At 35.9% G+C, this 72089-nt stretch overlaps 1 protein-coding gene across 2 annotated transcripts; it reads right to left on the bottom strand.

Annotated features, from left to right (window-relative positions):
* Positions 1–21335: 21335 nt before the first annotated feature.
* IL33 (interleukin 33) lies at positions 21336–58104 on the bottom strand. 2 transcript variants are annotated; one of them, XM_072841273.1, is made up of 8 exons: positions 58001–58104; positions 34540–34647; positions 28445–28570; positions 27753–27878; positions 26457–26564; positions 25617–25667; positions 24649–24746; positions 21336–23259 (listed from the first exon to the last, which is right to left on the bottom strand). In XM_072841273.1, the coding sequence occupies exons 2-8, from the start codon at positions 34622–34624 to the stop codon at positions 23062–23064; spliced, it is 792 nt and encodes a 263-aa protein (XP_072697374.1). In that variant the 5' UTR covers positions 34625–34647; positions 58001–58104; the 3' UTR covers positions 21336–23061. The 2 variants fall into 2 exon arrangements, with proteins under 2 accessions (XP_072697374.1, XP_072697375.1); XM_072841274.1 differs by lacking the exon at positions 58001–58104 and adding an exon at positions 37352–37501.
* Positions 58105–72089: the final 13985 nt, after the last annotated feature.

Raw genomic sequence — 72089 nt, 5'->3', positions numbered from 1 at the left:
TATTTTTTTCTTGCTTTGCTAATTTTTGAGGTGGAGGCTTAGAGCATTGATTTCAGCCTTTTATAAATTAAATATTTAATATTATGTATTTCCCTCTAAGCATGCTTTACCCATGTTCCATCAATTTTGATATATTGTGGTTTTATTTTCATTCAAATAAAATATTTTCTAATATCAATCACAATTTTTATTTGACCATATTTAAAGATGTATAATTAATTTCCAAATATTTGGGATTTTCCAGATATTTCTTTCTTATTGATTTATAATTTAATTCCAATGTGGCTAGAGAAATACTTAACATGATTTCAATTCCTTTCTATTTCCTGCTTAGTGAATGTTCTATGTGCCTTGAAAATAATGTGTATATTGCTGTTGTTGGGTAGAGTGTTCTGTAAATGTCATTTAGGTCAATTTAGTTAACAGTGTTGTCAGTCTTCTATATCCTTACTGAATTTTTTTTCCTTTGTCAACTTGTTCTGTCAAATACTGAAGGGGAAGTCTTAAAGTTTTCTTTTTCTTTTTTAATTATTTATTTATTTATTATTTATTTTATTTTTTATTGGAATTCAATTTGCCAACATATAGCATAACACCCAGTGCTCACCATCAAGTGCCCCCCTCAGTGCCCGTCACCCAGTCACCCCATCCCCCACCCACCTCCCCTTCTGCTACCCCTAGTTCGTTTCCCAGAGTTAGGAGTCTCTCATGTTCTTTCTCCCTCTCTGATACTTCCCACTCATTTTCTCTCCTTTCCCCTTTATTCCCTTTCACTATTTTTTATATTCCCCAAATGAATGAGACCATATAATGTTTGTCCTTCTCTGATTGACTTATTTCACTCAGCATAATACCCTCCAGTTCCATCCACATCGAAGCTCTAATTGTGATCATCCTTACATTCTTTCCCAAGTGTGCCTTTTCTGGCTCAGCAGTACTAAGGCAGGGCCTATAGTAGAGCTAGCATCAGCCAGGCAATTAAATGTCAATCTCCTTCTCTGGCTGGCTCCCAAAATGTATTAGTGATTTTATGGGAAATGTTTACTTTTGGTTTCCAGGAGATGAAGGGAGTGGATTGTTTTTCTTCACAAGCTTAACGTGAAACAGATGACTTCCATCCCTTCTCAGTTCTCTTTTGTGTTAAAGAGAAAGGGTGAGATTACTTGTTCAAATAGCTGAATTTCAAATATTGGGTAATTACCTGTTTTGTTTCCAGCAATGGGGACTTGGTAATAATCCAGGGGAAAATAGAAAAAGTCCTGTTAAATAAGTTACACTTGTGTGGAACTGAATACTGAATTAGTTCATACTATTATCCTTAAAATTCTATACTATAGTTAAGACTTCTCACTGAGAAAGACTGTGTCACAGAGGTAATGTGTCAGTGGAGGCTTATTCTAAAATTCCCAAGTGTTTGCTTAGATAATATTGCAATCATTCTTTTAATAGGAGCAAAAGCCGGTATGGTACAATAGTAGTTTGTTATCAGCAGCAAAAAGCAGAAACATTTAGTTTTCTTCTTGTCTATGTTTAATTTTACAAAGTACTTCTATAGGACCATCCCGTTCAACTGCAATGTTTTGACCTGATTTAACCAGTTTTGTTTTCCTTGAGTGTGATTTTTTGTTTTGTTTTGTTTTGAAAAGCAGGCCTTCCTGGAGGAGAAAAAAAGTTCTATTGGGCATCAAATTACAAATGCATGTGGAAGGGAGAGATAGGATTAACTTTTGTTGATCTCAGTATAGTCCAGACGCTGTGCTAGGTGCTTACAACCATTTCTTTAGTCCATCTTATCAAGATCCCTATCTGGGATATACATTAGCCATATTTTACAAATTATGACACTGAGCTATAGAGCAGCATGAGGTCCCATAGAAGGCAGAAATTAAGATTAGAACCAGGATCTTTTTAGAGCCAAAATTCATGCTTTTTGCTGTCCATCATGCTTCCATTACTATGGAGGTCTGACACAAAGGTAACCCACAATCCACTGCAGTTTTTATTGATTAATTTTGTGGTTTCTGGAATGTTATGCAATTGTAGTTGGCACAGAATGATATCTTTCTTTTTAGATTCACTGTTTTAGGAAAGCTTTGATCACACATTGTACCTTAAGCAGAAAATCGATTTTGGTCTTTGATAAATTTGGCATTATATAATACTGACATCTCTTTGGACTTCAACCTTTATAAATGTTAGTTTTAATGTGAGGATTGAACAGAGAGCAGCTTAAGGCCTTTGATCTAGGCAAGGAGGGAGAACTAGGAAAGTTCAAAGTGTAGCAAGGTTGATTGGCCAGTAGAAATGAGAAATCTGGTAGACAGACAATTCAGGTATCAGAATTCAAGGCAAAATAGTTATCAGAGACCCAATTCTTTCTTGCTACAAGAAAGAATAATCATGCAGAGAAATAATCCCAAAAATAGGTCATCAATGACCATGCACTTGTATGAATTGGAGAATTGATTTTAAGATATGATTTTCTGACTAGCAACATTGCCATCACAATTAATTTGTTAGAAATACAACTTCATGAGTTCCACTTTGATTTATTGAATCAGAATCGCTCAAGAATTTCTACTTTAACAAAATTTCCAAATGATCCATATGCATGTTAAGACTTGGGAGCCTCTGAACTAGAGGTACAGAGCAATAAGTAGCAGGAAGGAGCAAACCAAGTCATGGAAGCTTGACTCACTCCTTCATGTACTTAATAAAGAATTATTAGAAATAGAAGATATCCGGCTGGCTAACAACCATAGGAAAAGATGCTCAACATTACTCATCATCAGGGAAATACAAATCAAAACTTCAATGAGATATCACCTCATTCCTGTTAGAATGGCTATAATTAACAACACAAGAAACAGATACTGGCAAGGATGTATAGAAAGGAGAATCCTCTTGCACTATTGGTGGGAATGCGAACAGGTGCAGCCATGGAATGGAGAATGGCTGGAAGAATGGCATGGAGAATGGCATGGAAGTTCCTCCAAAAGTTAAAAATAGAACTACCCTATGATCCATCATTTGTATTGCTAGGCATTTACCCAAAGGATACAAAAATACAGATTTGGAGGGGTACATGTTCCCTGATGTTTATAACAGCATTATAAACAACAGCCAGACTAGGGAGAGAGCCCAAATGCCCATTGACTGATGAATGGATAAAGAAGTGTGTATTATGCTAAGTGAAATAAGTCAGAGAAAGACAAATACCATATGATCTCATCATATGTGGAATTTAAGGAAGAGAACAGATGAACATATGGGAAGGGAGAAAAGGAAAAAGGGAGAGAGAAAAATCATAAGGGACTCTTAAGGATAATGAACAGTGTTGATGAATGGAGGTGGATGGGGGGAGGGTAATGGCTATTAAAGAGGGCACTTGTGATGAGCAGTGAATATAGTATGTAAGTGATGAACTCCAGAACTGATGTTGCATTCTATATTCACTAACTAAAATTTAAATAAAAAATATTGGAAGTGCCAGGCATTGTGTTACATGCTGGTAATGCAGAGATGAAGGGATAAGAGTGCCTTTGTTGCTGAGATAGAGGAAAATAATACATTCGGTTGTGTTGAGTTTGAAGAATCTAGTGTCCCATAGGCAATAGGAAGCACAGTTGGCCTGTACTCAGAAAAATATATGGTCTAAAGAGTTATAAGTTCATAAAAGAATAGCTAAACCCTTGGGTTTAGCTAAACCCTAATGGTTTTGGGTGGGGTGGGGTTGAGTTGGGGGGTGGCAATATGGAGTGAAGAATGAAAGGGTCAAATGCCCGAAATTCCTTGAGGTCTTGATAACTATTCCCTTCCCAACCAGCTACAGGCTGCCAGGTGTTCTGACTACTTTCTAGTTACTCTGTTATTGAAAGGGGGGTGGTGATCCTTTGCCTTAGGTAGTATAAAATAGTTGAATACACAACACCTGATGTGACTGGATGAGATTGGCAGCTGTTTATTAGTCACATATGCTCATAGCCTGGGGAAAGGAGGACACCATATACCAGGCAGGACCCACAGGGGTTTCTCTTGGGAGCAGAGTGAACCAGCAGGGGCTATGGGAGGCAGGATTTATAACGATGAGAGGGTGAGGTGACCCTTTAACCCTGTTGGAGGATGTGGTTTGTTTGAATAATAACTCAGGCTGGCAAAGAGATGAAACCAATTAGGTTGAGGACCATGTAGGGTGTTGTTAGCTGGGTTGATAGGTGAGATAGCTGGGTGGGGAGCAAGGGAACTCATGATAAGCCTTTGGAACTCTCTCAAGGCAGCACATAGAATTTCAGATTTTATGATTCATCAGCATATGTGGGAAGTCCACTTCATCAACAATTTTCTTCTTAGGGAGCTTCTCTGGACTAAAGCCCTCTTATTCTCTTTTGCTTTTCATCTCACAGCCTGTTATCTCCCTTGCACCCACCTCTCTCTCTCTCTCTCTCTCCACACACACACATCCTTCTATTGACAATGGGTTTGGACAATCATCCTGGCTGTAAATTCAGCTGGCAGTCAGATTACCATCCCATTCTTGTAGAGAAAAGTGCCCTGTGCTTCTTAAATGATTCAGATACCCAGACTTGGCATTCTAAGCCTGGGTCTAGAGATCTCAGCCTTTGTTTATCTGAGAAAGTGGACCAAATATGTGTATATAGGACACAAATACTTGAGATGGCAGAGAGAAAAAGAGCATAGAGGCAGCCAAGAAGAGTTGTAATAGAAATTGGAACAAAACCAAGGGAAATATATCATAGGAGCCCAAGTAAAAAAGACTATGCAATAAGAATGGAGTGGTTGAGAGTATATGCAGCTGGGAGCACCAGAAGAAAGAAACTGAAAAGTGAATATTGGATTTGTCATTTTGGAGGCATTTTATGTTACCTTGTTAGAATTAACACTTTAATGGAATGTGTGTGTATAGATATGTGTGGAGAAGGGTTATAGGAGGGGTTGGAGAAAGAAAGATGAAACCATGGAACAATGAATTCAGAAAGAACAGATACTAAAGTATTCACAGGAGAAATGATGTCCTTTAATACTCCAGCAACATCAACATTTTAATGGAGTTGGATTGGGGAATCAACTAAATAAGAACAGAGGTCTAAAAATATGTGTTGTATGATCTCAGTCTTTGTACTGGTTGAGGTCTGATTTGTGACCAAGTATGTGGTCTATTCTGGAGAACATTCCGTGTGCATTTGAAAAGAATGTGTATTCTGCTGCTTTCAGATGAAGTGTTCTGTATATATCCGTGAAGTCCATCTGGTTCAATGTGTCATTCAAAGCCCTTGTTTCCTTGTTGATCTTCTGCTTAAATGATCTGTCCATTGCTGTGAGTGGGGTTTTAACATCCCCTATTATTTTTGTTTTATTATCAATGAATTTTTTTAAGTTTGTTATTAATTGGTTAATATATTTGGCTGCTTCCAAGTTGAGGGCATAAATATTTAAAGTTGTTAGGTCTCCTTGTTGGATAGACTCCTTTATTATGATACAGTGACCTTCTTAATTTTTTTTTATTATAGTCTTGGTTTAAAATCTAGTTTGTCTGATATAAGGATGGTTACTCCAGCTTACTGGAGGTATTTTTGGGTCTAAAATGAGTCTCTTGTAAGCAGCATATCAATGGGTCTTGTTTTTTACCCATTCTGATACCTATGTCTTTTGATTGAAGCATCTAGTCCCATTTACATTCAGAGTAATTATTGATAAATATGAATATAGTGTCATTGTATTACCCATGAAGTCACTGTTCCTATGGATTGTCTCCATTCCTTTCTAGTGTTGCTTTTGGTTTCTCTTTCCCACTCCAAGGGAATATTTAATATTATTTCTTGCAGAGCTGGTTTAGTGTTCATGAAATCCTTTAGTTTTTGCTTGTCATGGAAGCTCTTATCTTTCCTTTTCTTCTAAATGACAGCCTTGCTGGATAAAGTATTCTTGATTGCATATTTTTCCTAGTTAGCATGTTGAATATATCCTGCTATTCTCTTCTGGCTTGCCAAGTTTCTGTGGAGAGGCCTGCTGCTAATCTTATGTGTCTACCCTTGTAGGTTAAGGACTTTTTGTTCCTAGCTGCTTTTAGAATTCTCTCTTTGTATGTTGCAAGTTTCACTGTGTCTTGGTGTTGACCTATTTTTATTGATTTTTGAGTTCCCTGTACCTTTTGGACTTGAATGCCTATTTCCTTCCCCAGAGTAGGGAAGTTCTCAGCTACAATGTATTCAAATAAACATTCTGCCCCCCCCCCTTTCCTGCTCTTCTTCTTCTGGAATTCCTATGATACATATGTTATTGTGTTTTATGGAGTTGCTGAGTTCCTTAAGTCTATATTCATAATCTGATAGTTTTCTTTCTCTCTTCTTTAGTCAGCAAGAATTTCTCTGCAGCCTGGGTTTCTCTGATGTCTTCTATGCCTTTTTTAAAGCCCAACTAGTGTTCTTATGACTGCTGTTCTAAATTCTTATTCAGATATATTGTTAATATCTGTTTAGAGCAATTCTCTTCTCTGTGCTTTCTCCTTGATCTTTCTGTTGGGGAGAATTCCTCTGTCTTGTCGTTTTGTCTAGGTTTCTGTCTTTTACAGGTTATGAAAGCTTGTTATGTTTCCTGCTCCTGACAGTAATATTAAGAAGGGGTCATATACTCTTCAGGACCTAGCACTTCAGGAAGTGTTTCTGGTGTATGCTGTGTGCACTCTGCTGTTGTGTTTTGGCTGCTTTTTCCCAACAGGTCAGTCATCTGCAGAGTTCCTCCTTGTTTGCAGTGGGAAGTGTTTGGATCTTTAGCAAGACGTGCTTTGATTTGTTTGTTAAAATAAGCCCCGGGCGGGGTGGCGGGGGGGGGGAGCCTGATCCAAAAAAAGAAAAAAGGAAAAGGAACAAAAACTCCAAACAGACAAACAAAAAACTATAAGCCTGATTTCAACGAAAAAGAAGGAAAGAAAGAAAAAAAGAGAGAAAAGCGAAGCCTGATCAAAAAATAAATAAATAAGTAAAAGTGAGAGAGAAAAGGAAATTAAAAAACAAACCAACAAATGAACAAGAAACTATAAGCCTGATTCTAAAGGGGAAAAAAGCAAAACAAAACAAAAAACCCTGGTCCTATTTTCATCAGAACTAAAGCTGATACTTTAGTGAACATAGAGTGATGGAGCACACTATGTTCAGTAGACTTGATGCTTCAGGCTGGGGGCTGGAGGAGGGGGAAGTGTCTGGTGCTGGTCCTCTAGGGGAGAGGCCTGTTGTCCTGTCTCACAGACCTCTATAAATGATGCCCTCCTGGGTACAGGGGAGCAGGGTATGGTGTAAGTGTCTCCAGCCTCCACTGGGGGCGCTGTGTTGTAACTGAAGTCAGACTGTGCTAGTGGGTGGGAGGAAGATGATGTCACCCTCCCTCTGTCCTAGGGAGGGGAGATCCACCTACTGCTGTTCAGGAAGCACTCACAGAAAAGAGAACATCTCCTCTCTTGTGTCCCAAGCCTCTGTCAGATCCCTGCTCTCAACCTGCCTGTGCCCAGGCCAATGGCATGCCTAGTGCCACAGTTCTCCTGTGTTTTATCTTTGGTCCTGGGCTGGGATTCAACACTCCAAATCTTAAAGGACCCAGCAAAGTGTGGACCTGTTCCCCTTCTCTAGAGGATAGCCTCCCAGCGCTGTATCTGATGCCATTTTGTCCGAGAAAGGCCGTTGCATGGCTATGCATGTGCTTGGAGTTAGGGTAAAGTACAGTGAAAAACTGTAACCAGGTTATCGGCCCTTTGTGCATGCTTCTTCTGTCTCTTGCTGATGAATGGCTGCTCGTTTGCGCCCAGGGGGTCTTTTGCCTTGGAGAGGGAACATACCCTCTCCCAAATGTGCTCCAAGAAGGAGAATGTTCTCTCCCAATGTGACCCATGGGATCCCTACAACATGTTGTTTGCTCTCTGCTCCTGGGGCTCCATCCTCCCTCTCCCAGGGAACACCACTGCCTGCCTGGCTTGACTCCAGGGAATGGTGTGAACTTCTAAAGCCTCAAAATTTGAGCTCCACTGTTTGTAAAAACTTGCAATAGTCAGTTCCTCTTGATTCCCCAGTCAATAGTTTTGAGAGAGTGTCTTTCTAAGGTGAACCTGAGGAACTGCTGTTCTTTCTCCCCTTCTCTCTTTTACTCTATCCTCTCTCCATGAGAAAGGGCTCCCTCCCTTCCACAGTACTGCAGTTTTTCTCTCTGATTCATGTCTCCACACCTTGTACCTCCTATATTCTCTCCCTCTAATTGTGCAGATTGTTCTCTTAATCCCCAGATCAATTTCCTGGGTGTTTAAAATGACTCGATGTTGATCTAGCTATGTTTGAGGGATGAGGCAAGCCTGGGGTCCTCCTACTATTCTGCTACCTTAACTACTCCCCCAAAGTGTCAAGAACAGAGGATAATTGGCAATTGTTGAACTATCTGATGGAGTCTCATTATTCTATTCCTAGATCATTTTCTAAAACTCATGATGTGTTCAGAATGATCCATAATAAATGTCAGTGTTTCTTATGGACCAGAAGGGGTCATGCAGGAGAGAAAGCCATCAAGGGTACATTTGGGAGAGGGTAAGGAGACCCCAGTGGAAAGAGGATGAAGGTGTATCAGCTAATGATGTGGGGCTGAGGAAGAAATTGTAATATGTTACAACTCTTCTAACCCTCTAGCCTTTTCAGGAGAGCAGCAAGAGAGAGGAGCCAACAGGGGATTTTTAAAGCTGCCCTTTGAAAGAAAGCATCAACTTTAATCATATGCCAGGTTGGTTCAGGGATATCAGCTTTAATTGCCTAAACCTGACAAGCTCAAAGCCACCCAACTATAAAGAATTGTTTTATATCTCTACCTTTCCTCTCTTCTGCATTCCCTTGGTTCTCCATTTCCTCATCAAACTTTAATCCTTAGGGAGAGCAAATCTTCAGGTGGCAAGTGAAGGAGAATTTGACCAGAAGACCCAAGCCCCTTTCCTCTAGACAGGATTCTAGCCTGAAGCAGGATTTGGGTTTGGGGTAGGAAAAGTAGGGGTGGGAAGAAGATGTGATGCTAATAAGTTCAGAGATTTGACTATTTCACTGAACTGGACATTCTAATTACTGAATTGAGACTGTGTTTGAACCTTAATATGACAGTAGGACTGTCTATTAAGAATGAATAGAGGGATGCCTGGGTGGCTCAGTGGGTCCCAGAAAGGCATATAGGCATCTATCTGCCTTTGGCTCAGGGCGTGATCCTGGGTCCGGGGACCAAGTCCCACATCAGGCTCCCTGTGGGCAGCCTGCTTCTCCCTCTGCCTATGTCTCTGTCTCACCGTGTCTCTCATGAATAAATAAATAAAATCTTAAAAAAAAAAAAAAGAATGCCTGGGTGACAGGCACTGAGGGGGGCACTTGACGGGATGAGCACTGGGTGTTATGTTATATGTTGGCAAATCGAACTCCAATTAAAAAATATACATAAATAAACAAACAAATAAAATCTACATTAAAAAATAAATAAAATGTTATACTTGAAAACTTTAAAAAAAGGAAAAGTATAAGAGGCAGAAGTTGAATCAAGGGATGACATATAGAAGACAATGTTTTGATCACCAACTATACTTGAGGTTGTGGACTACCTCACATTTTAAATCATTTCTGGCTGTATTTCCTTATCATGGTCATTTCAGCTCACACTCAACCCATACCAGCAAACTCATTCTCTTCCTTACCACTTTCCTGTTTCCCACCTCCTCATTTCTGTTTCTGAGAGCATCATTTTCCCCAGTGTCTCAGGCTCAATATTTAGGAGTTAATCTTGATTGTTTAGGCATCAAGTCTTTTGAATTTTCTTTCTCATTGGATTCTCTGGCTCCATCACTCACTGATTGTGGGTCTGCCATAAAGTAGGAGATGTGTTCTGAGATGTCTACAACCCACTTTTCTGCTGTTTCCATGGTAGCCCCTGATGAAGATGTTTGTATTTATATTATGTTAATGTGACTCAATGACCATAGCTGGATGGACCAGCAATCAAGAACAACTTGACAGGTAGATATGCTGGGGCAATCTGATTCTCTCTCAAAAATGTGAACCAATACAAGTTTTTTTGTTGAGCAACTTTGAGAAAGTTTTTATTCCTAGTGACCAAACCAGCTCTAAAGGGAACAGAGTCAACATTTAATCCCTCTGAGTCTTAATCTTCATATTTATAACATTTAATTCCTACTCTATTACTTGTTCTAGTGGTGGCATACTAGGCAATTTACTAGTTCTAAGCAGGGTCATTTTAATTTTTTAAAAAAATGTTTAATGTTTTTGTCTAAATTCCAGTTAGTTAACATAGAGTGTTAGTTTCAGGTGTACAATATACGGAGTCAAGTATACTGCACAATGAAGGGATAATCAACAAAACTGAAAGGCAACTAACAGAATGGGAAAAGATATTTGCAAGTACCATATCTGATTTTTTTTTCTTATGGCAAACTTTTTTTCATTGATATTTCACTTGACATTATTTCCAGGAAGGTCCGTGCTCTAAGATGAACCAAAGAACAGAAATCCTAAAGCTCTTAAGAGACTTTTTCACACTATTCTGAGTAGGGCAATGTTGATATCTAACATTTTACCCCTTGAAGCTTTACCTATAGATACAGGAAGAAGAGGTAACATCATAGACAAGAATCAAACTGTATGAGAGTATAAGAAGCTCCTCTCGGGTTACATACCACCCACCTCTTTAAGGTGTGGTGATAATTGACTGATTTCTTCCCCTGTAAAGTTCAGTGTGATTTTTGTTTTAAGTAAAATGTCAGAATATGTGAACATGCTGTACTTGTTTCTCTTAATACACTAAAAATAGAAGTTTTTAAATTCTTCATGAGTCCAAGCTGGGACATGACCACTACTATAGTAGGACTACTACTACTCCTTTTTGAAGCTGAATAATATTCCATTGTGTGATTATTATCAATTGTTTCTACTTTTGGACTATTTATAAACAAGGCTGCTACAAACATTTGGTAGGAGGTTTTTTTTGTGTGTGTGTGTGAATGTTTTCATTTCTTTTTGGTCTACACCTAGGAGTAGAATATGGGTCGTAGTATCTTTTTGAGGAATCAATAAACCATTTTCCACATTGATTGTACCATTTTACCTTTTCATAAATATTGTGTGAAGGTCTCAATTTTTTCACATCCTTGCCAACAATTATTTTTTTCCTTTTTAACTTTTTTTCCCCCGGTAGGTATAAAGTGTTTTTTCTTTTTTAATTAATTTTTTTCAAACAATTTTATTTTCAAAATGGAAATAACTATTTTTCTCATTATCTTTGTTGTTATAATGCTTTCAGATAATGCAAATAGCTACCAAGATAAAAATGAAAATTGTCCATGACTCCACTCACCCAATGATAACAACTGTTAGCTTTTGGAGGCGGGCAATAGTTTGAAGGGCTATTTCAGCTAGGCTGTGAAATACCTACATTGTTAAGTATATCTTTGTAGGGCAGAAGTTCTTGTTTGCCAGAGTTTTGAATGAATACTGTCTAATTCTTGAAAATCACCCAGTTTCCCCTTCCCTACCTCCTGTTTACACAATCTTCAGATAATTGCTTAGAAACAGTTTTATTTAGCTAAATGCTTCTCCCATCCAGATTATGGCTTACAAATGAGAAAAGACATAGTCATTTATTGAGCTTGTATGAGACACCAGGCATGGTAATAAGGCATCTTCATTGTATTACCTTTAATAATCAAAACAGGTCTATGAGGAACGTCTTACTGTCATCCCACTTCATGGACTGAAACAGGGGCTGAAAGATGTTAAAAGTAACTTACTAATAAATCTAAGGCCATGACTTTCCAGCCTGGGTCTGGCAACTGAAAACTATTTGTTTTTTAAAATTTCAACATGCAACATCGTTTGGTGGGTTACTTTATTCTATTACGGTTTTTATTAATTCAGTTAATCATATATTTTAAGCAGTCAGTGGTAAATAACTATAAGGACAGATCAATAAGAAACTGAATAAGCTAAAACATTATAAAAATACAGTTATTAATTACTGATACTGTAATGCCTATTAAATATCTTTAAACATTCTGACAGTTTTATTGAAACTTAATAGACAGTCAATAAACATAATTTAAGATGGACATTTTGATAAGTTTTGAAATATGAGTGCTCCTGAGACACCACGATAGTACAGTCAAGATAGTGAGCATGTCAGTCATGCCCAGAAGTTTCCTTTTACCCTATTGTTATTACTCCTTTCTTTTCTGCTCCCATGTACTCCTACCCTCAACCACTAATGTGCTATTACTATAGATTAACTTGCATAATCTAAATTTTTTATAAATAGAATCATTTAGTATGCACTCTTTTCTTTTTAATCCAGCTCTTTCACTCAGCTTAATTATTTTGAGAGTTATCCATGTTGAAGTGAATCTCAATAGTTTGTTTTTATTGGTGAGGAATAATTTTATTGTGTAGATACACTGTAGTTTCTTTATCCATTTCTTTTATCATTCCAGTGGATGGATATTTGGGTTCCAGTTTTTTACTGTTATTAAAAAAACAGATATGAATATTCATGTCTTTGTATGGAGATATTCTTTTATTTGTTTTGGGTATATACTTAGGAGTGAAATGGCTAGATCATATGATATATGTATGTTCATTTATTTTAAAATATTTTAAAGAAACAGCTTTATTGAAGTATAAACTATATGCCTTAAAATGCATCCATTTTGAATATACAGTTCAATGAATTTTGATTTACAGAGTTATATATAACCACAGTCCAACATTAGGAAATTTTCATCACCTTAAAAACACCTGCTTCTATCCTTAGCTCAAGGCAACCACTAATCTACTTTGTGTTTCTATAGATTTGCTGTTTCCGGCTTGAGGGCTGGAATTGGAGTGGACCAACAAGGGTATGTGTGGGGAGGGACTAAAGCAGGCTGTACTCAACTGCCTGGTGGGGTGGGGGTGGGGTGGATAGCTGAGGTTGGTATGGGCCAAGGGTTCAGGGCAATCTGGGGTGGCCCTACTAGTTCTGCTAGAGCTCCTGGATCATGTTTCCTCTGTGCTATCAAGGTGTAGAGGGAATGTAAAAAATAGCAGTTGCTAGAACCCCTGACCCAGGAGAGAGAGAGTTCCAGCAGTTTCTAGTTTGGCAGATGCTCTAGAGTTAGTATATAGATTTCTTTAACTTACTAGTTGTCCTTGTAACTGCTGTGTCTTACTGTGCCCAGAGAGGTGGAGTCAGTGTGGCAATGACTCATTGATAGCCCTGCTGCTTCGGGTTGCTGCCTGAGGAGTGATATTACCGTAATTACTGTGTTGTCATCTCTCTTACCCTTCTCTGTGGCTTCCCAATCATCTGTTGTACAGAAGCTGTTCAGTTAGCCCTCAGTTCTTCAGGAGGAATTGCTGTATATGTAGATGTGTAGATTTTGTGTTTCCTTGGGAGGGGATGAATTCAGGGGTTCCTATGCTACTATCTTGTACTGCCTCATTTTATTTTATTTTATTTTTTTGCATATGGATACGCCGTTGTATGTGTACCATTTGTTGATAAGACTATCCTTTTCCCACTGAATTACCTTTGCATTCTTGTAAATAATCAGTTACATATATATGATTAAATCTGTTTCTGAACTCTGTATACTATTTCACTGCAAATACATGTCTATCTTTATGGAAATACCATATTGTCTACATAAAGGTAATCTTTTTAAAAAATATTTTATTTATTTATTCATAAGATACACACAGAGAGAGGCAGAGACATAGGCAGAGGGAGAAGCAGGCCCCATGCAGGGAGCCTGATATGGGACTCGATCCTCGGACTCCAGGATCACACCTGGGCCACCCAGGCATCCCCACATAAATGTAATTTTATAGTAAATCTTAAAAGTAGGTAGTAGAGGCTTCTGATGTTCTTTTTCTTTTTTTTTTTCCAAAACTTTTTGGCTATTCTAAGTCCTCTGCATTTCCGTATAAATTTTAAAATCAGCTGGGGATTTTGACTGGTATTATACAAAATCTATATACCAACTTGGAGAAAACGGACATCTTTACCATACTGCATCTTCTGACCCATAAACAAGGTATATTTCTCCACTTATTTAGATCATCTTTAATTTCTTTCAGTTGTGTTTGGTTGTTTTCAATGTATAGGCCTTGTACATCTTTGTTGGGTTTCTCCCTAAGTATTTAAAAAAATTTAATTGTTTTATAAATGGTATTTAAAAATTTTCAATTTCTAGTTGTCTTTGGTTATTACATAAAATACAATTGATTTTTGTGTACTGATACTGTAGCATTCTGCATCCTTGCTAAACTCATTAGTTATGTTAGCTTCTTTGTAGTTGTAGATTCCACTGGATTTCTTACATGGATGATCATGTTGTTTTTATTTTTATTTTTTATTTACTTATTTATTTTTAAATAAGCCCCACACCCAGCATGGAGCCCAATATAGGGCTTGAATTCATGATCCTGAGATCAAGGCCTGAGCTGAGATCAAGAGTCAGCACTTAATCAAATGAGCCACCCAGGTATCCCAATCATGTTGTTTTTAAATAAAGGCAGTTTTACTTTTTCTTTTCTAATCTAGATTACTTATTTCTTTGTCTTGCATTATTGCAATGACAAGAACCTCTAGTAAAATTCTGGATAGAAGTAGACTGAAGTCCTTTTATTGTTCTTGATCTTAATCAATCTCCTATTCCGTCTTAGACTGTTAATTATGGTGTTAGCTGTAAGTTTGCTTTGGTCTATGCCCTTTATCAAGCTGAGGAAGTTCCGTTCTATATTTCTTTAATATACATATCCTTATATATTATATATCTACTTTTTATATTTGTGAGTTTGATTAAAACTTTAGCATATAGATTTTTGAATTCTTGTGTCTATGGTCATGAAAAATATTGATCTGTATTTTTCTTTTCTTGTAATGTCTTTGGTTATGATATCAGGAAAATACTTGCCTCATAAGATAGGTTCAATAGAATTCTCTACTCTTCAATTTTTTTATAGAATTTGTTTCGAAGTCATACTCTTTCTTCCTTTAAATGTTTAAAAGAATTCGCCAGTGAAGACTGGAGATTTTCTTTATAAGAAGATTTTAAACTACAAATTCACTTTAAAAAAATTGTTATGGGGTGCCTGGGTGGCTCAGACATTGGGCATCTGCCTTTGGCTCAGGTCGTGATCCTGGGGTTCTGGGATCAAGTCCTGTATCAGACTTCCTGCAGGGAGCCTGCTTCTCTCTCTGCCTATGTCTCTGCCTCTTTCTATGTGTCTCTCATAAATAAACAAATAAAATCTTTTAAAAAATGGATATAGAACTATTCATATTGCCTATTTCTTCTTGAGTGAGTCTTAATATTTTGTACCTTTTAAGGAATTTCTCTATTTTTACTAAAATTACCAAAGTATTGTCCATGGTATTTTCCTTTTCATCCTTTTAATATCTTTAGAAACTATACTAATGCCAACTCTCTTATTGATATTGGTAATTTGTGTTATTTCTTTTTGTTTTCCTGATCAGTCTGGCTAAAGGCTTATCAAATTTATTATTTTTTCTCTGATCTCCAGCTTTTGGTTTCATTGATTTCTCTATTGTTTTTCTGATCTACTTAATAGTAACAAATTATTATATATTTTTTTAGTTTTTCCTGTATCTTGGAACATCTATATTTTTATCCAGTTATCTTTTTGAAGAAATATGGATCTTTTCATTTTTACTGTTAAATTTTTTATATTTATAATGTAATATTTCATACATATGAAAGACTATCTATAACTGGTAGGTTAAGAAGTACAATAAAATAAAAACCTATGAACTTGGTGAATTACTTCTATACCTGTCAGATTGCAGGGTAACTTATATTAAAGTTGTAGAGGGGGGCATCTGGGTGGTGCAGCCAGTTGAGCATCCAACTCTTGGTTTCAGCTCAGGTCCTGATCTCAGGGTTGTGAGATCAAGCCCTGTGTTGGGTTTCATTTGAGCATGGGTTCTGCTTGAGATTTTCTCTCCCTCAGTTCCTCATGCTCATGCTCATACACTCTCTAAGCTGAATAAATAAACCTTAAAAAAAAGTTGTAGAGGAAGTTGATTGTGTTTTTCTATGTACTAATTGTACCTAAGAAAAGTTGTTCTTAATATTAAGACAGATTTGTCTGCCTTTTAAAGCTAACATTCACTGAGTGCTTTCTACATTTTTTATCAGTGTCCTAAGAAGCAGGTGTTACTATCATCTCTTCTATAGTTGAAGTTTGCTTCAAGCCACATTCAACAGAAAACCCAACTCTAGCTTAAACATACATGGGTTTATTTTTCTCTCTCAATAAGAAAGTTTACAATAAACATTACAAGACTAGAATGGCAGAAAACAATTTTGTTTGTTTACGTATGTATGTAATCTCTACACCCAGCATGGGGCTCAAACTCACCATCCTGAGACACAGTTGCAGGTTCTTCCAACTGAGACAGCCAGTGGGTAGGGGAGAGGGTAGAAGAGAGAGAGAGAGAGAATCTCAAGCAGGCTTCATGCCCAGTGTGGAGCCCAACATAGGGCTCGATCTCCTGACCCTAAGATCATGACCTGAGCCAAAACTAAGAGTGAGGCACCAGGCACAGGCACTAGTCCACTTTTTTCATATGGTCGTATAATACTTTATGTTGATAGGCCCTGGATTTTCCAACCATTTCCTAATTATTATTAGTTCTTTCAATAGTTTTCTGTTGAAATACATCTTTTCTTGTATTTAAAAATGTGTCTTTATTTTTTAAGTTTTTATTTTAATTAGTTGGTGCTCATTACAAGTGCACTACTTACTCCTCATCTCCTATTTCACTCACTCCCCCCCTTTTTGGTAACCATCAGTTTGTTCTCTGTACTTAAGAGTCTGTTGGTTGGTTTGTTTCTTTTTTTCCTCTTTGCTTATTTGTTTTGTTTCTTAAAGTCCATATATGAGTGAAATCATATGGTATTTGTCTTTCTCTGACTGACATATTTTGCTTAGCTTTAAACTCTCTAGCTCCGTCTATGTTGCAAATGACAAGATTTCATTCTTTTTTATGGATGAATAATATTCCAATGTGTGTGTGTGTGTGTATCACATCCTCTTCATCCATTCATCAATCAATGGACATTTGGGTTGCTTCCATATCTTGGCTATTGTAACTAATGCTGCCATAAATATAGGTATGCATATATCCCTTTGAATTAATGTTTTTGTATTATTTGGGTAAATACCCAGTAGTGTGATTGCTGGTTTGTAGGGTGGTTCTATTTTTAACTTTTTGAGGAAGCTCTATACTGTTTTCCAGAATAGCTGCACCAGTGTGCATTCCCACCAACAATGCAAAAGGGTTCCCCATTCTCTATATCCTTGCCGAAACCTATTGTTTCTTGTGTTGTTGATTTTAGCCATTTTGACAGGCATAAAGTGTCTCATTGTAGTTTTGATTTACATTTCCCTGATGATAAGTAATGATGAGAACCTTTTCATGTATCTGTTGTCCATCCATATGTCTTCTTTGGAGAAATGTTTGTTCATGTCTTCTGGCCCATTTTTTTAGTTGGATTATTTGATTTTTCACTGTTGAGTTTTATAAGTTCTTTATATATTTTGGATACTAACTCTTTATTTGATATGTCATTTGCAAATATATTTTCCCAATCCGTAGGTTACCTTTTAGTTTTGTTGATTGTTTTCTTTGCTATGTAGAAGCTCTTTATATTAATGTAGTTCCAGTAGTTTATTTTTGCCTTTTTTTTTTTTCTGCTTTCCTTCAGGAGACATATCTAGAAAGAAGTTTCTATGGACTATGTCAGAGAAATTACTGCCTGTGTTCTCTTCTAGGATTTTTATGGTATCTAGTTTCACATGTAAGTCTTTATTCCATTCTGAATTTATTTTTGTTTATGGTGTAAGAAATAGTTTAATTTCATTCTTTTGCATGTTCCTATCTAGTTTTCCCAACGCCATTTGTTGAAAAGACTGTCTTTTTCACATTGGATATTCTTTCTTCTTTGTCAAAGATTAATTCACTATATAATTATGGGTTCATATCTAGATTTTCTATTCTGTTCTGTTGATCTATGTACCTATTTTTGCATCATTACCATACTGTTTTGATGACTACAGCTTTATAATATAACCTGAAGTGTTGAATTGTGATGCCTCCAGCTTCACTTTCCTTTTTCAAGATTGCTTTATCTATTTAGGGTCTCTGTAGTTCCACACAAATTTTAGGATTATTTTAGTTCTGTGAAAAATGCTATTGGTATTTTAATAAGGATTGCACTAAATGTATAGATTGCTTTGGGTAGTATAGGCAGAAAATTGTGTCTTTACAAGTGATTTCTAGAAATAGAATTGAAATAAGGGCCATTTGCACCTTTTTTCTGTGACTTGTCCGTATCTTGTCCTTTTTTTTTTTTTTTCCTGTAGGGTTATTGGCTGTTTCTCTATTTTTAAGAAACTATATATTAAACACATAACTGTTCATGGTATAATTGCAATTATTTTTCTCGTGTAACATTTTACTTTTGATTTAAAGATACATATGATCAGTTTAACAATATTTTTATTAACTGCATCTGGAATTTGAGTCATAGTTAGCAAGGGCTTCTACTATTAACAAATATTAGAAGATTTTTCCATCATTTCACTTTTTATATTTAGATCTCTTTCTCTTAGTATCAGTATCAGTGTGATACATGAACATAATTTTATTTTTGTCCTTATGGATATCCAATTAACCCAATATCTCCATTACAAAGATATCCTTTTCCATGCTTAACTGAGATGTCATCTTTATCATATACTAAATTTGCACATGCATTTGAGACTATATAACGTTTTTCTATCTAATTTGTATATCTGTCCATTCCTTCATCAATACCACATCACAGAGATTTTAAAACATAATTGAATAAGTTCTAGATATTTTAATATTTTAGAGAAGAATTTTTTCTTTTTCACTTTTTGTTTTTTCCAACTGCTAGATAGAGGCTGTCCCCAGTTTTGGTCTCACGGTGACTTTCCATCTTCCAAGCCAGTGATGACTAGTCAAATCTCTCTCACATCATAAAGTGACTGACTCTTTTGCCTTCTTTTCCCACATTTAAAGGATCTTTGTGATTGCATTCACTCCATTCTGATAAGCCAGGATAATCTCTTTATTTATTTTAAATTTTTATTAAATTTTAGTTAACATACAGTGCAGTATTGGTTTCAGGGGTAAAATTCAATGATTCATCATTTACATACAACACTCAGTGCCCTCTTTAACACCCATCACCCATCTAGCCCATCCCCCACACACCTGCCTTCATCAACCCTCAGTTTGTTCTCTATCATTAAGAATATCATATGGTTTGTTTCCCTCTTTCTTTTTTTCTTTCCCCCATTCCCATATGTTCATGTGTTCTCTTCATTAAATTCCACATATGAGTGAGATCATATGATACTTGTCTTTCTTAGACTGATTTATTTCAGTTAACATAATACACACTAGATCCATCCACATCATTGCAAATGTAAGATTTCTTTTTTTTTGATAGCTGAGTAATATTCCTATATATATATTTAACACCTCTTCTTTATCCATTCAGCAGTCAGTGAACATTAGGGTCTCTCTATAGTTTGGCTATTGTTGATAATGCTGCTATAAACATCAAGTTGCATGTACCCCTTCAAATCTGTATTTTTGTATCCTTTGGGTAAATACCTAGTAGGGCAATTGTTGGATTTAATTCTATTTTCAACTTTTTGAGGAACCTCCACACTGTTATCCAGAGTGGCTGCACCACTTTGCATTCTCACCAACAGTGCAAGAGACAAACCTATATTTTTAATATGCTGGGTAGTGATTCATGTATTCTCTTTATGGGAGTAACTTATGGGCTAGGGACTGTAATTGGACGTGGACAAATATTTCATCATCTTGGCATCTCAACAGGAAGCACCTCATTGATTCTAACTCTACCAATTGGCTTTAACTTTTATCTCTTGCATCTGTTTCTCAGATTCCTAAGCCCTCTAACCCCAACCATGACTATTAAGGAATTTGTAGTAAGTGAATTGATCCCCTTTTGCCTGGGACCTGCAGAGGGAACCTATTTAACATGAGCTTGAGAATGGATATATGAACAGACCAAGGTGGGTACTAGGATATGGGGATTGAGTATTCAGTCCTATGTCATTCTCAAATGAGAAACTCACATTGGTGTCTCTGACCTTTGGCAACTGTGTACTGCAGAGTTGGAGTTTTAGTACACAAATGGTACAGGTTTTAAGTCCCATGTAGACAAGGAGCATAGTTTAGTTTTTGTTTTGTTTTGTTTTTCTGGTGCTTTCGTAGTACTTAGCAAAGTCCAAAATACATGGCATGTGTTTAAGGAGCAACTGCTAGAGGACAAGATTTCTGAGCTATACAGGTCATTGTAAGATGGGGGGAAGGAATTTTGGGACAAGCCTGGCCCAATCTCCACTTGAGTACCCTAGCTTAAGATTCCTTTATCTATCATACAATTTCTTGGCATGAGGCACAAGGGTTGAAATTGTTTTTGTTTTTTGATTTGTTTTGTTTTGCAGATGTGGGGGTTATAAGTCAATTATTTTTAGCTTTAATCAAGCTTTTGCATTCTAAATAGCAACTTTTTTCAAAATTCCTTGAATTTCAAATCTTACTTTTCTTTTCCAATTCCAAGCCATATTATTCATTCAAATAAAATTTTCTTGGTAGTATTTCAAGGTATCCAATAAAGGCATAAAAATCTAAGAAATATATATAAAAATGAGGGAAATGTAAGTTTTGACATTATTGTTATTTCTGATACAATGAAATGAACAAATTCCTTCCAGGAATGTGTGTGTTATGGGCCATCAAAACACATGAAAGTAAGTCACAAAAATCCACCATACATTTGAATATTTTAATCAAATAATACTCCTCATAGTGATGGTGGAAAGTATTTTTTTAAAAAGGAAAATTGAACATGAGAAATCAAATACTCAGGTTGAAAGATACCTAACTGAGTCAGAAGTCAGGTTAAAGTTCCTTTTGCAGGTGTATATTGACTGTTTGATCTCAGGTACAAGTGGCTGAATAGCTCCTTTGTGCTGGCCACTTATGATGGGCACTGGGAGTACAAAGGTGAAAAAGACACAATCTCTTCTTTGGAATATCTTATTTAGTTTTTAATCACCAGACAAATGACCTACCCCAGATACCAACATCAGTGGATTAAGGTAAGATTGCTTTGACTTAAAAATTTCAGAATAGTTATTTTATGATAAAATCATCATGGCCTCACATACTTTTAAAAAATACAACTTGAGAATTTAATGTAATTAATATATTTAGTTACTTAAAACAAATCATTTCGAGTATATCATACAGATGCATATGGTCAACATTTAGTGTTTTTCAGAGAAGGTGATATATATTCTGCTTTTATTTTTGTCTTCATAATAAAACTGACAATGTAATGAAAGCTATGTTGTTTACAATTGTTTACCCTCACTCAGTAATTCTCAGCCTTTCTAATCTTATGTTCCACCATCATTATATCCAATAGATCTCAACAAATTAGAATTAAAAAGCCAACACTTTCAGAAACAGTTGTATTTCATAAGTATTCTGTTACTAGTTTATCACTTATTGTCAATGTTAAGCCTATGAAAAAGTTATAGTAGAATTTAAGACTTAAAATAAGCAAAAATTATTCCTTTAGTAGTTGAAAAATCATATATGGTTGAGAATAAATTTTACTACCTTAGTAATGTAAAATACAAAGATGTTTAATAAAAAATATTCCCATCAATAGGCTTATGTGAAATTCTACATCAGAGAGACAAAATAGAAAAATATGTTGGTGTCCAGAGGTCAGGTGATATGGAATGAAGCTCACGGGGCACAAAATGTATATCAAGAACAGAGTTGGTCAAAAGAAATGAAGGAAGAAAAGTCAATAAATATTCCATAGTAAACAGACTAATCAGGAAGGTGGACAAGAAAAACACTTGTACACATGGTAAGAAAGGATTATAAGAAATTTTGTGCAGGGTGACATGTATATCAAGTTACAGATCCCTGGAGCATAGAGTCAGAAAGACAGTATACAATGAACATAAGGGATAGCCAGTTATTAAAATTGTAATGTTAATGCTGTGTCCAATCTAGGTTCTAGTAGATAAGGGAACTTGTGGCCTCACCATGGTACTTGGATCCCATGGTACTTGGATGTCTTAAGGTATGTTGTGTCTCAGTGCTTTAAAATAATGTTTTAGTTTGTGAGATATTCCCAATGATTTCAATTATATGTCTGAGATAAAATTTATTTTACTTCCTAATGTAAGAATGTCTTGCTAAATTTAACTCCATCTATAAAAATCAGCATTTTAAAAATGAAACAATTAGAGGTAAAATTATTTACTTTACAAATACAGGATTTATTTTTCTTAATTTTTTCAATTGTCTCTGTCATTTCACATATTTATATTATCTGCCTACATGTGTAAGTATCTGAAATTTTGGGCATCTTCAAACAAATTTGGTGTTTTATTCCATTTGTGAAATGTTCAGTCTAAGTAGAGCTGATTGTCTTTTCACCAACAGCTCTACTGTTTGAACTTGTTTGGAACCAGGGAAAATTATGTCTCTATGTGGCTTTTTGAAATCCTTGTCTAAAATGAAACTTGGATTAAGGCCCTTCCTTGTCCCCAGAGGTCTCAGCAGAGCTTAATTAGATATTAAGCTCTTTCTTGACAGCAAGTAGAAAAAAGTAAAAGTCAGGTTGTATATTTTCTGAGGTCTCCTTAATAATACACTATTGAATATGTAGTGAGACAAGGGTAATAAAAAACAGAACTGAAGGATTATAAAAATATATTTTACACATAATAAGAAAAACATTCCATAGCATACTAAGTACTCTTTATTTCCCTTAAATGTTGTCTATCTCTTTATCTCTTATTCTTTCTTCAGCAGTAGCTATCTGGGCTACCCAACCCAGGATTGACAACTTTTTTCATCCCATTAAATTTAAGAGAGCTTAAATATGGTTTTCTCTATATATGAATCCTTAGTTTGGTCTCCTACTTTAATTAAAGCAAGGTGGTTATCCTTTACTCCTATAAACACTCCAGGATTGTTCTTACATTCGAATGAAACACATTCAGAAGACTTCCTATGAAGGAGGAAGAAGGCCTGGTCTGGCAATTGGTTTTCACATTTTTGTAGCTGAGGAAACAAGAAAGAAAGCAATCGGTATGTAAGTGGGAAGTCCAAAGTCAACCTTACTTCCCTGTATTAGAAACTAAAGGGGAATTATTATAACTTAGTATCTTTGGCAAGACTACTTACTAAGTAGGGGATGGGAGTGGTAGAGAAGGAAGAAATGAGTAGGGAGGGCTGAAGTGGAGGGGGGTGATTTGATTTGATTCCCTGATAATCAGTATACCTTGAGAAACATTATAGCTTAGAATGACTGGATTTGGATGCAGCAGCTCAGGATTTGTGTGAAACTTTTGCCATGTACTATCTCTGAGACGTGCACATTGCTTTACTTCTCAAACCTCAATTTTTTTAGTCTAATCAGTTTTCTAGATTAGTCAACCTCCAACTTACCAGCAGATATGTGAATGATATAAGTGATCATTATTTTAGGTTGATAAGTTTTGGGGATGGTTTGTTATACTGTAATATTTGAACAGTACAACAACTCCATTATAGAATTACTACAAGAATGAAAGGAAACTGCATGTAAAACATTTAGTACAGTAATTGGCATGTAATAGAGCTCTGTATGGGGTCAGCTCTTATTATTGAGTAGTTATATATGTCCAACTGTTATATACATTTAGGAATGTTTATTAAGGGAGATGCTGGTTACCATCCAGTGTTTATGTTAATACTTTAGCTGGCTGTATTAGTTAGATTTATAATTTTGTATTTATGTCATTTGTCATCTGTATTATAGTCTTATGTTTTTTTCCTGGTCCCTATCTTTGGCTTGTTTGTTTCTGAAGATGTTTATAATTTTTCATCATGACCAATATTACACTGTGACTTACTAGCTGAAAAAGACTATGCAGTGAATCCTATGATTAGAATGTGATTGTTATGCTTTCGTTGTAAATATCGGCATATGGAAATGTTTATGACTTTCCCTTTAGCAGGCTCAGAATGTAAAATTATTTTTGAATTTGCCTAAGAAAACTATATTTTACCAAGAAATACTTCCTGGAAGAACAAAGTTGTTCCTCAAGTCAAATAAAGAGGATTTGAGATAATTCTATATAGCAATGCTTCTCAAACTTTAACTTGCATATGAATCCCTTGGAGGTTTGTTTAAATGCTGATTCTGATTCAGTTGTGAGGAAGCCTGAAATTCTGCATATCTAACAAACTCCCAGGTGATGCTGCACTGCTGGCAGAGACCAGACTTTCAGTAGCAAGGCTATATATGCCATTTCCTTCCCTTCCCTACTCCAGAAGCAAGTTATTAGTAGTAACTTACTGTGTTTTACATATAATACACAAACAAAACTTCTTTGAAATATTCTGAATACGCAAATCTGTACAAATGTGTGGAATAAGTTACGGCAGTTAAATGCATATTTCTATTACCTCCACAGAATGTTCCTCGTTGTTGGCATGCAGCAAAAAATCTTTATCTTTTGTAGGACTCAGGTTTACCAATAACGTCTGGCCATCAACATCATCACCTTGCAATTAAAAAAAAATAATTAAAAATGTAAACTATAAAGTTAAGAATTAACTCACTTTAATTTAAATAAATTTAACACCTAGGAAAAGAGTTCAAAATATGATGGAAAATAATTGCTTCATTACCCAACATATCCTTTAGAAGTATTTGTACCCAAATGAAATCAAAGAGTCATTGGACAATTTGGGGGTAATTTTAAGCTCCTTAATTTTCTTATATCCTTTCTGATCGTAGAACTGTGATTCTATTGGGTATTTGTCTGGGTGTCAGCTTCTCTGTCTGCATGTAAAGCCACTGATAGTTGTCTCCCAATATCCATCTACCCTCCTTGTATAATAGAACATTTCTCAGTCTGTTTTCTTGTAACTAAGTGTAGCAATGTGACTAAGTTTTGACCAAGATGAGGTGAATGGAAGTGTCAGGTGCAACTTCAAGGTTTTATCCTTTATGGGAAAGAGAACTCATGCATCTGTCTTCCTCTGTCCTGCAGATTGGACATTGCCATGGTAGCAAGTAATCTTGAACCATGTAGGTATTGGCAGAGTCAAAGAGAAGGAGCAGGGTTAGTTGCTGGACAATCTGTTGAGCAAAACTGCCATTCCAGTCCTGGCTAAGATAGAAATAAAATTTTTGTAGCTTGAGCCAAAATTATTCTGGATCTCTTTTAAATGTAAACCTTTATCCTAATTATTAAACTGCACAATCAATGGGAGGGAATAAATCCTCTAAGAATCTAAGATTTTACCATGAATGTGGGCTGGAGAGAACCTTTTGAGGCTGCTTTCCTTTTTCGTGGAGGATTTTTGGATTTGTCCTTACCTCAAATTCAAGAATTCAAGCACTACAGCTACCCAGCCCTCCAAATTACCTGTTTCATGTGAGGGGGATTGGGAATCATAATAACGGAATAACACCTTATCTGAAAGAGAATGCATAAAATCCCTTTGATGAGACAATTTTATCAAAAGGTTTCAATTTCAACATACATATAACTTCAGAAAATACCTTATTTTATTATATAACAATAAAAGCAAAACTTTTGTGATTTTAAGGTCTCAAAAATGTATAAGTATGCTCTGATAAATTCTCTAACACAGTCATTATTAAAATATTTAGCATATTGTTTATAGCACTGGTATATTCCTTTACTTGAGGTTGTACTTTGGTGATATTGATAAGGCTAGAAAGATCTAGTAGGTAATTTAACAATAGCAAATATGTGCTGTCTCTCCTTCCATCTTTTACAACAAATACCACTTCTCAATATCAGCATTCTTCCCTAAAAAACCCTGACTAAGCTTCTGAATCCTCCTCAACTTAGTGGTATTTAGGCATTTGCTGCCAATTCATTGGAGTTAGTAGACAGCATTAAATCTATTTGCCATATCTGAGGTAAGCCAATGTTTATGGTTTGGTAAATTTATTATTATTATTATTATTTTATTATTATTATTAAGAGAGAAAGAGAGTGGGGTGGGGTGGAGCTGGAGGGACAGGGGCCAAGGGAGAGGGAGAGAGAATCTTAAGTAGGCTTCACGCCCAGCACAAGCCTGATGTGAGGCTTGATCTCAAGACCCTGAGATCAATGACCTGAGTTGAAATCGAGAGTCAGAAGCTTAAACTGGGCCACCCAAGCACCCCTTGGTAAATTTATTTTTTACTTTATTAGTCATCATTATATCATTATAGACAAAAGGAAATATTCTACCTTTCTCTTGGCCTTTTCTCAAGTCTTCTACATAGATCTCATAACTTCCATCCTCAAAAACGAAAGTAATAGATTGATCATTGTATGTGCTCAGAGAAGCAGAATATTCTGTAACAAGGGAAAAGCTTGTCATTAAAAATTCAAAAAGACTTGTTCCCATGAACAATCTTTCACAATTAAAAGGAAATACTTCCTTAAAGGCTTTTTTTTTCTTTCCAATTTGAGCTGCACTTTGCTCACCACTGTTGGATAGATAAAAGCCTTTGGCACAAGCTTAATGTAGCTCAAAGGGTAAGGTGTGCCACTTGAATGGGATTAAAGACGGTAGTCTCTTGCTTGAAAATCGTAGGTATAAGTCATATTTGTGTGCTTATGGGAGGATTTGGTGGAGAGAAAGTAGACAAGACTTTGCCTGAGGAAGCCTCTGCTTTTTTGCTTCTTACAGTTCTGGAGGGTGTGTCTGTCCTCTGGCTAAATAGCAGTATTCCTAACTTTTTAAAAAATGTCCCAGCACACATAGAAAATGATAATATTTCTATGGCATGCTGGGATAAACTGGTGTAGAATTAGGTACTACCTATGTTGGTCCTGGAGAAAAAAATTATATTTTCTCTATTTTATAGAATTATGCTAGGAAAAATAATATACAAAACAGAAGCATGTTAAATATTGAGTCTGTATATGAAATTCTAAAGTAAAATGATTTAAAAATACTTAATGAGAAACTTGAGTATGCTTTTTAGAGCTTAAGAGATTTGCAACAGGATTATGCTTGAAATAGCAATGTGCAATTCCTAGTCAAATTAATGATCTCTTCACTTCTTGATGGTCACATCAATTTGGACTTTATTTGCACAAGTAGGTAATACAACTTAAAGCCATTTTAACAATTATTTAGAATATTTAAGAGTTGAAATTATATTTTAAAAAACATAATAGTTCTTCATTTTCTTTTAGTGTCAAAATGATGAGGTTGCGGGGGGGATATGGTTGCCCCCCCTCCCCGACCCCAAAGGATAATATATTTTCCCCAGGAATAATGTATATGAGATTCCAATCCATAACAAGCATTTCAAAATAATGATAGAGGGCCAACTAAAGTGTACATTCATTGTCAGGGCAGCTACTTTGTACCTAGTTTGAATACCACTAAGTGGGTATGTGGGCAGCAAATAGGCAGAAGTTTCTGTTACACAAATAAGCATAGACATGGAGCTGCTTCCTAGAGGAGCACTTGCTGTGGTCCTGTGTCTATCTCCCTCCTCACACCCACACCACCCCTATCAGCAGTCATACCTTGGATACTTGGAACATTAGCTCTTCCAAAACATTTCTGTAACATAGGGACATCAGAGGTGAAATCTTTGTTCAGCTGCTGATGACAGGCAGTGAATACCAGACATTGCTTTCTGCACTTTTCAGCTACAGGACAGGGGGAGAGTAGGAGTGGACTGTCAGTTCCCACTCTGCCCAAACCTCTTTACACCTCTTTGAGGATTCCCAGTCAAAGATACTTGCTAGGACTGACCCCAGGACTATAGCCTCTCCACAGTCTGAAGTGATCAATGCCTCCTGCACACTTAAAACCCCAGTGGGGCATACCCATTGGAATCCAGGTGGAAGAAAGCTAGTTACCCATGGTCTCAACACCCCAAAAAATAACTGCTATTAACATTTTAGTTTAATTCCTTTAAATGAAAAAAATCTCTTAAAAATACTGTATATATATTTATAATTTTATATGCTCTATTTTCACTTAATATTAGAACATACCCATTTCTCCCATGCTATAAAAACTCTTTATATAAAAAAAACTCTTTATATGTCCTATTGAAAATGGCTAAAAAATAGTTCAATATCCTTACTTTTTTTCAGAAGGAAAATTTGCTCAAGGGAAAAATTATATATCCAAAATGTTGGAAATAAAGGCAAATAGATGCCCATTAACATACTGAAGAAATACCAGGAAATGTATAGTTTCCCCTTACCTGTTCTTGGTGAATACCTTTTGGTGATTTCTTTCCTAAAGTAACAGGATGTCTTTTCTATGATAAGGCCAGAACGCAGTTGCATAAAGTACATCTGGCAAACTCCTTCAGGCTTCTGTTGGGATTCTAAACAATTGAAAATTTTTGAGACTGTTTCACTCCATCCATTTTTATCCTTTTATCCTTATACAAATCCTGAGCATACCAAACCAGGAAATCAACTAAAGGTCTGCAGTATCTTATCAGAAACCTTGGGGCCAGTTGTGTTTCAAAATTCACAGTTTTTTTAGATTTTAGAATTGTCATGTAGAGTATATGCTGTTATATATGTCATACTCCCAACAGGGATTAGGGCAGTACTCACATCATAAAAAATTAATACTGATTTTATAGTGAAATATAGGAACATTTACATAAGGTGAAATAAACATTTCATGTTGGTTCAGGTCAGAATTTAACTGTCAAATATAATAAGTTCAGATCATATTTTATTACCAAATAAGTTATGAAAAATTAGGTCTTTAGAAAAATTTTGGTTTTCAGAATTCTGTATAAGGGAGTGTGGATCTACATCCAACATATATCATTCTTTGTCTGCGGGGGAACTTATATGACCATATGAAATCTATAATCTTTTTTACTTATCTGGAATACACTTTTAATAATTTTACAGGGATAGCTATAGTCTCTAGAGTTTATTGATATTAAAAATAATTGGTCCATGTTAAACAGGAGGAAAGGAGCCTTTTCCCCTAAACTCCTAGGAGTTTCATGGTTTCAGGTCTTACATTTAAGTCTTTAATCCATTTCAGGTGAGTTTTTGTGAGTTCTTTTACATGTGAATATCCAGTTTTCTCAGCACAATTTATCGAAAAGACTATCTTTTCTCCTTTGAGTATTCTTGGCTCCCTTGTCAAATGTTAGTGTGTCCACGGTGGGCCAAGCACTGTGCTAGTAATTTTATATACTATTTCACTTAATCCTTTACACTAATATTACAAGGAAGTTATTATTCTTCCTATTTTGCAGATGATGATCTAAGGCTCTTAGTAGTCATGACACTTGCCCAAGATTACAGGTTTGGTGAGAAGTTTTGACTCAAGTATGTCTAATATTAAAGCTACTCTTTCCATCCTTCCACCTAAGAAAAGAAAATGCTGTACTGCAATACAGTACAGTTCCTGTATTTAGGAACTGACATAATACAAATAAATCCAAGTTAAATCAGTTAAAAATTTAATCACCTATTTAGTAATACTTATTCAGTCAAAGAAAAAGTCTCAAACAAAAAATTAAATTTATTACTTGGGAATTCATAAAAGGCCTTTCATAGTGAAACAGAAAAGAAAATTGTAACACTTGAGTCATGGCATCTCAACTTTTAACAAAGTAAGTGAATTATCAAGCAATTTGTACAATAGAGCCAAATTTCAATTATTCACAGTAGTTCAGAAAATGAAAATAGTTACTTGTGACTTTGAGATTCATTCTATGATTTTTTTTCTAATTCTCTAAAAGATTTGCTTTCCTGATATGCTTTTCAAGGTTAAGTAGAGTTAACCTCTCTTATAGATAATTCAAAATAATAGCTATCTTGCCTCCAGTTCAGATGGGCATCTACCTTTAAGTATCTTCAACTGTCTGAACAGGGCAAGACCCCTTAATTTTACTCACATTTATCCTGAAACTTCCCAACATTGCATTACAGCTTATAAATATCAACTATAGTATTTCATATTTATGTAGTGCTTTTACAATTGCAAAGATAATTTATAAAGCTAGGCCTGAGCCAACATTGAATTTGGTCTCCTGGTAAGTAATCTAATATAATACTTTATTAACTGTAACACATCGTCTCTCCAGGCCCAAAGGGCATAAGGTGATATTGTAAGGATGCTCATTCCTTTTATGCTTATCTTTATGTTATAGTCAGAATCCCCTGGGACATGACTGACAGGCATGTCTAATATTGAGAATGGACTCTCTGGAGAGCAGGATGTGGGCCTTGGGTAGTTAGAAGTAAGGGTCATGATACTGAGGAAGCATTATGGGCATAGAAGTAGAGAGGGGCTAAAGATATTAATGTAGGGGCTAGCATCTAGTGGGACAAACACTGGGTATACTATATTGAGGCGTGATTACATTTGAAGTATTGAAGCTACTTAACATTGGGGAATTTGGAAGAAGGTATACTTTGGTGTTTGGGGAAGCTGAAAGTGTGATGTGAGGGTTGTGTTCTCAGATGGGAAGCACAAAGCTGGCATGGCCTTGGGGACTCTGTGGGAGAGAGTGCTCCGCTGGGGTCAGAGGGTCAACTCAAGCTTATGTAAGGGCTGTTGTCACTTCCTATGTCTATATCTTGCCTGATGTCTGAGGGCAGTGTCTTAGCATGGCTTGTAAGGAAATTCTCATGAGTAATTTCATCATCACCACAGCATGATGAAATCCCTCACGTAATTCTGGTGAGTAAATGGGAAGGGGCCTGGAAATCTTCCTGTAGTTCTTCCACTGAAAGAGCCAGACTGTGGCTGATGGGAACAACCTAAGTGAATCACTCATCTTTCATTTCTTCCCCAAACACCTATTTCACCAAGGTTTCTTCTCACTGCTTACTACCCTTGATTTATCTGTGGCATTTGACTTTGGGAACCACATATTTCTTTAAAACTCTTCTTCCCCTATTGTCATGTCACCAGTCTTCTTAGGTTCTTGTTTTTCTCTGATCATCCATTTCTCTTTCTCTGTTAGTTTTTCCTTGTCTGACTCCTCCTAAAATGTTTGTGCTCCTCAGTATTTGTCCTTTGCCTCTTCCCCTACTCAAGACTTTCTTTCTGGGCAATGCTGCCTGCTCCAATGACTTCTGTCACCCCTAATATGCTGATGGCTCTCCAAACTGTAAGTCTACCTTTGGTCTCTCTCTTGAGGCTTGTGTCTATTGCTTTTTCTTCACAGGGTATTTTGACTTCAGTTAGCTTGAGGCATCTCTGTATCTATCTGTGGAGAGCGTTCAGAATTCTGGACCTCTCTACCTAAATGACCTACATTTACCCCCATTCAAATATACTCATAATAAAAAAAATCTTTATTTTTCTCTACTTACTATATATATCCTTCCTGAATTCCTATCTTGAAAAAGTACCACTTTCTACCATTGTCTACCCAATTCTTAGGTCATCCTGAAAGCTGAGAATCATCTATTTTTTCCTCTCTGTCCATCCTTCAATTTATTTGATCTGTCATTAAATCTTATTGATTTCACTTTCTGAATGTATCTGACATTTAATCCTTACTTTCCAATCTGTTCTCTTAGGTCAGGCCCTCATCTTCAGTCCCTTAGATGAATGCAGCAGACCTCTAACCAGTTTTTTCTATTCTTGCTCCCTCACTTCATCTTTACACCAACATCAATGTGATCTCTCTAAAAATATCTTGTTATTCCCCAACTGAATGTTTTCTATGATTTCTTACTGTCCATAGAATAAAGTTGAAGCTCTTTCACTGTAACAGAAGATATTCCATGGACAGACCCAAATTAACGGGTGTGACCTCTACTCATTTTGCATGCAATTATTGCCATGTAGGGATATGTGCCCAGTGTTGCTAGGTTTTCAGGTTTTTCAAGAGATTCAGATTTTTACACACAGTCTTCTAATTTTAAAATTCCTTCAATTAAAAAACAACAATAATAGTGTTAAGGCCAAATAAAATGTTTCTGCTGGATGGATCTGTCCCAAGGCCTCCATATTGTAAATTCTGACTAGATCCCTAAGGAAGCTGGATTATCAGGGCAGGGAAAGGGTTGATGGATGTAGAGGACTTAAAGTAGCAGAGAAAAATGCCCTGACTCTGGGAGCAGCTTCCTGGAAACTGGGAAGAGAATGAATTTGGGGAGGGGCTTTTCTCTAGCTCATTAAGTCTTGTACCTTGTTGGCACTAGAGGTGAAATACTCTGGTGATGACCCAGACTGATATGGAACCTGTTTGTATGTGTACCTCTAGTGGGTGGATATTGGGTTTTGTGATGTTGTGATTGTGTCAGATCCTGCTAGCCCAAAGTTAGGAGAAGGAACTAAAACAAGCTTTCTTGCTTTGTTGCTTGGGGGCTCAGAGCAGTTCATTTAGAAAAATAAGATATGACGTTGCTTGTACCTTGAATTTTGAGAACTGGTTCATACCTGCCACACACTTTGTAGATATCTGGAAATTTTGGCCAAGAGTATCTAAATAATGACAATCTTAGTGTTAAACTGAGCCAGCATCTTTGGAAAAGAAGATCTGCTAAGAGACAATGAAAAAAATGTGCTGCATTCCAAAGCTATATAAATGGTTTGGGGATTATCTTTATCACTTTTTAAATGGTATAAATGAGCTGTTAGGGCCATAGCACCCTTAAAGGAGGGGTTACATTTTAATGTTTGCAACTCTGACATAAACTCCAGCCTGCTCCCTCATGTTTCTTTCTTTCTTTCTTTCTTTCTTTCTTTCTTTCTTTCTTTCTTTCTTTCTTTCTTTCTTTCTTTCTTTCTCTTTCTTTCTTTTTCTTTCTTTCTTTCTTTTTCTTTCTTTCTTTCTTTCTTTCTTTCTTTCTTTCTTTCTTCTTTTCTTTCCTTTCTTTCTTCTTTCTTTCTTTCTTTCTTTCTTTCTTCTTTTCTTTCTTTCTTCTTTCTTTCTTTTCTTTCTTTCTTTCTCTCTTTCTTTCTCTCTTCTTCTTTCATTCTTTATTTTCTTTTTTTCTTTGTTTATAAGAGAGAAAGAGCATGGGGCCCCTAGAAGGCTCAGTTGGTTAAGTGTCTGCTTTTTGCTCAGGTCATGATCCCAGGATCCTGGGATGGAGCCCCTGCATTGCACTCCCTGCTCAACTGGGAGCCTGCTTCTCTCTCTCTCCCTCTTCCTGCCACTCTGCCTACTTGTGCTCTTTCTCTCTCTCTGTCAAACAAATAAAATCTTTAAAAAGAAAAAAGAGAGAGAGAGGGCATGCACATGACAGGTTGGGGGAGGGCAGAGGGAATTTGAAGACACAGAGTCAGTTCCACTGAGTCACTGCTTCTATACACAGCATTTTGACTCAGACACAAATAAAAGGACTAACTTAACTGTGATTTTCTGGCCATGCAAAAACCATAGTCAAATGAATGTTTTCCCTGGTTACTAAAACCAGCACGAGTGGGCCAGAGCCTTAGAGAAGACAGAAAATGATATTCTTTAACATTGCTTTCTCTTCTAGCCTTAAAGAGGTTCAAGGAAATGAAGAGAACAAAGGACAAAGGCATACCAGTCCCTGCCATCATTCCTCATCTTTTATTTTTCTCTCTAGTTTGGCCAGGGTTCCATTACTTTCTTTTGTGTTCCCTCTTTTGTATGAAAAAAATGTGAGTATAAATTTGCATAATTCTTTTCTAGGGTATGTATTTTTAAAGATTTATTTATTTACAAGAGAGAGCACATGGTGTGTAGGCACATTCGAGTGGGGGAAGGGGCAGAGGAAGAAAATCTCAAACCAACTCCTGCTGAGTGCAGAGGTTGTTGTGGGACTGGATCTCACCACACTGAGATCATGACTTGAGCAGAAACCAAGAGTAGGGCACTTAACCAAATGAGCCACCCCGATGTCCCCTAGGATAATTTTCAGGATCAAAGATATAGCCGTTTCATCTTAAAGCTATGGCTACTACCTGACTTTATTTACCCTTCAATTTATTACAACTCCTTTGAGTTTGCAATTGGATAGACTCGAGCATCATTTGATCAATTCTGCTTTATTTGAAGCATGGATATCTTCATGCCTCTTCAAATATCTTCACTTCTGATTCTCTCCTTTATCAGAAGTTGCAAATCAAGACCACAGTTTGATACATCAAAGGTGTATATTTTATATACAATAGATGTTGGTTGAATGAAGATCAGTTTAAAATTTTGTTAATCTAGGAAAAAGATTTTGAGATTAGTTGGAAAGAGGTGGGTAGAGAGAAGGAATTGATGTAAAGGGCTATGTATGTTTATCACTATTATCAGGTAGCATATATGAACATCAGAATAATAAGAATTTGATAACAGATAAAAATAGTGTGTAAACCAAGAAATGCTTAAATCCTTACTTCTCAGCTTAGGAGATTTTACCAAAGCCTTGTCTGCTGAACTGTTCATCTTTGCTGGGGGGATTTTCCTGGTTGAATACTTCATTTTAGCCTTTGTTGTTGAAGCTTCTGTGGATTAAAATGTAATATTAGTTCAATTGCCTCAATTTGAAAATAAACAGAAACAACTGTGACTAACTCAAAATAACATTAATAACATAGCCACATAAAGAAAATAATTATTTCAGTAAAATTTGAATATAGTTTTCTGAAAGTATATCCATATTAGAATACATTCAGAGGACAAAAAGAACTACAAGGAATTCTTAAACTTCACTTAGTGGGCTTATTGTTCGTAGTATTGTTGATATTGGGATTCTGAATGTTTTTGCTATACTATAGGATGGAGCAAATAAGTAGATGTATTGATATTATAGAATTTTTACTGCAGGATACAAATATAAAATATAAGAAGTCAAGGGAAAATCTCTGTAATGTTAAATCTGAATCAGCAATATTAGTGTGCCCATATCTTAATTTCTAAATATTTTTCCAGTAAAGGGAACCAGGACTTGCTAGGTCTGGGCTCAGAATGTAGAAGTAAATATGGAATATTCAGTTATGCCAGAAAGTAGTCATTCAAAAATGTGTGAGTTTGTGTCCAAAGGACACAGGAGCTCCCTTAAAGGGTTTCTCACTGGCCAAATTTGGCACAATTTGAGTATCAGAAAGAATAATGATAGTAACTCACTATAAAGTATTTAATGCAAAAGGAAACCCACTAGTCCATAGCATTCTTCAAGAATGAATAAACAAGGGATTTATTCATTACAGAAGGAATGATAGAATCAGAAAAATAAATCTTGTACCCCCCAATGTAATATTTGATTCAAGCAAGGATCATCAGTCAATGTTGTGCCTTGAGTATCAAGCTGGGTCAGGGTACCTTACTGTAAGAATATTGCATTTTCTATTATAAATTGTAGGAAGCTTCATATTAATTCAGTAGGGTACCACTGCCTGGCCTCATCATCAAGGTAAGGTAGTGGTGCTTTGAATTGTGGAGGGAACAGGACTTCTCCAGTCTTAATTCTCCTTTACATTGCTTGAAATTCTAATAGTTACTTCTACTTGGATTAAGCATTGCCCTTTTTTCCCTAGATTAAAAAATATATATTCAGTTTATCCCAGGAGTGGTTGCTATTTAAATCTTTTACAAACTTTAAATGAATCAGCTCTTCTAGAAGGATAAGGGACATTAGAGGACTCCTCGGAAGATGCAACTTTATTTTTTTTCTGAACAACCTTGAATAGATTGAAATTAAAAATTGTCTTGTTTAGATGGAACTAGAATCTTACATGCAACCATCCTATTTATAACTGGCTTTATGAACAAAAATCTTCAATGGAGAATATTTAGAAGCGGGGAACCTTAGATATCATTTTGTCTGAGCCCATAAATCTATGAATGATTAGGCTAAGACTGAAAGATAATGTCCTTACCCAGAATCACAAAAGCAATACTGGGACCAGAATCTAGTCTGATTTCCATCTTTAAGCTAGAGCTTCCACACAGTGTCTTCTATTTCCCTCCTCCAAATGTAGGAAGGAAATAATCAGAACCGGGAATTTAACTTCAAATGCTTGGTCAGTTGTCCAACCTCTTCAGAAATAGTAAATTTTTAAATATGGTAGTTAATTGGTAATCATAATGTAGAATAGTGCAGTTAGGTAATCTTACTGTAGTTAAATTTTAAGTTTTACAGAAAATAGTTCAAATAATACCCTGCACTCAGTGGGTATGCAGCTAACACTTTACTGATAACATGAACATTGTAATGCTGGATTGGTTTTTTTTTTGTTTGTTTGTTTGCTTCTTTTCTTTTTTTATCCAAGGATCCTTACGTCCCAGAGAGAAGTTCTCCTGGATGGACATTAAAAAAAACCAAAAAAACAAAACCCGCAACATGGGGATCCCTGGGTGACTCAGCGGTTTGGCGCCTGCCTTTGGCCCAGGGCGCGATCCTGGAGTCCCGGATGAGTCCTGCGTCGACCTCCCTGCATGGCGCCTGCTTCTCCCTCTGCCTGTGTCTCTGCCTCTCTCTCTGTTTCTATGTCTATCATGAATAAATAAATAAAATCTTTAAAAAAACAAAATAAAACAAATCAACTTCTAAAAATTAAAAATTAAAAAAATTAAAAACCCGCAACAAACTGTTGCATTTTCAAATAAATCTGGGAAATGTTTCTATCTATATTCCACCTCTTGTGAAGTCAGAACCACATTAGCATAGTAAAGATGTTGATGATTCACGGTACTTTTGTTTAACTAATTATTTTTGGTAATTATTTGATCTTGTAACTTCTCCCTCTACCTCTATGAACACCCCAGTTAACATGGACTATCTATTAACATAGACTAATTTGAGATAACACACGTGGGGATCTCTGCTCTAAACCAAATTAGCTTTCTGATTTGAGCAACACAGATAAGAAATGAATACATTTACAATGGAATGACTGACATAGAGAAAATCAGATGCTTTTAAGAATTGAATGATGAGTCAAAAAGCATAGTGAGGAAATAAGTATTTTCAAACCCTATTCTAAAAACAAAACATTTTCTTTAAACCTACAAATCTTTTACTTTAAAAAAGATTTTTAAATTGTTTTCACTATTTTTTCAGACTTAAAATTTACTCTTTACTCTCCTATTTTTAAGTCAGAGATATTTCAGAATAAATAGCAATATAAAAACCACTTGTTCTTTCATGCTGCTTTTCCCAATAACAGGCAAGTGTCCAATTCTTGCACACTGGTTATGATAACTTACCTTAATTATAAACATGAGGGGCTGGTCTCAAATAATGAAGTTTCTTGTCATCAGCATTTGATAATATTTGATGCTATATTCCAACTCTACTTATATATATGCGCTTGGATTAAGCAACATTGGGTGGCAGTGTTTGATGAATGAGGCAATGCATAGTGCTAGTTGAATGGGTTAGAATGAGTGGGAGTATATCTTATTTCCACAGCCAAATACTAAACAGACCTATTAGATTATTTTAACTGCAACACTTTCAATGAGTTATACTCTGTTAATCATTAATTTTTATGAAGCCTCTATGACATGGACTCTAGGTACTGTTTATTGCTTAATGTAGAGCATGCAAGGGCACAGACTTTCATTACCTTTCTCTTTTGGGAAGTCGAAAACTTTAGGTAATTTTTTTCTGATTATAAAAATGATGATGTACATTCAGAAAATGGATAAATGATAGGAAAGCAGATATGCTATATTTCCTGACATTCTTTTTCCAACACGGAAATACTATGCATACCAATTTTTTTCACAAAAGAAGAGAATCTACTGCAAGTATTATTTTGTAAGCTGCTTTTTTGATTTTCCAATTAATGTCAGAAACATTCTTATACAGGAAACATTATAACTAACATTCAATCATAGAAGTATACCATAACCAATCTTTTATTGATTAACACTTTGGCTGTTTCTGTTTTGTTTTTGTTTTTGTTTTTGTTTTTTTTTAAAAGATTATTTATTTATTTATTCATGACAGACAGAGAGAGAGAGAGAGAGAGAGAGGCAGAGGGAGAAGCAGGCTCCAAGCAGGGAGCCCGATGCGGGACTCGATCCCAGGTCTCCAGGATCACACCCTGGGCTGAAGGCAGCGCTAAACCACTGGGCCACCAGGGCTGCCCTGTTTTGTTTTTTTCCTTTCGTTTCTTCTTTCCTATTATCACCAATGTTGCAGTTGACATCTGTGTGTGTGTGTGTGTGTTGTGATTCTTGGTAAACTTTTGTATTTTCATTGGTAGCACAAATTCCTAGTAGTAAGATTGCTGAATCAAAGGCTTTGTGCAGGGGATCCCTGGGTGGCTCACAGGTTTGGTGCCTGCCTTTGGCCCAGGGCTCGATCCTGGAGTCCTGGGATTGAGTCCCACGTCAGGCTCCTGGCATGGAGCCTGCTTCTCCCTCCTCCTGTGTCTCTGCCTCTCTCTCTCTCTCTCTGTCTATCATAAATGAATAAATAAATTAAAAAAAAAAACAAAGGCTTTGTGCATCTTATATGCTGATATTACCCCTTTGAATTTCTAAAATTTGTACTGGTTTATATTTTTTTCAATGATCCAGGTGAATGCTCTTTTTACCATTGCCTTAGCAGTAGTGCATCTTCAAAATGTTTGCCTTTCTAGTGGAATTTAAGAAACAAAACAAATGAACAAAGGGGGAAAGAAAAGAGAAAGGCAAACCAAGAAACACAGTCTATAGTCAACTATAGAGGACAAACTGATGGTTACCAAAGGGAGATATGTAGGGAATGGGTTAAATAGGTGATGGGGATTAAAGAGGCCACTTGTCATGATGAAAACAAAGTGATATATGGAAGTGTTGAATCACTATATTGTACACCTGAAACTAATATTACACTGTATGTTAACTAATTGGACTTTAAATAAAAACTGTTTAAAAACTTGCCTTCCTAAAGAGTAAAAAATATCTCATGGTTTTGAATTTTATTTATTTAGTGAAATTAAGCATCTTTTTAAAAATGTATTTGTTATCAATTTCTATAAATTATTGATTTATATGAATTCTTTGTAACTTAAGAAATGAAACCCTGTGACATGTGTTGAAAAATTTTCCCCAGCACCATTTATCTTTAGACTGTTAATAGCATTTTTTTTGCCATACATAAATTTTCAAATTTCATGTGGTCAAATTTAACTATTGTTTTAATTATATGGTGTCATTCATTTGGGGAATATAAAAAATAGTGAAAGGGAGTAGAGGGGAAGGGAGAGAAAATGAGTGGGAAATGTCAGAGAGGGAGACAGAACATGAGAGACTCCTAACTCTGGGAAACGAACAAGGGGTGGTGGAAGGAAGGGTGGGCGGGGGTTGGGGAGACTGGGTGACGGGCACTGAGGGGGGAGCACTTGATGGGATGAGCACTGGGTGTTATGCTATATGTTGGCAAATTGGACTCCAATAAAAAGAAATTAAAAAGAATATTGTTTTAGAATTTCTGGATTTTGTGTCCTGCTTCAAAAGACCTCCACTCCTCTAAAATAAAAATAAATTTATCAACCATTTTCTTAAATTTTATTGTCTACTACTTAATACCTAAATCTCTGATCCACTATTACTTTTAGTATAAAGAATAGGATTTTTTCCCCTCCAGTGCTTATCTCAACCACACATGTAATCCAATTTAGACAAAGTGAAGTTTCATACATTTTATTGAGACTAGCATGTAAAGGGCTGTGAATGCAGCAATAAGGAGTTCAAATTTTATCCTCTAGCCAACAGGAATCTTTTAAAAGTTTTTAAAGCTAGTGAGAAGTATTATACAAATGTGTTTTAGGAATGTAATTTTATGGTTGTGTGAAAGATCATCTGAAATAATGAAAGAAGAGAAAGACAGGAAACAAAGCCAGTCAGGAGGCCAATTAAAATAGTCCAGGCAAAAAGCAGTGAGGACAGGGCCAAGACAATATTAGTGAAGCCAATAAGGAAGGGATGAAGGTGATGAGTGCTGCAGTCATTGTATAGAGTCCTTGAATATTAGAGTCAGAAAGGGCCCCAGAGATCCCTGTTCCAGCTCCACTAAGTCCCTCAGCTCCTTGGTGGCTAAATCAGGATTTTAATGCAAGTTTCCCTCTCAGTTCAGGATTGCGTCCATCACAAAGCCTCCACAGCTCTTTTTGGATGTATTTGTATCAGTTCTGGACTGGGGAAGTGAGGAGGTGAATGGAAGTAAAGGGGGGTATCAGTGGTTCAGCATAGGAAACTCAAGAGTCCATTGTCAGGCACAGGTAATGAGTCTGATGTGGGATAGACGGAGTTTGAGATACTTGAGGAACAAGTATGGAAATTTTAGCACTTAGCTGGAATTAGGTTGTGGGTGGGTGGGTGAGGCCAGAGTTAGCCATGTGGATTTGCTACATGGGTATTGCATTTGTTACAGCATGAGAGTTGATGATGTAGGAACACATGAGATTGTCTCAGCTAGGTGTGGAAGAGGAAGAACAGGCTATGTCTAGATGGAACTACAGGGAATCTTACATTTAAGGGGTAAGAGAAGATAAGAAAGTAGCAAAGAAAACCAGAAAGAGAACCAGAAAAAAGAAGAGGTCATATATTATTAAAGCTAAGAGAAAAAATCATCTCAAGAAGGAACATTTGATGATGAGCACTACAGAGACCCAGCTGGAGATTAGAGACCTTGGAGAGAGTCCATTAAGCATGGGACTCTCCAAGAAACTGCTGTGGATTGCACAATGTGGAGGAGAAACTGAGGCTTTTTAAAGAAATACAGTAATGAAAAGGAAACAAAGAGAAAATGGTATCTTGAAAGAGTGGCATGGAGAAGGGAAAATGCTGCTTCCCAAGTTAGTCTTGGGAAGTTACTCAATATTTCTAAGCTCTCAGTTTCATTATCATAATTTGAACTCAGTGGCTCATTTCAAGAATTATGCCAGAAGGTATGTTTTAAGCAGTTGGCACAGTAGCTGGAACATAGTGGGAACTGAATACATGCTATTATGATATTATTGTTTTTTTGTTTTTATTGGGATGTGGGACTCTTGGGCTTGTTTCAATGTAGAGATAAAAGGAGAATGAAAAAAGAGAAAAGAAAAGGAAAAAACTGATATAATAAACTCCCAGAGGAGACAGAGAGAGGGGAAAGAATATTAGTGGAGGGGTGGCTTTGAAAAGGAAGATGCATACTTTTTCTGTAGCAGAGGAGGAAAAGCAAGAGAATGGGAGAGATGTGAAATTTTAAGCTACACAAACTTGATAGTTTTGTAAAAATGGCCTGAATCTTCATAAAGTAGGTTGTGAGAATTACAGAAATTAGGAGAAATAAGCATGAGTTTTAAATTTTGAGGGTAAATATTTGCTTGAAGAATGCAAAAAGAATTTACTGAGGAATGAGGAACAAGTGTTCACGGATATCGAGTTTCAGCTTTAGAAGACGAAAAATGTTTTAGACATGGATTGTGGTAATGGCTACTCACCAATATGAATGTACTTCATGCCACTGCACTATATACATAAAAATAGTTAAAAAGATAAATTTTACCACAATTTAAAAAAATGATTTTAAAAAGGATACAAAAACGGGAGTGGGAGAAGTAGGAAGATGAGGTTGTTTGTACACCAAGGAATTCCAATGTTCCCGATCTTGGAGTTAGAAAAGTTCTGATGATAATGGTTGTCAGGATGAGGTTTTGTGGGTGAACTTTGGAAGAGTATTAAAGAGTCTTCAAAGCAAGCACTGGAGTCACCAATGGTGACATCAGCTAAGGCAATATCAAACAGAAAAGGACATCAAGGTCCCCATGTATGTAAAGAAATTAAGATATGTAGTTAGACCCAGTAGAAAATGAGAAATGTGCCACTTCTCTGTTAGCCCTGGGAGATGGGCACACAAGTGGAGTGGATTTTGATAATAGTGGTGTTGCCAGGGGAAAGCCACATTTTAGATAATAAAAGGAAATAGAAGAAGCTTTTTAAGAAAAAAGGATGGAGAAGACATTCCAGATGAAATGATACACATTAAAATTAAAAAAAGAAACCCAAACAACTTGAAAGAAGATTTTAATCTAACAAGAAATTAGATTTCTATTTATTCTAAATAAATAGAATAAATACATAGAAATTCATTAGTTGGTGATTCCCATCTGAGCAACAACAATAGAAAATGTATGAAGGGTAGTCATTTCCAAAGTTGCAATGTGTGTGTTTGTTTCCCTGGAGAAGGTTTCCAGAAATTTATACTCAATAAATATCTAGTGCCCATAACTTGTCAGGGACCATGTAGTCCAACAGCATTAGCCCATGGGACATTGCATGAAAATTTTCATTTCACTTTGTCTTATTATCTACATCTGATCAACTGAAGTCATTTATTAAATCACTAAACACCTTTCATATGTCAGGCAATGCCCTTTGATTTTAAAATACCAATACACTTTACCATGTTAAACCTATTGGTCTTTCTTTCTTTATTGTGAATTTTGTTTCTAAAATAAATTCATTTCATTAGATTTCCTGTGAGGAGGCTTGTTGTTAACCTGCAGAGTTTATAAGAAATTTTATTAAAAATACATGTTAATTATGGAAAATTTGGATTATAAAATATAAAACTCAACCTTTGATGCCCTGGAAAGTAATTAAATGCTTTGCAAAGAAAGATACCTAGTAATCATTGTAGGGAAATTCTGCCCTCCTAAGATCCCAAGGTCCCAAATGATGCTGAATTTGCATCTATCTGTACTACAGCACGGAGTGCTCCCTACTAATGGTCACAGTAATAACTCAAACACTTGTCTAGTGCTGGGCTAGATGCTGGGGGTATGGTAGTGAACAAAACAAACTTTTTCCTGCCCTCCCAGAATTTACTTTCTTTTGGGGAGATAGATATTGAGCAAATAATCATACAAATAAATCATTTATAAACAGTGATAAATAAGAACTAGGCTGGTAAAAAAGATAAAGAGTAGTACTAAAGTAGTGTGGTCACAGAAGGTGACATTTATGCTGTACTCCTAAAGGTGTAAAGAATGAAGGGAGGGACAGAGGGTGCCCTCTGGGCAGAGAAAACCCCAGGGCCAAGGGTCCTGACAGAACTTGTGGTATTTAGGATGCTGATCAAGCTAGTGTGGCTGGAACGCAGTGGACAATGAGGATAGTATAATGTAAAGGGTTTGGTGATGAAAGGGGACAGAAGCCAGGTCAGGCTAAGCTCTGGAGGCCAGGAGAAGGAGCTTGGATTTTACTCAAAATGTAGTGGGAAGCCAAGGAAGGGTTTTAAGTAATATGAGATGTGACTTGGTTTTTGTTTTTAAAAGAGCACTCTGGCTACCATATGAAAAACAGATAGAGGACAGTTAGAGGGAAGGAATGAAGTCAGCAAGGATTCTGCATTAGTTCAAGCTCTTAATAATGGTGATGGGCCTCTTCTGTGGGCCAGATGCTTTACATATATTATCTCTAATTGTCACCATGACTCTGGTCTTTGAGTATGATTGCTTTCATTTTAAAAATAAGGAAATAGAGATTGAAAGATTTAAAAATGTCTTAGTAAGTACCAAAGCTAGGATCTGAACTCAAGTCCATCTGGTTCTTTCTTTTATTCCATGGGACCCATTGGTAGAATGAGGCGTAATTAACATCACCTTATGAAGCTTGCATGCTCTTGCATGGGCAGAGGACTTATGAAGGTATTGTGTAATTATGCAAAACCATTGTTGGGTACTAGAAAATTACTGGAAGAAGACAGTGTCCCAAAACTTGTCCTGGCTGGTAGGAGGGAGAGGAAATGGGCAGTATGACTAAGCTTGGCAACACTATATGACATCATGTTGGGAGACTTTATAGGGGAGGAGGAGAAAGAGGGTGAGATGAGAGAGTAATCACATTATCCTCTGTTCCCTTGGGTACACTGGTTTCACTTCTTTCTTGAGGGAGATCAGAAAAAGTGATGTGGAAGAAGGAGAGGTTGAAGTTTGAGGAACCGTGAGATAGCATTGCCTTTCCTCAAACTGAATCACTTCCTGTCTCTGAGGCTCTGCCATTCTGAAAGTTTCTACATGCTCCTCAGCCAGACCCAGAAGACAACATTGTCCCAAAGAGGAAGCAATTTAGCAAATCAATGTATAACTCAAGTCAAACCACTATGAGAGAAGGGTAGAGATGTTATGTTTTTAGGAAAACTTTTTTTTTTGTTCTTCACTTAGCATTTGTGAAGTACTTCTATGCCTTCCCACAGTTTTCCTGGATGTAGTCTTACTCCATCATTTTTATTCACTAGCACTACCTATTCCTTCAACTTTTCTAACATCACACAACACCCCCCATTCCCCACTGTACATTTTACACCCACTGGACTTCTTACTGTTCCACAATTCACCACACACTTACATACCTCCATGTTTTTGCTCAAACTTCCCCTCTTGCTAGAGATGCCTCTTCCTCTTTGTCTGGGAAACTTCTATTTAACCCTTAGAGCCCAATTCAAATGCCTTTGTTTCCCTAATCACCCACAGTCAAGCAAAATTTATTGCTTCCTTTCTTACTTGCTTATCACATCAAACTATATTCAATTTCCTAACTCCTCAGCTAGACTGCTAGCTCCTCGGGAACAAGGGTTGTACCTTAGTCATCTTTGTTTCCCAAGCAATTATCAATAGCAGCCACCCAGGAAATACTGGGTACTTTGGATCTGTCCTTGCAAAAACCGTGCATACTAGGTAAAGAAGGTACTATACACTGAACAGATGTGGAGACCTTGTTCAAATCCCAAAGATCTACTGACTAGTGGAGCTGGAACTGTGGATTGAGCAGTGTGGGACTGGTACTACTACATTTTGGCCTACAAAGATGACAGTTTTATATGACTCACCCTAATAGAACTCATTCCTGGGTCAATGTTCTTTCTAAATCATTTAAGGAAGCTGACTTTCTGTTTGACCTAAAGCCCTGTGGTTTTAGTGTGACCAAACATTTCAAATCATTCATTTGAGTGTGTTGTTTTATTCCCCTCTGGTGCCCCTCCCCATGTCTCACATACTTTGGAGACCTAACTATGTGTTGAACAAAATCTTTAATGATTTTTGAAGAAGAGGTAGAATGACCTTCATTCTCAAGCTTAGACTTAAGATTTGCTCCTGCCCTGCAGGGCTCTTCAGCTCTTTAGGTCTTAGTTTCCTCATCTCAAAAATGAAGAAGGTGCATGAAAGCCAGGATCTTCTTATCCCTTTGACTCTTTCTTGTGCTCCTATACAGGTTCCCACTACAGTCCCTTTCTTTCCCTTTCCCTGAGTTACTTCTTCAATAACAGTAGCTGTACCAGCCCCATGCTCCCCAAAAGATGTCATTCTCAGAAAAATGCACAAGTTCTGCCTCAGCCCTGTGCCTTCTTCCTCTCCTTTTGCTACTTCACAATGATAGGATGATAGAGTTAGACAAGGGGAGAATTAAGTAACCTGGAGCCATATCTCAGACAGAGACAGATTTGAAATCCAGGTGAGCCATGGACTTGGCTACATTCTGTCTTAGGGCAAAACTGCAGAGAGAAAGTCTATAGTGTAGTTTTTTCTTTTTTTTTAATGGATTTGGGAAACTCTTTAAGTGTTTGAGGAAAGCAATATATGGGAAAGAAGCAACATGGAACAAATAGGTCTTTGGTTTTTGTTTAATTCTGAAGTTTAAAGTTGAGATCATTTTCTTTTACTAACAAAATTTTTTAAGTAAAATTAGACAAGTAATACACAAATTATGGATTTTGTAAAAATTCAGTGGAACATAAAAAATTCAATAGGAGTATGCAGAGTTAAAAGAAAAGTTCTAAGGAGTATGTAGAGTTAAAATAAAAGTTCTTATGAGAGACTCTTAACTCTGGGAAATGAACTAGGGGTGGTAGAAAGGGACGTGGGTGGGAGGTGGGGGTGAGTGGGTGACAGGCACTGAGGGGGGCACTTGATGGGATGAGCACTGGGTGTTATTCTATATGTTGGCAAATTGAACACCAATAAAAAATAAATTTATAAAAAAATAAAAGTTCTTCTGTGTTTTTAAAAAATTTACCCTTATATAATATTTACTGTGTGCCAACTACTGTACCAAGTGCTTTATATATTTAAATCACTCAATCATCAGAGCAATTTTGTCAGGGAGGTACTATTATTTTCCCAATTTTATAGGTGAGAAAACTGGAGCGAAGAAAGATCAAATAATTTGCCCAAGATTCCATAGCTAAAACCTGAAGCAAACGTTTTCAGAATTCATAAGGTGCTCTAGAAAAGGGTCGAGGAATCCAAACCTCTTGGGTTTCAGATCTTCCTGCCTATACCCCACACCCAGAGCAGAAACTCCTTATCCATAGTTGGTTTCTGCTTAAAGTTTACTTGATCAAAACGGTTTTGCTACAAGAAAACAAATTAAAGTTTTGATAATCTGGCATAAATCCCTGCCACCTGGATTATTTAACCCTATAAAGAGAGAATGAGATTAAAGCCAGTTCATTGACGGTGGTCATCATTGGTGGTCTAGTTGGTGAGTAGATTTAGCAGCATCATAAGAAAAAATCATCACAGTTTAAGGTTGGAAGAGGGAAGTTTCAAAAACTTTTTTAGAAGTGGAAAGTTTGTCTGAATAAGTATTATTGCATAGAACCCCAAGAGATTTTTAAAAATCAATCAATTAAAAATCTTAAAAAAATAAAAATAAGTAATTTATTTATTAATAAATCTGGCTTATATGTTTAAATTTTAATAATTGCCCATTATAAAGTTAAGCAGAGACTTTGTTTTCATTATAATGATGGATTAGTTACTATGACCAATCCTCCTGCCAAAAACAATCAATATTCTGAAAGAAATATGCAAAAAGATCTTTTCAAACTCATTGTTGAACTGGAATGAAAGTAAAGAATATATAGTATTCAAAATACTGGGAGGCAAGAAACCCTGGCTTTTTCCTAAAGTTGTCTGCTACATCCTGGAGACAGGGTAGACAACTACATGAAGTGCAGGGCCCAGGAGATAAAGCCCAGGATATGCCTAACATGGGGGTTCTAATAATGCATGGCCTAAGCCTGAACACCCAAAGGGCTGCTCTTGCAGTGTAAGGGTGATTGAGATAAATAACCTCACTTGGCAGAAGGGGACCACTAGGAAGCGTGTTTGACTTAGCTTTGGCAATAGATAGAAAGTAAACCATTCTTCTGAGGATTTCTCTCCTCATGAGAAGTCAGCCCCCATATGGGTTTGCAGTATGAAATCACACTATCTGTGTGTTTCCAAAAGTCTGAAATAGAGAATTAAATAAAAAATAGCTTTAGGTTGGTAGTGTCTCAAGAAAAATGGGAAAGGCAAACACAAATCTTATCTTGATGAACTCGGCTATTGCCCAAGCCGCAAAGTATTCATTTACAGCAAAATTTCCAGGGCAAATGAGTAGTTTGCAATCAAAATTTATAAAACAAACAAGAACACTAGGCACCATGGTGAGAGCCACAGTAAGAACAGATGGCAGGACCCAACTTGTAAAGTTGGTTAGAACTATCAGAAATGATATATAAAACAACTGATTTTAATATCTTTAGATAGAGTTCTAACACTATTGAAAACAGGAACAGAAAAAATTAGATTTAAGGAAGATCCAAATAGAATCTCTAAAAATAAAAAAAAATTAATATTGAAATTAAAACTTCATTAAACAGCAGATTAAATAGCAACTGAACTTGATGAAGAAGAGTCGGTCAACTAGAAAATATATTTGAAGATTTTCTTTGGGAAAAAAAAGATATTCTTTGGAATACAATTCAAAGATACATAGAGATGGAAAAGGGGGTGAGAAACTTGGAGGATAGATAATGTGTATCTATTTGGAATTTTAGAAGGAGATGACAAAATACGGAAGGGAAATATTTGAAGGTATAAAGGCTGAGAACTTCCAAAATTATTGAAGGACTCCAATCTTCAGATCTAAGAATCCCAAGCAAGTTTAAAAAAAATTAAAGAAATCCATATTTTGATATATTAATTATGAACCTGCAGAACATTTTAAAAAGAGAGAAAGTTGTATTGTCAGTCATTGAGGAAAATTAAGCTACTGGGATGAGGAAAAAAATTTTCACATAAGCAAAAAACATAAGTAGATTCAAATTTTTTTGATTTGGTTTATGGATACATAGGAAGTCTTAGAGTAGCCCCTATATCTGTGAAATTAACATTAGGTATTTTTGGAACCATTAAGAGCAGATCTTTACTCAAAGTCACATAGCTAGTGAATGGGTACATGTGGAGTCAGGACGAGAACTCTGGTCTCCCAGCTCACAAGGTGGTAGCTGTCACTGCTCTTTCCTCTCTACCCTTCTGCTGTTTACAATACTAAACAATAGCAAAGAAAAACAAAGTGTGAAGAAAGTACAGAGAATAGTTTCAGTTTATCAGGGAATTTTTTGGCGCTGTCCTTATGTTTCACGTATGGGATTTAATAACTGTTTTTAATACATTCTTACACAGTACCGTGTCCCATCTCTAGGAACCAGTGAAGCTGCTCAGTTTTCAGGTGGGGGTAAGGAGATGAAGCTTTGTTTCCTTTAAGCTTATAATATAATGTGAGGGTAGAATGAGAAAGGTTTTAGAAGATGTAATTAAAGCAGAGTTACAGAAAATAGTTCTGACACAGCATTCTGTAGAAGGTGGCAGAACAAGTGGGAATAGATGCAAAAATCTCAATCTGGAGAAAGGCTTTGCTGAGAAATACACACAGAGAAAGCAGGTGCCAAGCCACAGTATGTATATATACCTGAGTCACTGAGTCATGAATCAGCACCCAAAGCTGGAGATGAAGTACAATCTGTTTTGCTTCAGTTCACTGCTTTAGACCTAACTTGTTTTGCTTTCTAAAAACTTTATTTATGCTTAGATCCACAAAGAAAGATAACTTGAAAGGGTTGTGTCCCAAGATAAATGTATATATCATTTGTATATATTTTAAAATCTATCATCTGTGTTCATGAAAAGATAGTAATTGCATCTATGTATATGTATGTATGGAAGAATTATTCCTGAGTCTTGCCTAATTCTCTACAAATATATACCAACATGTGTAAGAACATCTGGAATTGGCAACAACATAAGTAGATTCCTTAACTAAGAATAAAACTTGCACATTACTGTTAATTTTGATTCTGGAGATAGTGCCCAGACTTCAAAGCCTAAAGTACCTTAATATTTGCATAATTTGAGATCCTAACAAGTATACAGTTCTTTGTGCAGTATCTTAAATTGTATCAGATGACTTGCTGTTTTTTAAGAGAAAACATGATATTTTTTAGACAGGCATATTTACATTTTTGAAGCTCATCTTCAGAGTAGAATGTAATATATATCTTTAAATTGGCTCATTTTTAAAGAGGCAGACTTGGGTATGGTACATTTTTCAACCACATAAAGCATTGATGAGAAATTTATTCCAGATGCCACCAATATATATTTAAAGCCAAGGAAAGTATACCTAACTTCAATTTCCAGTGCATAGGGAAGCCACTTAGATACTTCTGGAATTGATCCTGGGAGCTAGTAGGCTTTGGAAAACTAAGGAATAACAAGAGGAACTTCTAAAAGGATGAGCCAAATATTTATGGAAATGGGGAAAGAGGAGTTCTAATCTCTAAAATTTAGAAGCAAGAGAGGGCAGCCTTAAGCAGTAGCTGAGGTAACAAAACATTGCATTGGTGGAAGATAAATGTAGCAGACCTCCTTTAAAAATAAAAACATTACAAAAAAAGTTTTCTCTTTAAGAGCAAAAACCAACTACTGGTTAGTCAAGTACTTACAAATTATATTATGAAGACTAAAGATAAGTTTCAAAAATAAATTCCAGCCTCCTGACACCGAACCAGAAGATAAGAATTGTCCTTGTGCTAAAACAAAAACTGGTCAGCTAGTCAGCCTTTACTATTTTGATGTCACATGTGATCTTGATGTGACCTGCTTTATCAGGTGCTTGTGATAAATTTCACAAAGCAGATACTTTGTTAAATTATATGTCATTTGAACAATGTTTTAATTAAGAAAATTAATCAGAGTAGATTATTTTTAGCTCATAATGATTCAATAATACCTTGACTAATTTTTTTTTTTTTTTTTAGTTTGTGGTATAGTCTATAAAAACTAGATCTTCTTCTGTCTTGGAAACTTTGGAGGCCTGGTAGGAACAGGAATCCTAAAACGATGGATGTCTGTGGTCCACGGGCATTTTTGCTGGCTGTAAGTGAGGTCTCTGGAACCAGAAGGAGCACACAGCTCTTTTTGAAATTGAAAGTGTTTATTCCAGAGATGAAATTGGATTTTATCTAGGCAAGAGATGTGCTTATGTGCACACAGCAAAGAATAACACAGTAACTCCTGGTAGCAAACTGAAAAAAACTGAGTAATTTGGGGAAAAGTAACTCATGCTCATGGAAACAGTGACACGGTTACGGCAAATTTGAAGTAACCTTCCTGCTAAAGCCACAGAATCCGTGTGATGCTGTACCCTTCAAGGATCTAAACTTACTGAAAAGTAAATAAATAAAGGTATAGATTTGTTAAAAAAAAAAAAAGTCCATAAAAACTAAATTTGTGATCATGGGGTTAAGAGAATAATCCTTTTTTTTCCTTCTGTGGTATGATACTTAAAGTGATTCTTGACTTTTTCCCCCCTGGAACGCAAATACAATATGATGATTTGTTTTGTTCCCTAATTAATGTTGCTTTGTAACTGGGAAACAATAGACAAATGCATCAACTCCAAAATTACAATCTTAGGGAAGACATGTTTTTCTTTTGGTTTTGTTTTTTTGTTTTTGTTTTTTTCTAAATTGTGTCTGCTTAGCTAACTCAAGTCTGGGGGGAAATTACTAGCTGCCTTAGACTGACATAATAGATTTCTAGGGAAGGTAAAGAAAATGCATGCATTAAAGGAGGACCACAATGCCCACCTATCAGAATGGCTAAAATGAAGATGATAGAAAATATCAAGTATTTACAAGGATTTGGGACAAATGGGATTATTCTACATGGCTGATTAGGGTTCATATCGCTACAACCACTTTCGGAAATAATTTGATGGTATTCACTATGGCTGAACATGTGCATACTTTTGGGCCAGCAATTCTACTTGAAGGTATATATGAAAGGTATAAAAATGCCAAAAGACATAATAAGGGGATGTTCATAGTAGTCTTAGTCATATAATGCTAAGCTGGAAACACTGAAAATGTTCATCTACATTATAATAGATAAACAGTTGCACATTTATTTAGAATTGGAATTCTAACCAAAAATGAGAATAAACAAGCTACATCTATGTGCAGCTAAAAGATGGATCTCACAAACACAATGTTGAGTGAAAAGCTAGAAACAAAAGGGTAAATACGGTATGAATTCATTTATAAATAGTTCAAAAACCCCGCAGGCAAATTGAATGTAACATATTAGAAAGCATAATGCTATTCTTGAGGTACAGAATAGTGACTAGAAGGGGACATGAGGAGGATCTTAGAGTTCTATATCCTTGTATTTCTTTAAATGGTTACTTACATTTGTTCACTTTGCGACAGTTTATTAAACTATACAGTCATGATTTGTGCAGTTTTGTATGTGTGTTATATGTGAATGAAAAAATATTAAGTTAAAAAAAGGGAGACTGTCAGTGAATTCTAAAATATATAGATTCCATGTTCTGTTTTTTTTTTTTTTAAGATTTTATTTATTTACTCATGAGAGACACACAGAGAGAGGCAGAGACAGAGGCAGAGGGAGAAGCAGCTCCCTGAGGGAAGCCTGATGTGGAACTTTAATCCCAGCACCCCAGGGTCATGATCTGAGCCAAAGGCAGATGCTCAACCACTGTGCCACCCAGGTGCCTCTACATTCCACATTCTTAAGTGTAGTGGTCAAAGGGACTCATTGACAGAATTAAGTAAGCACTCTATATTATGGTTAAAATAATTAAAGAAGTGTCAGCATCTGTGTTTAAGAATGCATTGAGCTATTTGGAAAATTATCAGACAGGAAATGCACACATTCTCTTCTTAGTACAAAATAAGTGGTTCTGTTATGCCCAATTAAAGACTTAGCTTTCTGACCTGAAGAAATTGAAAATTAGATTAAAAGAGATTTTTGAGGTGTTTTTTGAAATAAGGCAGACTCCTCATGGTAATTTTGAAGAGTTTGCCCTTCTCAGAAGTTCTTTCTTTTCTTTTCATAAAGCTCTCAAAAACAAAAAAGGTTGAGTTCTGCAGGAATTAGAGGATGTTGGGAGTTCCCTGGGATGAACGTTGTTTCTTAGCTGACAAATCTCTTTTCTTTCCCCAAAGAATAAATTTAGATATGCAGAAACATAAGCCATTCACGTCAATCCTGTCTGTCTGCCAATAATGCATCTAGCAATAGGCATGTGACTCAGATCTTGCCAGTGAAACAAAGGGGAGTTGTGTCTGGGGTTTTGGAAAATTTTTTTCCTTAAGGGTAAGCACTTTTTGGCTTGCACTGGCCTCTGTGAGGATGTGATGATGTTCAGAGCTGGGCCAACCATCTCCCATAAAGGGAGAGATCAGAAGAGCCTGGGTCTTAGGGGATGACTGATTCTTTGCATCAACTGTGGGACTGCCCACTTTAGAACTTCCTGTTAAGTGACCAACAAGTGTCCTTATATTTTAAGCCATGTTCAATGCATTATTCTATTTTGGCATCCAAAGCATATCAAGTGATACAAATTATCTTTCTTTTTTGTCTAAATGTAATCTACATTGGTTTCTTCTAAATCCTAAAATGAAATGGCAAACCACTAATGTATTCTCAACACTGATTTAATAATATCTTTAAATACAGCTGGATTATTTAAACATTTCCCCCCTGCCCCCCATACTCAAAGCTCTTCTTTTTTTCTTTTAATTTAACTTTAATTTTTAATTTTATTTTATTTTAAAGATTTTATTGATTTAACATGAGAGGGAGGAGAGGCAGAGGGGGAGGGAGAACTGATTCTCTGCTGAGCAGGGAGCCTGATGCAGAGCCACCCCAGGACCCTGAGATCATGACCTGAGCTGAAGGCAAACGCTAACCAATTGAGTCACCCAGCTGCCCCTTAATTAATTTGTAATTAAATTTTATTAAATGTATTAAATTCAGTAGTGTTAACTAAATCTGTTCTGCAGCAGATATCTAGAACTTTTTCATCTTGCAAAACTGAAGCTCTATTCATTGCAGAGCAACTCCATGTTTCCCTCTTTCTCAGGCCCCTGGTGACATTGTTCTACTCTCTGTTTCTATTTGTTTGACTACTGTAGACCCTTCATATAAGTGACATAATATAATATACAGTATTTGTATCTGGCTTATTTCACTAAGCATAATGTCCTCAAGATTCATTCATGTTGCAGCATGTGACAAGATTTCCTTCTTTTCAAAGACTGAATAATATTCTATTGTATTTATATGCCACATTTTCTTTATCCATTTATCAGTGAATGGAAATTTGGGTTGATTTTACCTCTTGGCTATTTTGAATAATACTGCAATGAACATGGGTATACAAATATCTCTTTAAGATCCTTCTCTCAATTCTCTTGGTTATATACCCAAAAGTCAGATTACAGGGTGATATGGTAGTTATATTTTTAATTTTTTGAGGAATCATCATACTGTTTTCCATATCAGCTAGTTTAAACAGTTTAATGTTTAAATAATTTTATATTTAAACAAAATTATAGCATAATAGTATGGATATACAAATTGATACATTAAAACCAATAAAATATGTATGAAAGAAAAAGCATGATATAGGATAAACTGAAATTTTTTTGTATCAGGACAAGATTTTGAAAACTTATAAGTAACTGTTTGAAATGCATTTTTAAAAATAAATTCAGATGGCCAGGGTCACCTGGGTGGCTCAGTTGGTTAAATGTCTGCCTTTGGCTTAGGTCATGATCCTGGGGTTTTGGGGTGGAGCCCCACATTAAATTCCCTGCTCAGCAGAGAGTGTGCTTCTCCCTCTCCCTCTGCTCCTCCTCCTGCTCATGTTCTCTCTTGCTGTCTCTTTCCAATATATAAATGAAATCTTAAAAAAAAAATTCAGGCAGCCCTGATGGCCCAGCAGTTTAGCACCTGCCTTCAGCCTGGTGTATGATCCTGGAGTCCTGGGATCAAGTCCCACATGGGGGCTCCCTGCATGGGGCCTGCTTCTCCCTCTGCCTGTGTCTCTGCCTCTCTCTGTCTCTGTGTCTCTCCTGAATAAATAAAATCTTAAAAAAAAATTCAAATGGCCGATAGCAGTACTGTTAATTTTTTTTAAAGGATTTTATTTATCCATTCATGAGAGACACAGAAAGAGAGAGAGAGAGAGAGAGAGGGAGAGACACAGGCAGAGGGAGAAGGAAGCTCCATGCAGGGAGCCCGATGTGGGACCCGATCCCAGGACTCCAGGATCACGCCCTGGGCCAGTGACACTAAACCCCTGAGCCGCCTGGGCTGCCCTAGCAGTACTGTTATTACTATTTTTACTATTAATTTTACAGATTACCAATATAGTAGTATTACTACTATTTTATTTTTTGCAAAACATCAGTTGGGTTTGTTTACCAAAATTTGTGTGTGTGTAAACTTCTGTGTAAAACTGATTATAAGAAAAATAAAGTAAAATTTATTATGAAAATCATATACATATGATACATATTCAATAGGTCATTGTGGTTGGACAGATAGTGACGAATGAAATGACTTGGAAGGACTTTGAATATCACACTTCATTTAACATTCTACTTATAAATTGAACTGTTAGACAAGTTTTCATTTCCTCCAGTAACTAATATAGCTAATTAAAAGTGAAAGCAGGCAGTCAAGTTTGTGGGTGGACTCCTCTTGGTTTTGGTAATACCAGTGGGAAAGGACGTTGCATAAAAAATTGGTGGCTGACAGGGAAATTTTCCCTCAGATGGCAATGAGTGTAACCCTAAAAAAATAAGTGCAAGGTTTGAATGTCATCTCACTAATATTTTTCTGTTCAAAAATTATGGGAACTTTAAATAGAAAATGGCTTTACAAATTAAAGTCTCACTAAATGAAGTGTTTGGAATCCATCTTCTTTTTTCTTGGTTCTTTTCCTTCATCGGGCTTAACTCTGGGTTTTAACCTCTGATTTGAAAATTAATGATTGTGTCATCTTGGGTCAGTACAATCTTTCCAAATTTTTCTTGCTGAATTTTATAAATGGAGGATATTATCTCACAGAGATGCTCTCAGGATAAATGGGTAATGCAGGGACAATACCTCACATTTAGTACATGATCCATGACTAATAAGAGTTACATTTAATGACTTCTTCTGACTTGCTTTATTTTCATAGGTACCGTTTTGTTTGTTTTATATTTTATACCAAAGGGAAAAGAAATCAGGGCCAGGAAAGTTAAATAAGATCCCAAATCACACAGGTAGTCAATAGATAAATGATGGATTTAAAGCCTGTCTAACTTGAAAAATCTGTGTATTTTTACTATTATGTTATATTGCACTCTTTGCATAGAGCAAAACAAAAACAATTATGTTCACAGATACAGCGTGATCTATGGACAATAACCGGGCCAGCCTGTGAGTATCTGCCAGGAGCCTGTCACAGGGAGGAAGCGCCCGATCTCCTTACTTCCCCATATTCTGCAACAGTGAACTCTGCCTGCCCAGTAAGACTGTGTCCTCTTAAAGCTTACTTTTGCATATAAATATGCAAAGAATTCAGAGGGAAACTGAAAAAGAGCAGAGAATCTGGAGGGAAACTGAAAAAAGATGAGAGGTTCTACCATAATTTCCTGAAATCCTTGAACTAAGTATCATTTTGTTTGAAGGAATTAAGATTTCTTTCTGCTATTCAAGGAGATGATTTTTGGTCTTAATGTTTCTAAATGTCGCTACAAGCTGTGATATAAAAAAAAAATCTGACTTTTGATTTCCACTGTGTTTACCAAAATTTCAACTTGTTGAGTAAAAAATGCATTGATTTTTGGCACAGTCATACTCACATCTCCAAAAAGGACTTCATGCTACCTGATTTACTGACATAAAAACTCCCCCCATGTACACTTTTTTCTTCCCTCAATGCAGTTCCCTCTGCAGAACTTCTTTGTAAAGAGTTAATTCTGCAGACATATCTCCAAAAAAGGCCTTGTGCTATGATTCTTCTCAAGATTTACTGGCAAAAATATTTGGTGTTTATTTTTCTTCCTCCCTTCAGTGCTACACATGCATACACACCCCACAGTATTTCCCTGTAATGATTTAATTCCCCCATGGGCGAACTTTTTACAATAGAATCTCAGACACATTCCCAGAAGTTAGTTCTGGGAAGAAGAAGCTCTGTTCCTCTGCTGACCCTAACCAGAAGTGGCAGCTCCCATTTCTCAATCTCTTGCTTTACTTTTGGCTCTGTTTCAAACTCTAAGTTATCCTTAAGTAGTTAAGAACTCTCTGTGCAAGCATTGCTCTCTGAAGCTCAAATTTCACATTTTTTCCATTTTTTTCTGAAAGGATCTTAGATTTCCTATAGTCCTTGACTTGTAGCAGCCTAGTTCATTTTCTCAGCAACAACCCAGATAGTTTTCTATTTCCCATCACTATTTAGCTTATAATATCTACAGCCAAGATGTACCTCTTTCTCTTTCCCATTTATAAAGAGGGAAGAATTTTCAGGAGATTACTCAACTGTATGATTCTTTTCAAGCATTCCAAACTTTGGGAAATAGAGGATTCTAAAGTTTACTGAACACAGAACTATGTCTTTTTAGGGAAAAAATTTAAACAGGAGCACAAATATTCTAAAGACAAATGTAAGAAGCAATAGGTAGGGATTTATTGGGAACAGCATTGGACCAAAGTGGCATACAGGGATGATTCAAGCTGAAGAGGCACAGTGCTGAGAAGGGATCAGGAAGATCCAACTACACCTATTCCTAAACTCTCAAATTTCCAAAGACCTGAAATCAACTTCGTGCAGCCACAATACTTTAGGATTCATGCCATTTTCTTTATTAAAATAGTCTGGAGGCATGTATTTATGAGTGGGAAGATAAGGCAGAGAAAAGTGCAGGAAAAAAAAAATTGCCACAGGGCAGACAGCAAGAAATAAAGCGAATAAAACAATCTTATAAAGAAAGTGTTTAAATGAATAGTAGCAAAACTATGAGCTTTTGAATTTACTCACTTAGGATACCAATTGTTTTTTTTTTCAAAAATTGTTTTTTTTCAAAAATTGAAAAAATTTTTTTTCAAAAATTGTTTATTTTTGAGCAGATTATTTTGAAGGGATGGCCCCTCTCAGTTCTTCTATTTGTCCCCCTTTTTTAAAGCTACGGGTAAATAATAGTGAGTAGGTTTATTTTGGATAAGTGTTAGGAATATGAAGTAGAATTATCAACTTGTTTTATAAAGTTTTGTGGTAGAGGAGGGAAACTTACTATAAAGACTATTTTAGGGATCCCTGGGTGGCGCAGCGGTTTAGCGCCTGCCTTTGGCCCAGGGCGCGATCCTGGAGACCGGGGATCGAATCCCACATCAGGCTCCCGGTGCATGGAGCCTGCTTCTCCCTCTGCCTGTGTCTCTGCGCCTCTCTCTCTCTCTCTGTGTGTGTAACTATCATAAATAAATAAAAATTAAAAAAAAAAGACTATTTTATAATCAATTTTAGCAATTTATTAATAATTTTCCAAATCATCCAAAGGAAATTGAAGTGGAATTACAAGTTAGTAGCAATTATTATTATCAACTTTTACTGGTATTGGCAATAAAAAACAAATCAGCCTAATCCTTTATTTTATAGAAAGAAAAACCAGTTCTATGTGTTTCCCAAGATCTTATTTTACCAAACCTGACAAAAAAAGTACCAGAATATTATTTTTATTCTTACCGTGTAATCTTGTTTTGATTTCTCCTCTGAAAAGCTGCAGCTCTGTGTTCAGAGAGCTTGCAGATTCTATTTATTACCCAAAGTTTGGCAGAGAACCAAATCACTGTAAGAAAGAGATCTGAGTAAGTGAGATTTTGGTAGGTTTTTAATTGCATTCAAAGAGCCAACAGAGTTACAATCCTGTCAACATTCAAGATTCCCTGTTTTCTGTCTTTTCCCCATCTCCATCTTAAAATTTAATACAAGAATTGTAGATTTCATGGTTTTTAAAAAATTTCCAACTCACATCAGAATTATCTTATATGCAACTTCCCACTCCCATTTCCAACTCACAGTCCTCCTCTGCCCCCACACATTACAATTTGGCTCTCTTTAGAGTTGAACTTCACCTTCAGCACTGTCCATATGGAAATTCTTGGAGAGGGTTTTATTTGTTGATGAGAAGTTACTGAACTTACCTTTTCCTATGAACACACCAAATCTACAGCTACATATTGGATCGATTCCCTGCAAACTAGAGGAACTGCTTTCCACAACAAAGAATAGCAGCAACAGTATACAACAAAAAGAACATCAAGATGGGTAGGAGAGGTACAGACAGAAACTCACAAAAAAATAAATCTGACCCCTGGCATGGCAACAGACAATAGCGAAGGAGACACCACCAGATGGGTGCTTTTCCCAGAGGAGTAAAAAGTTAGTCTCCCATATTGGGTGCCCCAGCCTGTGGGATCTGCAATGGAAAGACAAACTCCAAAATCTGGTTTGGAAAACCAGTGTGTCTGATGACAAGGAGTCCCAGAATACAATAAAAAACTGAGACTCCAAAAAAAAAAAAAAAAAAAAAAAAACTGAGACTCTTTTCTTGGAGAGCTCATATATAGTCTTACTTGTCCCAAGACCCAGTGAAAAAATAGCAGTTTGAAAAGCACCTATACTATATGAGGAACATTCATTGCCAATTTGGAAGCATTGGCTGAAGGGGCAGGGGGCAGTTAAGGTTCTTCCTGGAGATGGAGATGCTGGTGGACACAGTTATTGCACTCTCCAGGTAGCCTGCAAGCATAGGCAGGTGAGCTCAGATGCAGCACCCTCTTACAACCTTGCTGTGATGGAGGAGGGAGCACTTACACCATGTGCTGAGGTCAGAGAGCACAGGGGCAGTTGTAGTGCCCCTCCACTTCCTGGCTGGGGTAGGCAAGAGCAAGTAGTTACTATATTCCAGCTTTCAACCCAAAGCTGGTACTTTTGCACTGCATTACTGAAGGCTCGGGGAGGAGGGGCAGATATGTAGTGAAAACATCTGCTCAACTGCATTTCTGAAGCTGGTGAGGATAACCCACTTCCTACACTCTCTAGCTGTCTTGCCCAAACCAGCGGGCATGCACAATCCATACAAGGGACACTCCTTGATTGCCTGACCCTGGTGGCCAAGACTGTAACAATTGGAAAGATAGTTTTTGGTGGGCCATCAACCCCAAGGCACTACACAGACAGCAAACTAAAACACAACCCCAATCTTCCTGTGAAAAAGATCTATTTATTTAGCCTGGAGCTTCAGCCTGAGGGACAGGCTTTAGGTATCCCATACATCTAGAGGATGAGGAGTGCATCCGGGCAATATAAACAAAGATACACCATCCTTGCATACCCCCTTGGCCTTGTTAGAGATTGATAAGACTTCCCAGAAAAGAGTTTATACACTCTTCTAGAGCCCCAATTATTGCAACTGCCACCCAGGGGACACTTCCATATCTCCTGGTCTGGAGGCCAGCAGGAATTATGATTGTGACCCAGAGGACTATATATTTGCATACTTTAAAAGCTGATGCCTGAGAGTGTGGTTTCCAATCAGCTTGAAACTAGATGCTAAATGAGATTCTTCCCCTTGAATCACTGACAGGTCTTAGCACACTCTCTACAATGGGGGAATATCAAGAATAAATCAGGTTATTTTGAGAATCACAAAGGTTTGAGAGACAACCAAGAGCTAGGGTGAAGTTGAATGAGGTCATCACTTATACAAGGCTTCAAGGCTGAGAGAGGTAGTTCTTTTGTATAATACATAAAAATAAAGAGTCAAGCAAAATGAGAAAACATAAATATGTTCCAAACAAAAGAAACAGGACAAAGCCTCAGAAATAGACATAAATGATATGGAGATAAGTAATTTATCTGATAAGGAATTCAAAGTAATAGTCATAAAGATGCTCACTGAACTTGTAGAAGAAATGATGAAATAATAAGAACTTCAGGTAGAGGGATAAAACTTAAGAAAATACCAAAAAGAAGTCACAGAGTTTAAGAATGCAATAACTGAACTTAAAAATAACCTAGTGGATTCAACAGCAGACTGGATGAAACAGAAATGGATCAGTGAACTGTGGAACTCACCTAGACAGAGTAACAGAGGAAAAAAGAAAAAAATGGCAATAACTGAAAGTACATTTAGGATAACATCAAGGGGATATAACATTTGTGTTTTAGGGATCAGAGAAAGAGAAAAGAAAGTGACAAAAAACTTATTTGTAGAAATAATGGCTGAAAATTGCCTTAACCGAGGAAAGGAAACAGACATCCAAATCCAGGAAGCCCAGAGAGTTCCAGATAAAATAAACCTAAAGAAATCCATGGCAAGATACATTATAATTAAAATGTCAAAAGTTAAAGAATCTAAAAGCACCATGATGTTTTTTTTTTAACCAAATTGTTACATACTAGGGAAATCCCAAAGACTGTCAACAGATTTCTTAGCAAAAATTTTGCAAGCCAAAAGGTAATTGAATGATATATTCAAAGCACTGAAGGGAAAAACTTCAAACCAAGAATACTCTGCCTAGCAAGGTATCATTCAGATTGAAAGAGAGATAAAGAAAATTTTAGACAGAAGCTAAGGCATTCATCACTACTAACTGGCCATATAAGAAATATTAAAGAGACTTCTTTAAGCTGAAAAGAAATGGCACTAACAAATAATAAGAAAGACAAAAGTAAAAATCTCACTGGAAAATTTAAATATATAGTAAAGGAAGAGGATTAATCACTTATAAAGCTATTAAGAATTTTGAAGACAAAAAAAAAGAATTTTGAAGACAAAAGTAGTAAAATCAACTAAAACTATAATAGTTTAGAAATATATAAAAAGACATAAAGAGTGACATCAAAAACATAAAAGGGAAATAAAAATGTAGTTTTGGAATGTGTTCAAAAAGATAAAAAAATCGGCAGACCTTTAGCTAGACTTACCAAGAATAAAAAAGGGTTCAAATAAATAAAATCAGAAATAAAATTACAATTGGTGCCACAGGAATACAAAGAATCATAGATGACTAGTACGAATAATTATATACCAATAATTTGGACAACCAGGAAGAAATGGACAAATGCCTAAAAATTTATAATCTTCCAAGACAGAACCGTGAAGAGATAGAAAATATGAATAGACCTATTACGTTAAGAATATTGAATGAGTAACTCAAATCCTACCAAAAAAAAAAAAAAAAAAAAGGCCCACAAAAAACCTATCTGGGAACAGATGGCTTTACTGGTGAATTCTACCAAACATTCAAATAGCATTTAATTCCTGTGTTTCTTAAACTCTATCAAAAAATTTCAGAGGAGAGAATACTTCCAAACTTATATGCAACCAGCATATCTTGATACCAAAACCAGACTAGGACACCACAAAAAAAGAAAATTATAAACTAATATTCTTGATGATCACAGATGTAAAAATCCTCAAGAAAATATTAGCAATCCGAATTCAACAATATGTTAAAAGAATCTTACACCATCATGGGGTGGGATTTATTCAGGGATACAAGGATGATACAGCACCCATAAATCAATCATGATAAACCACATTAACAAAATGAAAGATAAAAATCATATTATAATTTCAATAGATACAGAAAAAACATTTGACAAGATTAGAAAAAAATCTTAAAGTGTGTACAGAGTGAACATATCTCCACATAAAGACATATATGTCAAACCCACAGCCAACATTACTGCCAATGGTGAAAAGCTGAAAATTTCCCCTCTAAGATAAGGAACAAGACAAGGGTGTCTACTTTTGTTACTTTTTATTCAACATAGTATTGGAAATCCTAGCAGCAGCAATTAGGCAACAAAAGTGAATAAAAGGCAAACAAATTGGAAAGGGAGAAGCAACATTATTACTATTTGCAGATGACATGATACTGTATAGAAGAAACCAAGGACTCCACCAAAATGCTGTTAGAATAGATGAATTCAGTAAAAGTGCATATACAAAAATCTGTTGTGTTTCTATATAGTAATAAACTCTCAGAAAAATAAATCAAGAAAAAAATTCCATTTACATCTGCATCAAAAAGAATAAAATGCCTTGGATTAAATTTAACCAAGGAGGTGAAAGACTGTACTCTGAAGGCTATAAGACATTAATGAAAGAAATTGAAGAAGACACTAATAAATGGAAATATATTTCATGATCACTGATTGGAATAATTAATATTGTTAACAGACCCATGCTGCCCAAAGCAATCTACAGATTCAATGCAATCCCTATCAAAATTCCACTATTTTTCATGTAACTAGAACAAATAATTCTAAAATTGTCTGGAAATAGAACAGACCCTTAATAGCCAAAACATTCTTTTTTTTTTTTTTTTCAAAACATTCTTTAGAAAGAGCAAAGCTGAACATAGCACATTCACTGATTTCAAAGTATACTCCCAAGCTATTATAATCAAGACAATATGGTATTGGCATTAAAAAAAGACACATAAATCAATGGAACACAATAGAGGGCCCAGAAATAAAGCCAAGAATATATGGTCAATATATATGCTTTATATATTTACAACAACAGAGAGACCAGAAAGTACAATGAAAGAAGACAGTCTTTATAATCAGTGGTGTTGGGAAAACTGGATAGCTAAATGCAAAAGAATGAAACTGGACTATATTACACCATATACAAAAATTAACTCAACATCGATTAAAGACATGAATGTAAAACCCAAAACCATATACTAGAAGAAAACAGAGTTACTAAGCTCCTTAACAATGATGTTAGCAATTTTTTTTGGATCTTTTCCCAAAAGCAGTGGAAACAAAAGCAAAAATAAATAAATGGGACTGCACCAAACTAAAAAGCTTTTGCATGCTGAAGGAAATCATCAAAATGAAAAGACAAATTACTGAATGGGAAAACATTGTTACAAAGCATACATCTGATAAGGGATTAATACTCAAAATCTATAAAGAACTTATACAGCTCAACAATAAAACAAACAATTCAATTAAAAAGTGGACAGAGGGCGGCCCAGGTAGCTCAGCGGGTTAGCCCTGCCTTCAGCCCAGGGCCTGATCCTCCAGACCCGGGATCCAGTCCCACATCGGGCTCCCTGCCTGGAGCCTGCTTCTCCCTCTGCCTGTGTCTCTGCCTCTCTCTCTCTCTCTCTGTGTCTCTCATGAATAAATAAATAAAATCTTTATTTAAAAAAAAAGTGGACAGAGGATTTGAATAGGTTTTTTTTTTCTAAGAAGACATAGAAAAGACAGACACATGAAAAAATACTTAACATCACCAGTTTTTAGGAAAATGCAAATTAAAAACACGAGATATCACTTCACACCAGTCAAAATGGTTATTATCAAAAAGACAAAAAATAACAAGTGTTGGCAAGGCTGTAGAGAAAAGGGAGCCCTTGTGCATTGTTAATGGGAATGTAATTGGTGCAGCCAGTATGGAAGACAGTATAGAGGTTTCTTAAAAATTAAAAATAAAGCTACCATATGATCCAGAAATTCCACTTCTGGTTATCTATCCAATATCTATCCAAAGAACATGAAAACACTAATTTGGAAAAAAAAATAGACTGTATATATGAATTGTAGCATTATTTTCAATAGCCAAGTTCTAGAAACAGCCTAAATGTCCATCAACAGATTACAGGATAAAGAAGATGCGGTGTGTGTGTGTGTGTGTGTGTGTGTGTGTAATGAAATATTGCTCAGCCATAAAAAAATAATGAAATTTTGCTATTTATGATTACATAGGTGGAACTTAAGGGTATTATGCTAAGTGAAATAAGTCAAAAAGAAACAAATACTACATGATTTCACTTATATGTGAAATCTAAAAAACAAAACAAATGAACAAAATAAAGCAAAACCAAGACCCATAAATACAGACAACAGATTGGTCATTGCCAGAGAAGAGAGTAGGGTTGGGGGATGGCAAAATGGGTAAATGGTATTTTGAAGTACTAACTTTCAGCTATAAAATAGATGTCATGGGAATGCAATGTACAACATAGAGAATATAGTCAATAATACTATATTAACTTTGTAAGGTGACAGATGATAACTAGACTTAATGTGATGACTCCTGTTTCACAATGTATACAAATTTCTAATCATTGTGTTGTATACCTGAAACTAAAATAATTTTACAAGTCACTTCTACTTCAATTTAGAAAAAGATTTTCTAGATGACCACCAAGGAGATGGTTAATCATTAGCTAGTTATTAGTAAATTATATGCTACTTAGTGATGTGGTATATATACTGTAAAGGATTTTCAAGAAATAGATCATTTCAAAAGGTGAAAATTTAAAAACAGCAATCAAAATAAAAATAAAGCACTCTAGGGGCGTCCGGGTGGCTCAGTCAATTAAATGTCTCCCTTCAGCTTAGGCCATGATCCTGGGACCCTGGAATTGAGCCCTGCATCACATTCAGCTCCCTGCTCATTGGGGAGTCTGCTTTTTGCTCTCTTTCTGCTCCTCTCCACTTCTTGTGCTCTCTCTTTATCTCTATCTCAAATAAATAAATAAAAATCTTAAAAAAAATAAAGCACTCTAAACCTTAAAAAAATTCTATTGTCATTTGTATTTTTAATTTTGGCCATTAGCTTCATTTACAACCTTCACTAAGAGTCAGTTTATTCTTCCAAATTCCTTTTTATATAGGGTTGCTCCATATTGCCTATCAGTAATATGCTGCTCATCTGCAAATAAAACTTCTCAGATACTCCATGCATCTCAGCACACCTGACCTGCCTTTCTGCTCCACATTGTTTATCTATCCTTTCATTCATCTCAAAATCTCAGAAGACATATTTTTTTTGTTGCAGAAGCAAATCCTGCACCGTAGATCCCAGATCTTCTTACCTCAAGAGAAATTTGCTCCTACACACCCTTTTCCCCTCTTTTGACATCTGTAATATAACCATAGCAAGAAATAAAGGGGTGAAGGAATACTTTAAATGTTAAAAAACTTGGACTGTTTCTGCATCCTAAGATTATACATCAGAGGGAGATTTTCTATTGTACTTGGAAGGAATGGGACTGTTTGTGCCTAGCAACCCCTCCCCTACCCCAGCCATTCAGTTTGCATGTTTAGAAGGGTGATCTTGAAACAAAGGGGCAGAATAAATGTTCTGTAAAACTAAGTAACAGGAACTTTTAGTTTTCCTCTTGGCATACTGAGGAATAGAATGTTAGGTCCTGGAATCCATGGGAAAATGAGGATGAGATAGCAAGCAGTGGCTGACTGGGTCTTGAGAAAGATATGATCATGACTGAGTCCCCTTTGGAAAAAACAAGAGGAACTGAGGAACACTGACTTGTTACTCAGTTTAAAGTTATTTCCTATTCTGTGTAGTGATGTCCTTTTGTCATAGCCAAACTTGAGCAATAGTCTGCTACAAGCCAGTGTTGTGTTTGTGAAGAATGAATTATTCACTGGTTCTTTCAGCTGCATTTATGACTTTTTTAGAAAAGATTTTATTTCTTTCTTTATTTGACAGAGAGAGACAGAGAGCACAAGCAGAGAGAGCAGCAGGCAGAGGGAAAAGCAAGCATCCCACTGAATATGGAGCCCAATTCAGGGCTCAATCTCAGGACCCTGGGATCATGACCTGGGCTGAAGGCAGATGCTTAACTGACTGAACCACCCAGATGCCCTTGCACTTATCATTTTTATATAGTTCTTTTTCCTTCTTTGTTCCTTCTCAAATATCAAATCGGCCCTTCCAGCTACCTCCTTTCAGGGTAGATATGTGTATATGCAACATCTAGTGATGTTATTTTGTTTCTAAAGAAAGAAAGCTAAAACCGAGGGTTTGCTTTAAACAGATTTTTAAAACATAAAATTGTAAAGGAAACACCTTAGGCAGAGGAAGTCCCCAAATAGTAGATCTGAGATTCAAGTGGAATTGAAAAGCAAAGGATATAATAAATATGGAAGGAATGCTAAACAAATATTGACCATAAATGATGATAATAATATCTTGTAATGTTAGGAAAAATAAGCCAGAAATAAATACATGACAAATATAGCCCATAGGTCTGGAAGTTAATGATAAGAATGAAAGTTTGTAAAGTTCATATATTAACCAGGGAAGAGATTAAAATATTGCTGAATTTTAGGTTTTAATACATTTTTTTCAAATTTTTATTTAAATTCTAGTTAGTTGATGTATAATGCAATATTGGTTTCAGAAGTATTCAGTGATTCATCACTTACATATAACAACTTGTGTTCATCATAACAAGTGTCTTCCTTAATACTCATCACCCATCTAGCCCATCTCTCACCCACCTCACTCCATCAGTTTTGTTCTCTATCATATCTTATGGTTTGTATCCTTCTTTCTCTCTCTTTTTAATTTCCCCCTCCCATATATTCATCTGTTTTGTTTCTTAAATTCCACATATCAGTGAAATCATGGTATTTGTCTTTCTCTGACTGACTTGTTTCACTTACCATAATACATCTAGCTCTATCTATGTCATTGCAAATGGCAAGATTTCATTCTTTTTGATGACTGAGTAATATTCCTGTGCGTGTGTGTGTGTGTGTGTGTGTGTGTGTATGTGTATACCACATCTTTATCCATTCATCAGTCAGATGGACATTTGGGCTTTTTCCATAGTTTGGCTATTGGCAATGCTGCTATAAACATCAGAATGCATGTACCTCTTTGAATAAATATTTTTGTATCCTTTGGGTAAGTATCTAGTAGTGTGCTTGATCATAGTAGGTTCTGATACTTTAAGCCTATGTATTACATTTTCTAGGAAGATTTTCAAAATTTAGGTGTTGGGCACAAAACTAATTTCAAACCTATGAGAAGAGAAAAATAAAATGAGAAAAAAATAGCAATCTATATACTGTACAATGGAAATCAAGAAAGAAGAGAAAACAAAACATAGGAAAGGCAAGACAAAATATAGGAGATTTAACACAAAAATATGATTTTAATACATGAATCAACTACTCCAGTCAAAGAACTTATATTATTAGACTTGAAAAGATCTATCTATGCTGTTTTTAAGAGATATATTTTAAAATCCATAAACTGAAATTAGATAGGAAAATATATGAAAATATATTAGGAAAACCTTGATCATTAGAAATAATATTACTTTATGTTAAGCTTTAAGGCAAAAAGTACAGCTAAATAAGGTTATTATTGAATAATGACAAAACCCTAGGAATGAGAAGAATTGAATTTCCACAGTTGCCACATTATAGTATTTAACATGTCCAGTTTTCCACAGAAATATGAAACATGCAAATTAACAAAATATGGCCCATTCACAGGATAAAAGGAAATTGAGAGAAACCAACCTTTAGGAAACCAGATGTGGGATTTACTAGACAAAGACTTTAAATTAACTGTCTTAAATATGTTCAAAGAGCTAAAGGAGACCAAGATAATGATGTCACACCAAAGAGAGAATAACAATACAGAAAAAGAAATTATGAAAAGGGCAACTAGAAGTTCTGGAGTTGAAAAGTATAACTGAAGTGAAAAATCACTAGAGGATTTTAGAAGTAGATTTGAGCAATGAAAAGGAACATGATAGGTGAATTTAAATTGTTTGGTCTGAGAACTGTAGGAAAAGGCCTGCTGTATCATAAACAGATCTAAGAAAAGAGGCTGTTAATGTATAATCCTGAGAAATACCTCCCATGGCACAACAAAGAGAAGTTTCTACATAGAGAAGAACAGTAAGTCCTGAATGCAGGATTCAACCAACTGGAACACCAGAGTGGGCTGTTCATCCTATTTGAAACTACCTTGTGCACCCTATATGGGAGGGATGTTTGTTAGAAGTTATTTTCAGCCTGTCTCTACATTAGACTTGATGTAGGGATCTCTCTTTTGAACATGTATAGTTAAGCAATGCATTTCATAAAAGTAGCAGCCTTTATGAGCTCAGGTCCTTTGCGGCTTTGCATGGGCTCCATAATCCCCACACAATTTTGTGTCTGTCTCTTCTTTTATTCCACATGCACATTGCACTTTCAGTTCCCGAACCTTCCAAGCCAGACTAGGAAGCAACAGAGGACCAAAAAGAGAAAAAAAAAATAGAATGAGCAGAGTCTAAGAGACCTGTGAGACACCATCAAGCATACCAACATATGCATAATAGAAGTTTCAGTGGGAAAGAAGTAAGAAAAAGAGACAGAGAATATTTGAAAAAATAATGGTTAAATATGTCATTAAGTTTGGTGAAAGACAAGCATCTATACATCTATTTGCAGATACTTGCTTTTAAATGCATCTGTTTGCAGATACTTGCAGATAATTCCAAAGAATCTATAAAAACCTCCATAACAATTAGAGCTAATAGATGAATTTAGCAAAGTTGCAGGTTACAACATTAGCCATAAAAATCAGTTGTATTTCTATACAAGAAATATAGTGAATTAAGAAAAAAAATCAAGAAAACACTTTCATTTACAACAATGCCAAAAAGAATGAAATACTTTGGATTAATTTGACTAAGGTGTAAAAATTGTACACTGAAAACTACAAAGCATTATTGAAAGGAATTACAGAACTAGATGAATGGAAAAATGTCCCATGTTCATGAATCAAAGGGCTTGATATTGTTAAGATGGCAATACTCCCCAAATTAATTTACAGAGTAATTCTATCAGAATTCTTAGGCAGCTCTTTAGTAGAAATTGGCAAACTGATTTTAAAATTCCTAGAGAACTGCAAAGGACCAGAGTAGCCAAAATAATCTTGAAAAAGAAGAACAAAATTAGAGGACTCATAGTTCCTGATTTCAAAATTTACTGCAAAGCTAAAATAATCAAAAGAGTATGACAATAGCATAAAACTATACATATAGAACAGTGGAATAGAATAGAACCTAAAAGTAATCCTTCACATATATAATCAAATGATTTTTGACAAGAGTGCCAGGGCCATTCAGTGGGGGAAAGGAATAGTCTTTTTTGCAGATTATATTGTGACAATGGGTTATATACATTGAGTAAACTGAAGTTGGACCCTGCCTCACACCATATACAAAGTACAGCAAAATGGATTAAAGACCTAAATGTAAGGATTAAAACTATAAAAACCTTAGAAAAAATAAGGATAAATCTTTATGACCTTATAATAGATTTTTTAGATTAGTTCTTGTGTAACGTGAAACAGAAATTTATTGTAATAATGTAAACTTGTTGATTATGCAGCATTATTCAGTGAATGTTTATCACAAGATTGAAAGCAGTAAAGTCAAGTAGGATAGCCCATGGTGTTAACTAACCTCTGTGGTCACAGAGCTGGGATGTGGGATTGCAGAGTGTGGGCCTAGAAGGGCGTACAGAAGGAATCCAGCCAAAAGGCTAAAGGGGTTTCCTTCTTTAGGCTTTTGTATTTGGCATTTATCTCTCTCCGAGTGTCAGGAAACTAGCCTGAGTCAGAGCTGACGACATGATCCTTGAGTCACTGATTTTCCTCCCAGAATAGCAATAGGTTTCCTGAAGGAAACCTCTAATGGTGCCTCATTTTAATTTGTACCCATTGTGCCCAGCACTTGCTCATGGGAGATGTAATAAAGATGTAGATGCTAACACAATGCATGTAGAAACAATTATTTGTGACCCACTAGTTTCATAGAATCATTTTACACAATTTCCTTATTCCTCTTCCAACCTCTTCCAACACATATAGAATGTCTGGGATCAATCTCTTTAAAATTTTTAATTTGAAAGGGCTCTTTTCCCCATTGTCAAAATATTTCTTGTCCAAAGTGTGGTATGACTTGGACAATATGCTACTCAAATATTTACTGTAAATGCTCTCTCTTGAGTCTCCAGCTCTTAGATTCCTTATTTTTCTAGTCTAATTCCACAGAATCTAGGCCATTTTTCCCTAAGTGAAAAAACACAGAAGCCAAATACTCTGGGTTTGGTTAGAAGAATCCAAAGTTGAACCCTGACAACCTGAATCAGGTGTCCCTCTCTTCCACAATATTCTCTTGACTTGAAGCTATTGTTAGGTGATTTGACGCTGCATGACGCTGCATAGGGGCTCAAAAATAAAACTGTGGAAGTGGTAAAATGCATAGAATTACGGGTGTGTCCTCTTGAAAGACATTTTAACCAATGAAAGTGGTAGCTTTTATGTCCCATTGTTATTGCTCCTGGGCATCCTGCTCCCATTGTTACTATAATCAAGTGCAGTGTTTGGTTTCCATTTCATCCATATGCTGCTGTGAGCTCTTTGATGAGCCTCATTCTACTCAAATATGATTTCTCTGTACATAACTTAGGACCTGGTACACAGGAAGACTCAATAAGTGTTTTCTGAGTGAATGATTTCCCCAGATTGTAATAGTAAAACTAATTGTTAGTTGTACTAATTGCTAAGTGTACTGATTGCACACTCTGAGTCATGTGCTATGCTAAGCACCTTAGATGTACTATCTCATTTAAATCCATAATGACTCAGTGAGGTTAATACTCTTTATCCTCATTTTACTGATTTATAATCAATGTTTTGACAAGTCAGTCTTTAAAATATATCTAAAATTTGATCACTTGTCATCACTTCACTAATCTTCACTTTGTCCAAGTCACCAAAGTTTTCTCACCTGGATATAGTGTTCCCTAAATATCAGTTAGCTCAAGGTGACTTATAGTGTAATTATCTTTTATGTTTTCACAGAACTTTTCATCTAGCTCTAATCAGTTGTCAAAAAAAGAAGTATAAAATCTACAACCATATAGCAGAAATTGTCTGTTTCTCTCTTTAATTCTGTCAATTTTGACATTATCTACTTAGAAACTCTGTTAGTAGGTACAGAGATATTCATTATTGTTTGTTTTTTTAAAAGGAATTATTTATTTATCTTAGCAAGAGAGCAAGAGTGAGCTCAAGTTGGGGGATAGGCAGAGCGAGAAGTAGAGAATCTCAAGTACACTCCTCACTGAGCAAGGAGTCTGACATGGGAATCTATCTCATAACCCTGAGATCATGACCTGAGCTAAAATTAAGAGTTGGATGCTTAACTGACTGAGCCAACCAGGTGCCCCTCATTACTGTTTTGTCTTCCTTTTATTTTTTGAAATGTTTCTCTTTTTTTCCTCATAATATCTTGCCCTCAAATCTATTTGATATTAATAGACCTACTGTAGTCTTATTCTTACTGTTTGTGTATTTTTTTTCATCCACTTGCTTTCAACCTGTGTCTTTATATTTAAAGTAAATTTCTTGTAGGCAGCATATTGATGGATTTCTCTTCTACTCCATTCTGACAGCCTCTGCCTTTTAATTTGAATATTTATTCTGTTAACAATTGATGTAATTATTGATATGATTGAATTTAGGTCTACCTTTCTACTATTTGTTTCACTTTGACGCTTGTGGTTTTTTTTTTTTATTTCTTCCCTCTTTCCAATTTTCTTTTTGATTAATTGAATATATTTTAGAATTTCATTTTAATTTACCTATTGGCCTTTTTATTTTGTTTTTTAAAAGTATTAGTCCTCTCTCATGAAAAATCTGTACAATCACCACAAATAAAGTCACTGTGGCATCTTTACTCCTTCTGTTGTTCAATCCCCAGCTTACTGCTAGATGCTTCATTTCTTTTAGCCAGCATATACATTGGATTTTGCAGCCCCTGAATTTCTTCATTCTGTTCTTGTGTTCCTTTCCCTGTTTTCTTGAGGCCTTTTCCTTCTCATACAGGCCATGTCTTGCAATTCTGTGTTTAAGTTATTTTTCTTTGCATAATCCAAGGAATTGTGCCAAAGCCAGTTGTCTTGCCACCATCAAAATGGG

Source organism: Canis lupus, chromosome 10, assembly GCF_048164855.1.
Source record: "Canis lupus baileyi chromosome 10, mCanLup2.hap1, whole genome shotgun sequence".
Taxonomy (NCBI): Eukaryota; Metazoa; Chordata; class Mammalia; order Carnivora; family Canidae; genus Canis; species Canis lupus.
This window is presented reverse-complemented; position numbering and strand designations above follow the sequence as displayed.

Bases quoted from the DNA above. Each gene is read 5' to 3' on its own strand.
- IL33 (XM_072841273.1), bottom strand. From the start codon at position 34,624: ATGAAGTATTCAACCAGGAAAATCCCCCCAGCAAAGATGAACAGTTCA. The intron at 26,565-27,752 runs GTATGACTGCTG...CCCTTGTTACAG, and splicing joins TAATGTTCCAAGTATCCAAG to AATATTCTGCTTCTCTGAGC. The intron at 24,747-25,616 runs GTAATTTGGAGG...TTTAATTGCAAG, and splicing joins ATCCCCCTCACATGAAACAG to GTGATGATGTTGATGGCCAG.